We start from the raw sequence: 71480 nt of genomic DNA, 5'->3' as shown, positions 1-71480 counted from the left end.
TAAAATACTGAACACAAGTGAGCTTTCCTGGACTTGCAGGGGAAGATTTCCAAGGACATTTCAAAGGAAAATGGATCCCTATGTGTATTTGATTGAACTATTCCTGGTACATGTAGCAACACATGGAAATTAGGGAGAAACAAGGACCACTCTGTAAGGAAAGCACAAAAAATTACAGGAAATGGTAAAAGCAAAGTAGAAAAAGGAAAACTTGACAGGTCATATAAAAGAGATAAAACATGCTGAAGAGTAGGAAACTCATAAGCAAGGGATCTCTGGGGTAATAGTAAACAAGCAGAAAACTGCAGTGCTGCTTAAAAGCTCCACTAGTGAGGTACTGGCAGACACTCACTACACAAGTCAGGTTAAACTTTGAAAATATCCATGTCCTACAAGCCCGCAAGTTCATTACAGTTCTTATTCTGCAATGTCAGAACCTCAACCATGGGTATATTGAATTAACCTGTGGAGGTTCAAATTATAAATTTTCATTAAAGGTAATACATTTATTACTTTCTAAATTAAAAGCTAAAACTAAGGATATTCCATGAATGAAAAACAATGACCCTTTCTGAGTTCCTGTAGCATGACTGCATGTTACAAGTACCCAAATATCTGGCCTCCTATCCTATATACTCAAAAACATATGTGCACTGTCAAAAAAGTAAGATAGTGTTAAGTATCTATTACTCTAAAAAAGATTGATCTAAATTAGTAATGTTATAGGCCCAAACTCTGGCTCATATTTCTTTTTTTATTCACTTCTCAAACTTGGGGAAAAAAAGATGATAAAATTAATTTTTAAAAAAAGAGAGAAAGAAAAATTACAAAAGGAAGGAAGGAAAGGAAGGAAAGGAAGGAAAGGAGGGAAGGAAGGAAAGGAAGGAAAGGAAGGAAGGAAAGGAAGGAAAGGAAGGAAAGGAAGGAAAGGAAGGAAAGGAAGGAAAGGAAGGAAAGGAAGGAAAGGAAGGAAAGGAAGGAAAGGAAGGAAAGGAAGGAAAGGAAGGAAGATCCTTTCCTTCTATAGCATTATTCCTCCACTCTCATTCCTGAAACAGTTTTGCATATCTTTCACTTTCCTCTTCTGAGCAACCTCACAGAAGATTATGGGATTCTTTTTATGTGCACCTCTTCAAAATCTCATCCTGATTTCATCCATTCTGATCATGGACTACTACAGAAAATTGGCATCTTCCTCCTGCAACTGAACTTCAGAAAGGGCGTAAGTAGACATCAAGAGCTGGAAGACAGTAGGTCAGCCATTGAAGCACATATTTTGCTTATATCTGAATCCATCTTTCTTGCCAATTGGTAAGAGCAAGAAAATGAAGGATCATAAAGTCCTTTACCCAGTAGAAGGAAAGGGGAAGTAAGAGAGTGGAAAGGAAGCATCTTCATCCTCTTTCCTTAGATCAACTGGGCATGACTTCAGGCAGTGGGCTGTTTTTCAAGCTGGAAGCAAGAACTGAAGTGATATGTTCAGATCCAGGCTCAAACTGAACATTTTTCCCCATGACTTGCATTTGCATGTTCAATTCAGATCTTGATTGAGTTCAAATGATAAAGAACATGAAAAACATGCTATTTAATAACAACTCTGCCTGGATAGACTAGGAAAATAAAGAAAGATGGCAAATAATTCAGCCTAATGGGTTTTTTATTGCCAAGCATATTTACAGATTTAATTGATTCTTCCATGGAAACAAGGAATGTATTCAAGATGGGAGACAGATTCTAAGGGCTTGCTTTCAGTGGCCCCAAATTGCCCATCTTAGTGTTTAAGTCTATACAAAATGCTGATGTACTGGAAGGAAAAAACAGAATTTATTGCAACCCCTAATGTCTCACCAGGTAACCAAAATTCTGTAAACATAAATTGTTCTGAATAAGGCACTTTAGCAGGCAAGATACTGCATTAAGCATCAAACTAGCTCTGGCGATTACTTGACATGCAAACTTGACTTCATGTGTTCTTGTGTACTTTCGTCCATTTTTCTTTCACTGCTAATGAGCTGCAGCATCTAAAAAGTGTTATGTAGTACCCTGACAAAAGGAGAGTGCCAGTTCCTATGAGATTTGTGACTGCAGGAATAAAAATATTAAGAAAGGGTATCCATAGCATCCAAATGTATGATCCTAATTTAGCCTAGGAGCCTACTCCTTTAGTCAGTAAACCACAGTTCCTGGGAAGTGCCTATGGCTCTGTATTGCTAGGCAAATGTTACACATGTTTAGTGAAGTCTGGTGCCTATTGCCCAGCAAGGTAATGTCCTCTCAAGGGAAATGTACATGTTTGGAGAGGCCTCACAGGCCTGAAATGAAGGAAAACAAAAGTAAAATAAGAAAAATTCAGTTCAGCTGTTGACTTCCTATTGTACTTCTCAATGAAGAGGGTGAGTAAGAAGAAAGATACAGCAGTGTAGTTTCTATCTCAGAACAACTGAGAACCACCCACAGATCACTGTAGCATACAGTCATTTGATCCTTGTGAATAGAACCATCAGTGCCCAGCCTGGGAATAGAGTTTATGTTTTCCCTAAGAAATTAAAGTAACATTATTCTTGATGAATTAAAGTGTCTTGTAAATAATACCAACCCTTGTAATTTATTTTAAAAGCTTTTTTTAATCACCAGACTATAAACACGGCAATATGTCTGTAAGCATGTCACTCTGTAGAGAACAGTAGCTAAACATCTATGACAAAGAAGAACTGTCTAATTAGTCTACATTTTTAAAAAAAATTTGCCTGACAACCATTTAAACCATTGTAGCAGGTTGGGTTTGTAACCGGGCAGAAACACCAATTTAGTGTAGTGGTTTGGTCCAAAATACTCATTACTGTTTACCTTCTGTGAGATAAGAATTAGGAGAAATGCAGAGCAGGCACCAAACTTGAAAGAATATAAAGAAATTTATTAACAGATCTAAAAGAAGGAAAAAAAAAAAAAATCATACAACACCTTCAGAACACTTCTCCTGCCCCCCACCTTTCTCCCTTCTCCCACTGACAATGTAAAAAGACAACCTTTGAGATGTTCAGTCTGTTTACCCCTTCTGTAATAGCCTTGTTCAGTCCATTTAGGAAGAGGAGTCTCTCTTGCCCATGCTATGGAGGAACTACCACAACAAGACAGCCGCCCAGGTTGGTTCTCTGCTCGCATCATGTGAGTCCCTTCCCCCGACTTGCAGCTTCTCCCACAACTGCTTTCGAGGGTCCACTCTTGAATTACTGGGGTACAGTTTTAAGGTTGAGCTGTTCAGAAACAAAAGTTCTCTTTACCCATCTCTGGGAGCATTTCATGTCTAAGAATAGAGGCCCTTCTCCTTCCCTGGGAGCAAAGGGTCCTCCTCATCTTCATCTCTAGGACTATCTCTGGGAGCATCTCTAGGAACTGAGGTTTTCTCCTTTTCCATTTGGAGCAAAAGTCCTCATCGCTTCCATCTCTCCCTGTTCAAACTTCTCACGAAATTACAGCTGTTTCAGCATCTGCCTATCTCAGCGCAGGTGCTTTTGCTCACAAGTAGAACGCTCCACCCCCCACGCCTTCATGAAATTACAACAGGTACTCTGATATATCATAGCTTTACAACAGAATTTCAGCTTTAAGCATCTCCTCTTTCTTCTCCCTCAGATTTTCAGCTCTTCACAGCACAAAAAGGGTTAATCTCACCCAGGCCTTGCAGCTGGAATGTCGCTTATCGCTGTTGGTCACATGATCTTTGCTGGACAGTGGTGCAGCTTCAGCTGAATCTTGGCTGCACTGGAGAAGGGGAGCCGGGCTGCTCTGGCTGCCCACAGCAGGACTGAGGGGGGAAGGGGGGGGGGGGGGTGTTCCGCAGGTGGAACAGGGCCCATTGGCTCCAGGGTGGCCGTGGCCTGGCCCGGCCTGGCCCGAGCAGGGCCTGGGCCAGGCCCACCGGCCCCTGCATGGGGCCCACAGCCACCTGTCCCAGCACCAGAAACGAGAGAGGGCTCTCTCTATTCTTAAGTGTGGATCACAGAGGTGGTCACAATTTTAAGTGGCTTAAAGAATTGTCCATATTCAAACTGGCCAGCTGATAGGTTCTGTCAGGTCAGGTCACAGAGGAAGCTGTAAGCACCCCTTTGCAAGAACATAACTTCTGGGACTATGCTTGCTAACCCATGACAACCATCTTTCTGGAAACACATTTCCCAGGGAAGCAATTGAAATGACAGGATGTGTATCCCTGAAAATATAAACCTTCCTCAAAATCAGTCCTATTTCTGTTGAATTATAGAAAAGTATATTTTCAGTGCTATTTTATATTTGAAGTACTAGACATAAAATTAAGGAGAAATATATTTAAAGGTTTTTCAGGGCTCCAGCAACAATACTGTTCAACTAAAGTACAATAGCTCATTTCAAATAACAAGGCAAATGATTTCTTCTATGGTATATGGTAAGTGTCCCTAAACTTAAACAGTTTAAAGCATTGCTTTTAGTTTTACAGAAGACATAAAGTCCATATATTAACAGTGGCATGAACAGAAGAGTGTGAAGTTGAAGAAAAAGGGGTTGAATATTAAAGCTGTCACTCCAAGTAAAGATGGAGGCTATTTTTGGATCTTTCTTTTAAATTGTGCTTAGAGCAGTAATGCATTCATTATCAGACTCCATAGGTACTTCTGCAAGGTAAAACTTATTCAGGAGGCAGTGGTACAGAGGCTAGGTACTTTCTAAGATATTTGTACATAACTTAGAAAACATAAAGCATATTTCAGTAAATATTAGTATCTTTAGCAAAGCTCAGAGGAGATATTTTCCAATACCTCATTATGTATCATGTCTTCTTATTCTAACAGCAATTAGGCACCAGGGAAGGAACAGATCTAATACCAGGAAAAACAACTAAATTAGAGGTGCCATCTACTTGCTTTTTTCTAGTTATATCCCTGAGAATGAATCTGATATGACGTAATCAAGACGCTGCTAAGAACATAGGTGAAAACTCATTTATTGGACATTGGTGTTTATACAATTTGCATACAAATGCAGTGCAATTTGTATGCTGTGATTTAAAATCACTTATAGTTAATTTATGCTTTTATTAGGCCAGAGTTCTGCAAATTTCAAGTTTAAAAATTGGGAAATTTAGAAACTAGGGAAGTATACATGTTCACACTTAACATAACTTTCAGCAGTGCATCTCTCTGCAAAATGCTTATTCTCATCCTTAACACCCAAAGCACTATGATATTTAAACAGGAGCTACTAATGTTTGCTTGGGAAAAGTCTTTATTTCATTTTTTACCTTAGAGAAAGATTAATTGTGATATTTGGCTTTCCAGTATATATAAGCAGAAATAAAAATCTCTGCTAATTTTAATACGCCTTTGAAGCACAGAACTAATCACTACTCTGAAGCTTATATGCTAGAAGCAAAAAACCCCAAACCTCTCTTTTGCCATCTGAATTGGCAGACACCACATGTAGGGGGATTTGTATTTACTTGCTATTCATCACTGGAAATCTCTTAACATCAGCCTTCAGGAGAATTTTTGTCACTCTATCTGTGAAGCAAGAATCCTGATTTTTTTTCCATATTCAATATACAATAGATAGCACAGATGGTATTACAAATAGGAAAAAAAAATTCCCTGAGTTTCATTAAATTAGTGATTATTTGACTACAAGACCTAACATGAACATTTTCAAGAAGACTATGTTCATTCTTTTTGCTAAAAATAGCCCCCAAAAAATCAGTACCTTTAGATATATTGCTTCTATGTGCTTATATACCTATATCTAAGTTTTATCTTAGCTAGCTTTAAAAATTTCAAAAGATACCCCTTCACTTATACTGCAAGGATACAGGATAGCCTTAGAATTCTTTTTATTTGAAAACTATTTCTAGGGAATTATTTTTAGTTGTGTATAGATAGATAGATATATAATGTGCCAGATCATTCAAAATAATAATTTAATAATATCGAATTGACTCTGGGAAGAAAATGTGATATTTAGTTAGCAACACTAAAAAATAACCTATTTCCACTACCTTTAAGGTATTAACTACCGAGTAATAAAACAATTATGCTCATAATTTGAATTCTCTTTTCCATAATTTGAATTCTCTTTTTTTTCATAAGGTATTACAATATTATTCAACAAATATCTGTCTATTCCTAACTTTGCTTGGAAATATTTTCATTTTCAGAGGCATGTTGCTATCAAGAAGAAAAATGACACAGATAATCTGTGTCAGAGCTATTTCCTTCCTGGAGCTAAAACACCAGGCAGTCCCTACATCGCCAAATAAAATAGGTCACATTACCCCATAAGTACAGAAACGTAAAAGAGGAAGAAACTTCCAAGGAATGCCTCACAAAGTCTGCATCAGAAAATCCATTACTCCTTTACAGTGATAAAATCTTGTACCCTTTTTGGTGCTCTGTGTGGAGCACAGAAGTAATTTACAGATTAATCTGATTATGAGAATACATGGAATAGCAAAAGTGGTGGCCCGAGTTTTCTCTCACTATTGAATGTATCACCATTATATATAAGAAGCTGCTGCAGAGTTCCCCTCCAGACTTGGAAAGTACTAAAAACTAGAACTAAGATTGTGCCCTTAGTTCTAATCTGTTACCAGAGTTTGCCTCTCTTACTGTTTTCTGTACGCATTCCACCAAACAAATGAAGTTTGTCCTGACATTTACTATAGCTCTTGATTTAGAGCCATTACCACAGATATTTTCAAGGCTTTGTCAGCACTGTCATTGCAAACTCCAAGCTACATGTTGAGCCAAAATCCAGCACTTAGATTCTTTCATTATTTGTCATTGCATCCTGAGTTGCAGCTCTGGATAGATGGGTACCCACCCATCAAGTTGTCATCTCAGAGTGATTGATGTTAACTGAGTGGGGATTTATCTGTGAGGCATATCTTCAAACCAGGGCATAAAAGAGCGTAGGTTTTGTTTTAAAAGGTGTACTGCTCAATTAGGCACTTCTCAATTAGATTAATTAATTTTCCTAAGTCAGGTATGAAAGTATGACAAAACTAGGTAATTTTTCTCCTCGTTATGTCTTTGCTTTTCCTATTTCCAAATTTTAACAGTTCTGAAGAGAGCTGTTCTCAACTCCTTTTCTCTTTTCTTTCCTCAGGTTATTTCTTTTATGAAAATGATACATCTAAACATGAACATTTCCCAGACTGAACTCTTCATTGGATTACTCAGTTTTTCACCGGCTGAATTTTCAGGAGAATACATGTCCCTACTGTATCAGTCTCATCAAACCAACTAGGTGGACCATGCTTACAGGGCACAAGCTACAGCCAACTTGTCAGTGCTGGGACTGAGGACCGATCGGTACAGCTTGTCTTTTCCTATGAATTCTCTTCACACCAGAGAGACCAGAATTAAAGATTAACTTCACAGTGAGTTGGGATCTCTATGCCATATCCTCAGACAAGAAACAGCTGGATCAGCTACCCGACCGTTGCTGCCACTCTTATTTCCAGCCATGGCAGGCAGTGGCTGCCCTCATCCTGTGTGCTCCATCACAACTCAGGAGATCACCTGATGTTCCAGCTGGGCTCCAGAGTGCCATCATTGAGGACTCATAGGTTATACATTTGTTCAGAAGGCAATTCAGCTGGCAACAACCACCACAGTTTGTAGTCCTTAGATGTCATTGAACCAGAAATATGGCCAAATTTTAAGAGGCTACTGGAAAGAAATGTCTATAAAAAAACTCGGCCTAAGCAGTGAGTACATCACCTCATGGTCTCTCATGGTTCTGTTTTTCCCCACCTTTCCCATGCCTCCTTCCACAGACTTCATGACATTCTCCACATGCCCACTGGCTCATGTGGATTGACACCAGCCTTAAGCTACCCATGGGCTGCCAGACAAAAGTTGTCAGCCTTTCTCTCAGTAATGGAGATCTCTTTCCTCTATTTAGGGACCACTCATAACCAGATTTTTTAAGAACTTTACCATGCTCAGGATCTCAGTTCTGCTCTGAAATGTGAGCTTTGATCAAAAATTTGAAAAAATACTAGGAAGGCAGAGAAGAACATACAGAAAAGACAGCTGTATATGCTTTTTTTTTCTTTAGGAAATAAGGCTAAAATGTGTCAGTTACTCTATATATATTACCCATGTATGTTCTGAAAAATAGCAAAATGAGTGGATTTTGAACTATAACTATAGTTTTCCGTGTTACATGGACCATCAAGTTTCCATCACAAACACAGCAGTGACATCACTGAGATTTTACTTTTGTATGGTGGGAGCAGAATCCAGACAAGACTGGACAAATACATCAAACAACAATAGGCCATATTTCTTAGGTGTGTGCTTGACTTTGATTACACTTTGTGTGTAATATATGCCTCACTTTCAGGTTTCTATGCTATAAATAACTAGAGTGGTAGACTCTGTGAAGAAACAAATGGACTCTGTGAGACAATATTCTTGGCTATACCAACATCAAAATTGAGAACCTAACTGTGAAAAAACTTGGCATACCACATCAAATGTGACAAGCAATGTATTAATTAAACAGACTTGTCACAAATTTACTGTGGTGAACTATGGAAACAGGTCACACTCTACTTTTGTGCAATTTTTAGAAGGAATTCTGAGCATGTCTTCCACTCTCCTTCATTTGTTCTGTCAGCAACACTTGTCTCTTTGATGTCTAATTGCAAATTGTCTGTATAATGCAATTCTGCTGGTACCCACTACACCCGAGCTCTACTTTATCAAACCGAATTGCTTATTACTGGTCTGAAGTTAAAATTCTTGGTTCAGTTCTCAACAGAGATGTTATAAATCCTCAGATAACACTGAATCTTGTAGGTCACACATGGCCCTTCTGAAAAAACAATTCATAAACTTGCAGGCCCTGTCAGAGTCTAGTTCCTAAAAACAATTCAGATGAGGAGGCAACAATAAAAAGTGGTAACCCATCCAAAAGATGGTAAGTGACACAGAAGTGTTAGTATGGGGAAAAGCACAAGAAACATTGCAATCATCTGTGTCAATTTGAAGAGGACATAGTTTACTATTAAACATTATATATAATAATAACAAGAAGGTAAAAACAATGACAAAGAAAAATAGAACAGAAGAAAAGGGTTTTTCAGTGAATATGAGGATAAAGGTCACAATTAATTTAAGAATTGGCAAAGTCATCACTGCAAAGCAGTTACAGAAGAGGAAATCAAATAGGTGAAGAAATTGCCTTTTAGAAATGTTTCTATGCTTTTATTACAGAATCAACACCAACTCAGATTTAAATTTTGGGGGTTTTTCACATTTATTGCTATGTAAATTGCTAGTGTTTCAATTGGAAAAAAACCCCAGCCCTCAGTGTAGGTGAAGGGAGAGAAAGGCACAGCATTTTTTAAAATAGGAACTTCTGTATTGCACCGAGTTCTGGAACAAAATCTTACCACTGGGGCCCATATTAAACTCTTACAGCTACCAACATAATTGAAAAGGTTTATCTTCCTACAAAGAAGACAACTTACACTGAACTATTGTAAAGCACACTTCTCACCATTTCCTCCAAGTTCCTCTTGGCTGCTGTCCAGTAGATCATATATAGCTGCTGTGCTGCAATATGCAGTGGACTTTAAAGCCTTTTCTGCAGACTAGTAGCATGTACACTTTTACTGTTGCATCATGTCATTAAAAGCAGAATAAATTTTGGTGCATATTGCACTGGCACGTATCTTAGATGGGAAAAACGTGTTATTGCAGAATAATTTATATGATCCATTCAGTTCCTCAGTGATACACTTGGTATTGGCCTCACATAGTTACTTCAGTCTCTATTTTTGCTTCTAAAATACAGGTTGTATCCATAGTTGTAATGCTGAACATTACATGGTAGAGATCTGCAGTAGGGAAAACACATTTGTTCATAAGATGCTCTCGAGATTTAAGCAATCGGTGTGGATACAGAAAAATCCTGTTAGCTTCACAAATTTTTGTGGTTCCCTTTTGGTTTACTGACTCACACTAGACAATAATGAGAAACTGTCTTCACTTACAGTCAAAGGAAATATGCTTTACAGTCATGGAGAGTGATAATATTTGGATTTGAATTTGAAGCTAGTTTAAGCTCAATAATCAAATTTAAAAGAAGACTCTGAGAAAATTCAAACATATCTCTAATGATATTGGAATAACAGTGTGAAATGTAACTCCAAAATAGCTGAGGCCTCCTGAGTTTATCTATATGCGTACATCAGACGAAATGTAAGAAAGAAATTTCTTACTATGAGGGTGGTAAAACACTGGCACAGATTGCCCAGAGAGATGGTGGATGTCCCATCCCTGGAAACAACCAAGGTCAGGTTGGACAGGGCTCTGAGCAACTAATCTAGTGGAAGATGTCCCTGCTCATTGCAGGGGAGGTGTGACTAGATGACCTTTAAAGGTCCCTTCCACCCAAACTATTCTATGATTCTACATAATCACTCCTTCCAAGTTAATTCAAATCCCAAAGCATTTCAAGAGCCTCATATTCCAGGCAGTGGTGGTGGTTTGAGCATTTCTTCTTCCCACTAGAAGTGGACAGGCAGATAGAAGATGTGCACGCTGGACTCACAGATGAGCCTCCTCCTGATGCATGTGGCTAAAAGACTTTCAGGAGAATGGTAGCTACTTTTTTTACAACAGCAATAGAAAATGGTTTTTAAAGTAACTACAGAAGGTATTTCTGTTCTGCTATAGGTAAACAGCAACACTGTCATTAAAATAGCTTTAAAGCCCAAAAAACAGAAATGGCAGGTGTGTATAATGAAATAGATGAGGCTATAAATCATTTTACCAGTTCTGCTACAGAAAAGCTAAGCAGTCCAAACAAACCAATGGAGTGTAGTGGGCAGTGAACATACATTACAAGAGACAGAGAGTTTTCAGTAAGACAACTCCCTAGTACCACAATAACCACTTTATGTTAGGGTGACCAGAAAGCCTTCTCCCAGCATGCGTGTTCTGTTCTGTTAACCTATCCCAGTTTGGATTCCCCGGCCGGCTGTCAGCCTCTACCCCTCGTCACTCCCCCAGAGCTTCCCCATTGGTCCCCGTTCCCTGGTCCCGCCTTTTCCCCACCCCCGGATAAAACTGTGAGTTTTGGGATCATGTTGGTATTTGCCTCTGCACCCTTCGGCAGTGTAGCAGCAATAAATGCTCCTGCCAGAGCGCACACAAATGCCCTTCTCGGCTCTGTGCTACCGACTGTAACACTGAACCCACCCGTGCGGCTGTGGGGGCACGCGGGACCCCACGGAGCCGGGACGGAGACAGTAATAATGGAGTATTTCTAGTAGATTATGCAGCACAGCAGCAACTCACCGTGATCAGATAAGAGGAAAAACTCTACTTAGACTCCTTCCCTAGATCAGCTTCCTGTCCGAGGATGCATCTACTTAAGCATCACTCATAATAAACTCATCAGATGTGCTGGTTTCAGCTAGGATAGAGTTAACTTTCTTCTCAGTAGCTGGTACAGTGCTGTATTTTGTATTTAGTATGAGAATAATGTTGATAATATACTCATGTTTTAGATGTTGCTAAGTAGTAGCAACTCTAAGTCAGGGACCTTTCAGTGTCTTGTGCTCTGCCAGTGAGGAGCTGCACAAGAAGCTGGGAGGGAGCATGGCCAGGACAAAGGGATATTCCACAACACAAAATGTCATGCCCGGTATACAGACTGCGGGAAGTTGGCTGGGATTTCCACTTGAGGACAGGCCAGGCATCCATCAGCAGGTGGAGAGCAATTGTTTTGTTTATTTGTTTTCTTTATTTCTATCTTTTTGTTGTCTCCCTTTTCATTACCTCATCATCATCATTATTGTTGTTATTAATATAAATATTATTTCAGTTATTAAATTGTTCTTATCTCAACCCACAGGCTTTACTTTTTTTCTGATTCTCCACCCCATCCCACTGGGGCAGAGGGGATGCGCAGCGGGGTACGCTAGCGGCTGCATGGTACTTAGTTGCTGGCTTGGGTTAAACCATGACATCAGTTAACCCAGCATATTTTTCTTGAGGCTAGGAAAGTCAGTTGATCATTGCCATTACTACTTTCAAATCCCTGGGAGGCACTCTGATACTGCAGTGACAGAAGTACACAAAGTCTGAGACAAGTAAATGGATTTTCTAACTGAAATCTAAAATACTATTATCAGGTTTTCCAGAAGATGTAAGGTTAGTCCCAAGGGCAATACAGTGATGGAGACACACTGCTTCATGTTATAAACTCCATATAGTTTTTAATTTCTATCCCTTTCATCTCCCTTATAACATGACCCATCCACATGTAGAAATCTGAATGGAAGGGACTGATTACCTGGAAGATTTGTGCCTGGAAGGAATGAAATGCACTGTCTGTGTTATCTCTGTGAACAATGGATAATCTTTCCTGAACGAATGACTAACTAGGCACTACTGAATTCAGACATTAAGTCATGAACACTTCATATTTTCAGAAATGGGCAAGTAGTTGTAGGGGCCAGAAACTTTTCAGGTAGATGACATCACATGGCAGCTTCCATCTCAATTAGTTATCAGTTGAATGTCCAGAAACATATGCACATTTTTTTTCTTTTAAACTATGAGTTATATAAAATAGGAAAAAATATTTTTTTCAAAATAGGAATCTGGCCCTTTTGTACATTCAATTCTCCATCTGCCTAAATTACTTCCCTGAAAAATATTTTTAGTTGAAGCTTTATAATGGAAATTGTTGTTTAGTCCTTCCTATGTATCTAACACAGCATTACCTTTCATCATGTAGGGAAATTTTATCTTCAAGCAAAATCATCACTTGGAGTGTTGAATACAAGTACACTTAATGATTCTGCTGTTGTTATTGTGGTTTTAGTAAATTGTTATTTCAACTCACAATCTCATTTATTGTACATTCCTTACAAAAAAGGGGCAGAGGGAATGGCTTATTTGGAGTTTAATTTCCCTGCCAGTGGTAAAACCAGCACATTTAGCTACAAGCTGGCCACAAAATATACTGACAATTTAAAAGGCACATGTTTGGTAAAGTCATGGCTCTTTCAAGAATTCACACTTAATCATAACACTGCTGAGATAACACTATATTTCACTGCCTGAAGAATTGAGTTCAGGATCTATCTCTGTGTGTTACAATTCACTGGCTTATAGTATTAAACTGAATGTATTTGAAGTACAGACTATGACAGGCAATAATGGAGTGTGTTTAACTACAATCTGTGACAGGCAATAACCACTCTGCTTATCAGGGAAGTATTATAGTCCTAGAAATCTTGAAACACTAGTGAGAGAGATTAACATGAGTCTATAAATCTAGTGAAGATGTCTGCACTAGTCTTTCCTCATATGACAGTGACAAGAAAAATTTCAGGCTGTAGCTATCATGAATTTAACTTCTGACAACTTTCTTGTTAGGGTGCAACAAATATTAAATAGTTGGTTATAGGTCTCCTTGGGCACCAGTGAGAGACAGTGGAGTAAATACTCAAGAAAAAACAATAAAGGTAAAAACAGAAGTAATAAACCCCACAAAGCATCTTAAAATAGCTCTAAGTGTGAACTAGCACTATAAACATCTAATATAATGAAAGTCTTTTGTATAGACTTCCACTAATAGTTCAAAATATCATGAACCATAAAATGCATGAGGAAAAAATAGAACAGCATAGAAATGTATACATAGCAACTTTTCTGCATCCCTTTTTCAATGAACATGTAATGTTTTAATCTAACAGCAGGTCTAGCTTTATAACTGGAAACATAGACATTTTGCAGTATTTAACCATAAGTGCTTTGGAAAGAAACTGCAAACAGTAATGTAGTTGTTCTTCCCATGTTGAGAAATTACTGTGCTGGGATAGGGCTATGACCAGCTCAAGTGTTTCTTCCTCCTAATCTAAAGTTTACAAGCAGTCCAAGTAATTTTGAAAAGATAATTTGAATATTTAAATAGCTAGTTACCACATCAAGGCCATAAGCCTAACCAACAAATGCTAACAAAAATATAAATGCAGTAACATTTTAAAATACTAAGTTATAAAAACCAAATTGACATGAATAAACTCACTTAGATCAGAATTCAGTTTTGCATCTATCATGCTGAAAGAAGCATGTAGCATGTCTTTTTTTGTTGTTGTTCATTCTAATTCTCTCCCAGCTGAGCTATTGAAACATCCAGATCTCGATCTCGCTGCGATGGGACAATGAGCTGTTCCAGCAAGATGTTTCTTTAATCTTTGGAAAATGTAATAAAAGGTGTTTGCAGTCCTGTTGGGGAAGATGAAACAGGAAGGCCTGGTGGATATGATTGCCTGACAAAAGATTTTGGGAATATGAAAACTACAGGCAACATCGAAATGAAAGCCACTTTTGAAATACCAAGTCTTAGTTACTGAACAACTAGAAAACAATGGTATGGCCACTGAAGTAATCCCCTCTTGATGGAACAATACCCTCTGCTTGCAAACAGGTCCAAGGGTCAGAGCAGACCCTACTAGCTCAGCAGAAGGGGTCCAAAGAGTAGTTTTTAGAAGTTAAGATGTAACACTCTATGGTAATATAAGAACTCTAATAGGCTGTATGTAAATGCTATAGGATTTGTATCTTGTATTAGATTGGTTAGTGACAATTAGAATATTCAGTACAGAAGATGATTTATTGTATTGTAACCAGGACTTCAGACATTCTCACTTCCATTCTCTCTTCTCTTCCACTCCTTTCCTTACTCCTGCTCTTACTTCCACTCTCGCTCTTACACCCTCTCTCTCTCTCTCTCACCTGCTTACTCTCTTGGGCCTGCTCAGAGCTGAGTCTGGCAGCTCTGAGCAGTGCCCCAATACCCAAGCCTTTTACAATAAACCGACTGTGTCCCAAGACCTGCCTATAGAGATCTCTCGTCTCCATCCGTCACCGTCTACGTCCGGCCGTCCCGACTGGACCCCAGAAACCCTTAACCTACACAGTCCTTTGTGACAGAAAGCATTAGAACAAAGGAATGCATGTTACCAAGCAGTTTTCAAGTATTACATACTGCTTCCTTATTGTAGCTGCCCAGTATTTCCACTAAACTGTAAAACAAGTACCAGAAAAAGATAAAATAGAAAAATATACAGAGGTTTGATATAAACTAAGCAAATCCAATAATTCCTTTTTCCTTCTTTTGTCTTGGAATCATGGCTATGTGACACTAAGTGCTTTTCATGCATGTGTCTTAGTTTATCTTGTGAAAGGTAAGTAACTGATTACTTTTATAGAGACTTTTTAATGCATTCCTGTCACTAAGATTGCTTTTTGTGACTCATTTAGGTTCATCTACTGCATTCTTCCATTTATTGCTACCTGGTATTTTATATGCAAGAAACTCTGCAATGACTGCATTTGCACTCTTAAGAATTTTTCTTTTCCTTTTATTTACTTTTCTTTCCTTTCTATATTCTTCTCCATCAACCAGTCTTGTCCCATTGAGGTTTTTATTGCTAGTGAAAGAATATATACTTACATGAAGCAACCACCCTTTTTCAAAAATACATGTGAAACAGATGACATGGCTATAGAAAACAAGATATATGCATCCAAGTTATACTGTACCCTGCAGATGCAGTTTGACAACTCAAGATTAAATGCATAGGACAAATGTACCCCTCAGGTCAGCATTATTCAGATCAGTACAGCTGATTTGGTAATTTGGCTTATTCAAAAAGCAGTCCTTTATATGATTTATATGTCACCCATTGAGAAGAAGTAAGTCTTGCGACTGTCTCCTGCAGGGAAGGAAGATTATATTTATGACAGAAAAGTGCTGAGCTGCCAGTATAGGTCTTGGGTCCAATCTCTTCAGTATCTATTCAACATACTTATTGGCTCCTACTGCTATAGTTTCTAATCTGAGGAACATGTATTCTTAAAATCTTGGGATCTGAGAAATAGCATTGTTCGTATTCTCACAGGTGGGTGGAATGAGGCACAAGTATTTTAAATTATTTGCTCAGGATCAAAGAACAAATGCCAGCTCCTTTACAGTTTAAGTCTGAGCTATAAATGCTCTAGTCAGTTTAATGAATTCTGAACTCTCAAACTCACTGAGGAACAAGCAAAGCAGGACAGTGCCTTGGTAGCATCAGTCTGATGTGGGGCATATGCACGCCTAATGAGTTCACAAACCACAAACCAGGTTACAGCAGACCAGTGTCTTCTCTTCCACAGGTCCCTGGCATATACATCAGGGCTTCTCTGGTGGACAAAAGTTCTAGGGCTGAGACAGGATAAAACCCATTTAAGTACTGAAATCAAGGTAGCTGCACAACAATATAATGGGGCAAGATTATAAGGACTGATGCATGCTGCTGAGTGCACATGTCTTGAAACTACACAGGCACCTTCCCCAGAGCAAGTCTGGGAAAAGGCAGGTTCGGCACAAGTTTTTTTATTTCTTTCATCCTGCTGCAGCTGGTGCAGCAAGCACACTCCTTAGAGCCATTACAGGCAAAGGAAACAAACAGCAGCATGAAAGACAAAGCTGCTGAAGCACAGCTGTGCTTTGGTTACATTATGCTGGGCCTGATGCCTTTGGTTGGGAAGAAAGGCCTCTTGTGCCCCTGAAAGCCTTCCTGGGACTACTTAGGGGGAAAAATACCCATCATTGGTAGAGAGAAACAAGGACCTTGGACTGAAAAGGTGTTTTGTCAGGGACACAAAGTCTTACGGCATTTGCTATTGGCCCTGGGAAAAGAACCCACAGGTACTGAAATCCTCTGAGTCCTCTGTGTTGGGCAAAGGACTTCTATCTGCCCTGAAGATATAAACCCATGCTATTTTAACATTGCAAACACATGCTTTCTGACTCTGAGATCTAGACAGTCTTTAATGAAGAAGCTGAGGAATTTAACACTCTTCCTTTTGGCTCTTGAGAGCACTTGCCCACCACTATTATGTATGTCACCTAGAACCTCCTTTAGTAAACTTCCTAAGTGCAGCTTAAATCTAAAACTGATCTATGCATTGACAGAACAAATCAAGCCAGATAGAGGCACTGGGCTAAATCTGAGCAAAAGTTTTCAGAGGTAGTTCAGGAAGTCTTCCCCAGGTGGGAGGTGATCAAGCTTAGCTGAGCCTTCCTGCAATCCCTGGCTCCCAGGAAGAATGGAGTGTCAAGTGAAGGACCATGGTTAACGTCAATAATTTAGGAGCAAGAGTTTTCAGAAAAGAAGACCTGTGTTTATTGTTTTGTGTGAACAAATTGTGATAGGTTTTGGATTTTTTATTCTTCTTCTCTCACTTAAGCTTCAAAGTAGCCAGTTGCTTTGCAATGCATGTCTGTGATGTTTCAGATGTATGAACATCCTGTAACTACAGTATGAAAATCTGTGGAAGGATATTGTTGGCACTTTATAGCCCCAAAACTGTTACAAAGGACCAAAATTGCTTTTTTCGTAACTGAAAGACAGTGTTTAATATTAAAACTAGTTTATTCTAAATCTGTTAGCTCCAAAATAGTCCTATTTGTACATAACTCAGTGATCTGATTTCATTCAGTTGCCTGTTTCACTGTATTACTCTAATTAAGCTGTAAGAATCAACAACAAAAATCACTTTGGTGAATTGATCTGCTTCAAGCTCATGCAAATTGCTGACATCAAATTTCTCAGTGGCCTAATTTGTGAATCAAGACGAGTTTTGCTGAACCTAGCAATTGTCATTGATGTCTGATAACATATTAAAGTACTTACTTCCCTAATTTTTATCACTTTCGATAGATAATATTTTATAATAGCTTTAAAATTTTCCTATCCCCACCACTGTAGTTTCTTCATTAACAGCAGCTTACCATCTTAAATATACTGTATATAATTGCACAGTGTTTAATATTCCCTGACTGCTTTCAATTTACAGTATCTCCTTTCCTCCCCCTCTCACAGAAGAATACTATATTTTGACCCCTGTCTTCCTTTTATATCTCCTAAATTGCAATAGCTGTTGCCTTTTCCCTGCTGTTTAAAATTACCTCCAAGCCATCCGTCATTTTATGTCAGAGTGGCGCAGTGAGGGAAACACAGCAGGACTCTGCACCTGCACCAAACTATTATGCTGGTCCAGTCAATAAAAGCAGCAAACAAGCTGCAGCATAACAAAAAAACAACCCAGCAGATTGATTACATCAATGGGTAATACTAATGTCTTAAATTAAGTATGTCTGGCAGTATCCTCATCTATTTCTCACACTTGATGCCAGGATGTACTTAAGTTCAGCACTGCAGCATAATAACAGGGATGGAAAGAGTCCTGATACAAACAGAGAGAGAGAGAGAGGGGAGGGGGCAGCTACACAGCTGTATAGCACAGACATCAGTGTAAAAATATGTTTTGTGTCAGCTGATCCTAATGGAAAGGATAAAGCCTCCTTATCCCTGCTGCTATACCTGTGTCTAGTTATTGCTCGGATTTCCTCAAAAATAGCAACACAATTAATTCATCTGCCCTGTAGTTCGCATACATCTCATGCAATTAACTTGTCATGACTAAGAGGTATGGACTCTCGCAGTATTTACCCATCTTCCAAAAGTTGGTACAATATAATGTATTTGAAGTCATGACATAAGACAACTGAAATGAAAAATGTATTTCTGAAATGTACAGACTTTTTCACAATACTTATTTACACTTCCTTAACCTCCAAGCTGGTTTTGCTTTAATAGGATCTATACACAGCATTTGCACAATAGTGAACCCAAGACGCTGCTCCAAGCAGCATGGTGGTGGTGCAGGGCCAAGCCATCCAAAGCACAAGCCCCAGTGGAGCCGAATGGAATGACACCGGTGCCAGCGGCAGCTGCTCGGATCCATCCGAGGCGGCAGTGTGGCACAGTGCGAATGATCTAGTTTCTGAGTGGGTTTTTTGCCCTAGATCTCCATTGTTTTGTCAAACAGGGCTGTGGGAGCATTAAGCTGTGGAAGCTCTCATTAGCCATATTGCTGCTGTTTTCCCAAATACCAAGTGGCCCTGGTGCAGGGCCGGTTGCCATATTGCCTTTGTCTGGAAAACCACACAGACACTATCTTTGGGAAGTGCTTTTGTTTGCTTGGTGGTGAATATCCTTTTGTGGGTAAAACACCCTGTCTCTTTTGTACACTTTGTTACTAATATTGTTGTGGTTATTGCGATTTTCAGTAAATTGTTATTCCAATTCATAATGTCTCCTAGTGTTCCTCCATTATCAGAAGGGGAGGGGGAAAGGGAGAAGCTTGAGTGTGTTTAATTTTCCACTCAGGTTTTAAACCACTACATCATCCTTTTTTATATAGAAGTGTATCAATCCTGCAACGCTCCCCAAGTATCCATCTCTTGCACTACACACAGTCCCTTCCCAGCTGCCCCTTTCACTGCAATGCAGGGATAGAAGCAGCCCCAGCAAAAGAGGGCCATGCCATCCACCTATGCATATCCACATAAGAGAAGCTAAGGAAAAGGCACACCCTGAGGGGCAGCAAACATTGGGTCAGCTGTCAGCACTGCAAAGGAAAGCCAGAAAATTAGGATCAAGGGCTAATAAGAGAGCTAAAATTCCTTCTGCACCACAGCAAAGCACATCTAGACCATGTTCTCTTTAAGATTCCCTGGATTCATTGAGTTACTTCATAATCCCATTAAATATAGAAGATGATGCAACATAATATTTTAATAGAGAAGCACAATCCCAGTATGATCCTAATCTCAACAATACAGCACACAAAATGCATACATTTGGAAGAAGTGATACCATACTTTGTGTTGATTAATACTACTTCCAGGCTGCAACTGAGTAATAATTAAATGCAAAAATATGCCTTTGTGTAGTGCTAGGTTTAATATTTTACATATAGCAGGACTAAAGAAGGAACAGAATTAAATTGTCTGCCAAATCAGACAGAATTGATCTATGCAGAAGATTTTATATGTAAAGAAAGAAACACATTTCTCACTAGAAGGTAACAATAAGGCTCATGTCATTAGAATACTACAAATAATTTGTATCATAGATCACGTCACTACAGAATTTTGAAGAGTACATAATATAGTCTTGTTCTCCATCTCAGGAAATTGTCCTGTGCACACATGTTCCATGATATGCATTTTTATCTTGAAATAAAAGGGACACCTAATACTGAGTAGGGCTATTTAACAAGAATCAAAACATTTAACTGCATCTATGTAAGAAGCAGTCTGAATAGAAAAAAAATACTGTAAAATTAATCACACCCAGTATTAGCAATTCCTGAAGTGTCTCTGTTCTCAATTATATTGCTCTGTCACCTTACAAAAATCACTTTCTGGAGGGAAACTTCCTGAAATCTCAGATACTGGTCTTACCTGGCCCCCACTGTCTTCCCATGTGCACTTTCCTGACCTCTGTTAAAGCCTTCCTTGTGTCCTATATCCATCATTTTTTGTGTAAGACATTACAATGATCTAGGGAGTTATTTGCAAGTTACTGAAGTTGAACAGGTAATCTGAGAACTTCCACACATATGCCTTCTGGAAACAGAACTGAAAATCTGAAGAACTCAATTCTGATTAGAGTCCTCCTACACTAGCAAAGAACTTGGCATTGCCTTTACTGTGTAACCAAATTGCTTACAGCATCAGAAATGCTTACATCAGGGTCTTCGTTTTTATCTTACCTGCTTTTCATCATCTGAGATAATGAAAACCCAACTGGAAAACTACAATGGAGCATACCAAGAAGGAGAGAAAGGAAGCATAAAAATTTGGTTATTATAGATTAGTAGCTAATACCCACCCAAAACAGAGATGGAGAAAGATGTCATGCTTATCTTCTGTTTTCCTTCTCTGTCTCAAAACCCATCTATCACCTGTGATCAAGTTATAAAACTGCTCTTCTTAATGACTTAGAAGCCAGAAAAAATTCCACTCCCCTACACATCATCTGTGGTAAAGAGCCTGCATGACTTGTGTCATGTTTTGGCATACAAAGAAGACAGTATACCCTATCTTTATGATGAATGCTGTATTCTGTGATATTATGATGATATTATTCTAGAAAAGTAGAATTTCAGTATTGGTGAAAATATCCTGTAGAGATTAACCAGCTGTAAATATTTAAAATTTCTCACTGACATTCTGGAACAGTCACACCTCACTAATTAACACTAACAATCAGGAGGATTAAATTAGTGACTAATGGAATGAATACATAACAAAGCAAGGCAATGTAGCAACAGAAATCTGTTAATGTATTTGTTCAGAACAGTTTCATTCATTTCTAATGCAATTATTTATGATTAGAGTCAATTAGAACTCTTTATTTTTATAAGTACTTTTATTTACTTGAAAAAATACTTTCACTGTGGCAAAGCCATTTTGTTAAATCTGAGACATCCTGTAGTAACATCTGAATGCAAGAAAAACGTTTGCAGAGAAAAAGTGTACACCTGCCTATCTCTTTGGCATCCTACCAGAGGTTACACTGCTTTGTTCAAACTAGTGTCAGGCAGAAACACTGAGTCTATCATCTCCAGATAAACTGGTGTTACCACAGAGCAGAGGTCAGTGTTACCAGATCTTAGCTTGGGTCCCATATGCAGTATCCAGCCCCTATTTACACAAACCTCTGCTCATGCACATTATCCCAGACAATGCTGAGTGCCTTAGAGTGTCAAGTTTCCAACCTGGCTAGTTCAAAATAGCCTTGTGCCATACATTCTCATGCCAAGAGACAACCAGCAGCCCGGCAGCTCTTAATCAAGTCTGCAGCAGAGATTATGGAAGGCCTGCAAGCATCTCCTGTATCCCCTTGCTGTAAGTACATATGTATAGTGATGGCAGTATTTCCTCATCTCTATTTTGGCCCCATGTACCATCCATAGGGCTGATCTGGACTGTTTCATCCACTCTAAAATTAGCAGAACAACTAATTACCATTTCTCTAAACTGAAAAATTCTAGTTTAATTCTTTTTCCATAGAAACTGTTTAAAATCCACTCCTTTTTTTTTTTTTTTTTTATTTAATTCATTAAATGATAGAATTTCAGGAATTGCAGTGCATGATATGTTATAATAATAATGGTACACCTAAGCCCTAAAATTCAAACTAAAAATCACTATTCTAGAAAACCTGAATTTTCTTAATGTGGCTGTGTTCCACATTTCTCCCTTAGGAGTATCCCTAACATTACCAGCTGGATAGTGAAGGATATATTGGAGCAGGCAACAGTTGCCATCTGGCATCAGGCATCAGTGTTACCTTTCAGATAGAGTAATTATTGGAAATACATCTTCCAGAGGGATTTGAATATGTAAGAAATCTAGAAGAAAACTCACTTTTATGTAAAAAATGCAAGTTAGTAAAATGCAAGTTTGTCAAATTTTGCTTTAAAACTTCTTCCCAAAATATGATTGATAATCTGCCATGATAACAAAAAAGCAGAACAGAGACTATACATATAAAATAGGAAGCCAAAAGCTGCTAATTAAATAAAAATGTTGAGCTCCTATGATCTAACTCTCTGTAGAGAGCATGCACCACTGAATTTACCTGCCCTTCTAGCAGCTCTATCATAAGTCTATGCGGATTTATAGAAACACACTGAAAAAAAGGAAATTCACAGTGGAAGTTGAGCCCATGGAGGTTAAGTGGAGGATGTCTACACAGATGTTGTAGCTTCTCTTGTCTTGAGCTTCTCTCTCCCATGCCCTACCACTGAGCCGTGAACAGGTTCATCTCATGAACAGGCTCATCCCAGGAACCACACAACTGTATTCGTAAAATGCAGAGCTGTGGGCAGTGGGAACAGACATGGCTGTGTCACTCTACCCGGGAATGATGCCCCAGGCTGGTTTGGCTTACATCTTCTGCCAGGGATTTCTCTCCTGGGTAACAGCACTGTGTTACCAAAAGTTGTGGTGCTTTGCCCGGGCTCACAGGTCTACCCAGTGGTGCTCCCCAGCCTGAGAAAAGAGCTGCTATGGATGGCAAGGCTTCACACTGCTCCAGCAGAGACAAAGCAGTGCCCCTGAGCCTCACCCCTCTCTCTTCTTTATTACAGAGCATATGCATGGAGTATAAATAAACTAGTTCACCAGGGAAATTATTTTCTGTGTCACTTAATTTTCTACAGCCTCTCTTTCCAGAAGCCTGAAAAGGCTGGTATTGAGGAAAAAGGCAAAAATAATTAACCTCTCTCACCTTCCAATTGATCAGCTGTGGCCATTCCTCCCTTTTATCTGGCTACAAGAAATAGGTTTGTGGAACAGCTATAGTTTACCACTGGTCACTGCATGAGACATTATGAGATCTACTGATGCAGAAAGACCTTGTAATTAACTATCTGAGATCTTCAAAACACTGAGCTCAAGGGTCAGAGATGAGATCTCAGCCCTTATCACATGTTTGGGGAAAATTACCAGCTCAGTGACAGAGCCCAACCTCCTGCTAGCAACAGTCTACTCTAGAAGGATTTAACTCTTAGTCATTATTTTTCACGTGGAAATTCTGTTGTGCTGCTCCAATGAAACAGCTTGAATGAATGCAGGCTTGCCTTTCTAGTAACCCAGTTGCAGAGATTTCTAAATATTCACAGGTAATGTGCTGCGGTGCATGTGGCAGTGGCCACTTCAACAGAACAATCGGAGGACTGGTAGACAGGCCTCCAGGACACAGAGGTTTAATTCTTCCTCCACACTTATGGTGAGTTCCCATGAGCCCAGTGGGAATTAGTTTGCATATGTCAAGGTTATTGGTTTAGGAGTTTTCCACCCAGTTTCATATATAAGTTTATGTTTAGGCATTTTCCCTAATTGCTTAAGTATTAGTTCTAGAAAGTTTGTTTTTCTTCGATGCCCCATTGGTTGGTCCATGTAATTCCCTCCCCTCAGTTATCCCCATTGGCTATTCCCCTGTTGTCTCCTCCTCCTCAGTCAATCTCCATTGGCTGTTTCCCTTTGCCCCCCCCAATAAAATACTGTGTTCTCCCTTATCCCTGGTCTTTGCCCCTGGACCCTCCACCTGCAATAAACCAGCTGGAACCTTGTACTAGTTTGAAAACAAACCAGTGGGAGGCACCAAGTCAGAATAACAATTTAATGGAAATTAAAGAAAAGGGAAAAAAAGTAAAAGAAAACACTAGTTCAAACTGACAGAATCAAGATACAACCTGAGTCCCTGTTAGGCAGGGTGGTGGTAGCAGTCTGGTAGAATGGTGGCTGCAGTCCTCTGAAGCAGTGATCCTGTAGTAAAGGGGTCTGCTCTTCCTCAGAAAGTCCAGTGGTGGCTGTGTAGCTCCTGTCCTCTGGAAATCCAGTGGGAAGGGTTGACTCTGGTGTTCAGAGTCCCAGATTATATCCAGGATGGGATGCTTGGTTCCTCCCTCTGGGTGGAGCATCTCACAATGGGGTAATGAGTCATGAGGCCAAGTGTTGATTAGGCTCATTAACAGAAGATAGTCCGGAGGGAGTTATCTCTGAGTCAGGCGGCAGGACAATGATGGGCCATTAACAGAAAGATAGTCTGGGGGGAAGAGGCAAGGAAACACTGCCCCACCTGATTTCAACAGCTCATGAGGATGGTAATGGAATACACTGCAACCCAGGACAAACCTATACAAAGACCCTCATCCTTCGCCTCCACCGACACCTTTACAACATCTCTATTTGGGCCTTGCTCCTTGTGAAGGAGCCAGCTTTTTCCTGCTTGCTGCAGGTGACACCAAGGACGTCTGCAGCTGGACGCTGTACAGCTTTGGGAAGCCCCCAAGAGCGTCAGTAATGGGTGATGCAGGTCCCAGAATAGCTGTCTGCCTCTAAGCACCTTTTAACATTAGTAAATAAAGCAGCTGTGAAAATGGTTCCAAACTTGTGTTACAAATAATCTTCTCAAGATAAGACAGTTCTCTCCATACGTGAAAAAAGACATGGGTCTTTTTGTTCTGGACAAAACCTTCTGCAGATTTTGACCAATGACTTGTGGAAAGGGTCAGGAAGTGTTTTACAATAACTGTTTTGTTAGGAAGTCAGTGATCTTCCATGCCACAGACTGTTCTGTGTTATGAACAAGACCCTTCTTCCAATGCTGACAAAGGAGTTCTTGTAACTGTTCTGCCCCCAGGTTTTAGATGGAGAAAAGGCAGAAGAGATTGGAGGTCACATAGACTGCTGTGTTGCAAGTGGCATTTTGTTCAGTGATGTTGAGGAGGACAAGGGTGCTGCTGACGTGAAGGGGGAAATGGCACCTTGCTGGGCTTCATGGGTGGCACTGTTTTCTGGAAGCAGAAAGCATGACCCCAGAAAGTGGGAAGTTTAGTCATCACCACGTGACCAAGGAGATTGTCTTCCTGTGGTTGCATCAGAGGTACTGCCTGCAGATCTTAGGTAGCGGGTCTTTGAGAAAGAGAGGATGTTAGTGCTGATTTGGAGGATTTAATGTTTAGGCATGTCAACCAACTTCAGGACACAGAGACCTGTTACCCAAACTATCCCAGTGAAAACTGGATGGGTATCCTGTCTGTTAGATCTCGGGGACTATGGGGACCAGAGTAACCCCACTAGTTATCCCTGCTGGGTCTATGGACAATGACTTTTTACTCTGCTATTGACTGACCTAGATATATTAATTATGGTCCTTGAATCCACTGAGTGAAGGACTTTTGAAGCCTACATTCAGCCTGCATCCAATTGCTGTGTGTCTGAGGTGCCTGAGGTTTTACTTCAAAAGCAGTCAACCTTGAAGACGTTTGTCTGCTGTTCCCTTAAAAGTCAGAACAGGTCTCTGTGTGTGGAAACACAAACACACTGTTCCCCATCTTTACAGTTAAGACTGATCCAAATGATGAACATTTTACAGACTGTATTTACTAGTCTGTTTTAAACATTTTTTCTTGAGTATCTCCATACGTAATTTCCTCTCTTACACTCTTTCTTTACACCTGTTTTTGTCTGCTCTCTTCAGATCAGTGCACCTGCTAATTCATTTGTGTTGCCACTCAACTGAACTTGAACATACAAGGAATGATAGAGTCCAGTGCTGTTAATCTTAAATAATCTTCTGTACAGCTAGTTATCTTGCCATAAACCATTACTCCAAAGCTGTTTGACAGGCATAGCACAGCTAGTAGTTCAGTGGTAAACCACAGACACTGGGGATATGTGCAAAAAAATGCATCAGGAAGAAATAATTAAATTTGTATACTCTACTGAGGCCTACATGTTGTACTTCTGTGAGAAAGAAGTGGCCAGCCAAGTAAAACACCAGGAAATACGGAGATGCATTAAGATAATGCCTAATAATATGAAAATCGACTGGTTCTTCAGTAAACATTCATGTTCATCTACACCTGGAGTTCACCAAAACTTCAGAAAACAACAGAATGCACAATATACAAATAAAAATCTCCAATGGGAACTGAAGGAATTCAGCTACCTAGCTAGCATCCTGATTGCTAGGGTGGGACACAACTAAGGCAAAGCTTCTTGCAGACAAAGTGCTGAACAAGACAGATAAGCTGGCCCTAGAGGAGAGTGACAGTAACAGTGACATTCTTTTTCTTTTCACTGTGGTCAAGCCTAAAGACATATTACTGAGACTAAGTTGAATCAAAATCCCCATAGCATCTTTCCCAGAGAACAAACAAAAGCAGCCTGGTAAAGAGGTTGGCAATAGCCATCAGATCTCTGGGAACAGCACCAGTATTCACTACTGACCCACTCACTCTATGTTGCACATAGCTGCTAGGTACAGAGGAGTGCCTTCTGATGTGGTATTACACCTATGACATTGCAAAGCACTTAAACTATACCTCTTTGGCTTTTATATAAGAAAATATACTTCTTTCTATCCTTCTTTATCCCCTCTTGGAACATGGAGAAAAATATTCTTTTCTGAATTTGATCCTTGGTGAATTAGAATTAATTATCACAACACTGAATTTCATTTTTTTTTGTTGTATTTTTTTTGTTTGCTTGTATCCTGTATAAACAAAACAAAGGAAAGGAGATTTTTCCCAAGTAGGCTAACACCACAATTCCTCTGAAAACAAACAAGGTTTGTATTCCAAAGTTAGTTACAAGTTTTAAGCAGACAATCAATTGTATTTTATATACATACTTACTCAACTACATATGTGCATATTTATTATGTATATAAAGACACAGGTAGTACAAGGTGTATACAGTACACCACTGTAATTTGAAATCTATAGCAACACAGAAGGAAAGCTCCAGTCTTTGTAACTAAGAAGAAAATGACTGATTTGTGATTACTGACTTAAATATCTTGTTAATAGAAACTAACCAGACAAGAGAATATACCTTGCACAACACCAGTACCCAAAGACAAAACAAAGAAATGTACCCAGTTCTTTCACATTTATAAAATTTTTTTAGCATTTATAAAATGTTTTTCTTACACAATTAATATTTTCATCATCAAAAGTAATTCTTTCATTAGCTTATGTAAAATTCATACCCTGTCTTTCAACAACATAACATTATTTAGAGTTTAAAATAGAGAAGCCACTGTTTTCAGAAATGTGATGCTGAAAAATACATTAATCTACACTTTCTAGCTTGTATACTGTATGGGTGATTCTATTCTTTTCTGCCTTTTAATTGTATTTTAATAAAATGTAATGGCAAATCGAAATCCTGCAATCTGTGGAAATGTTGCACTATATTGCATTAGACACCTTTGTATTCGTTGCTTTTTTACCTCTTACTCTAGTTACTGAAAAGATAGTTGTCCATCCAGTAATCACTAGTAGGCCAATAAAATTATAAATGTCCATTTTTCCTCTAGTTACAGGTCAGACTTGTAAAACCTGAACTATTATAATTCTACAATAGCAGTAGAACATTCAATGCCTTTTGCAGCAAGCTCTGTACAGATACAGTGAGACACGTGGCCATTTAAATATGAAGTGAGAAACAAGGAGTGGTTAAAATAACTGAAAAATATGAGGAAAGGTGGTAAGAAAGAGCTAACTGCATTCAGCATATTATCCAATACCAAATGCACACCAATAAAACAGAGTTAACTGTCCAGCTCTGAGAATACCAAATACAGCCAGCTGAAGGCTGGAAAAGGAGAGCTGTTTTACCATTTCTATCTACTTATTTTAATCTTTTAATTAAAAGTCTCACTTCAAGAGAAGAATTTGCCACTTCTTTGTATCGCTCTTACAGGTACAGTTTCTCAGCTTCTCTAAGATAAGGAAAGGGCTCTATACCCAGATTGGTACACTATTTAGCCATCCCCTTCCCTCCCTTCCCCCCCCACCAAAAAAAAAAAAAAAAAGGGCAGATGATCCACAGCAGACAATTTGGCTTATGTACTGGGACTGTTTATGTGGGTACATTTGTAACATTGATGTTTGTTGAACTCATTATGTATTAGCACTTTAAGTCTTTGACTTATTATGAAAAACTCAGTATCCCAGTAACAAAACACACCTTCAAGATATCTGTGTTATTGCTATTCTTTTTCTTTTTTTCTTTGCTAGCCTTCTTTAACTTCTTTAAATTCTTGTCTTGAAGTAATAGATTTTTAGAAATAAAATGTTCATCCCAAGAAGAAGCATGGAAAATATATGAATTCTTTATATTGTGCAGCATTTGGGCTGGACCATTGACCCCCTCCTGGATTCAGCCAGACTGGTAAAGCCAGTTCAAGGTGTTGGTTACTGGCACTGTGTCAGAATTATGGGGGAACAAATTACCATGTTTGGGTGGAAGCTGATTAACTTCGCAAACAGTAGCCAATATCCACATCTAAAGCTATTACCCTGAGCCAGTGGGTTGTTTTGGTGAGCACTTAAACAACTGCTTCAGGCAGATTCCAGTCAATCACTTTAAAAGGGAAAGCCCATGAAGGAATAAGGGCAACCTCTTTTATTCTGAGTGGAAGGCAAAAGCACAGGGGCAGGATCATCCTAAATCACCACAGATGCTTGCTAAACAAACATCTATCAACTAAACATCTGCAAACAGTTTAGTAATTGGGGAGTAGCCATCTGTGAACTTTCCATAGGGTAAAGCAAATTAACAAGTTTCACACATAGGAGAGGCAAGCCACTAGAGTTCAATGGGGAAACAGCTCTGTAGTCACACAGCACATGTGGTGGGATAAGTCTGTCCTCATGGTGTCCTGGTGAACAGGCTGAAGATCCTGCTAAACAAGCTCATATGCTTATGGGAGCAAATCTAGCTACAGCAACATAATCTAATTATGCTAAGAAAGTTACCCTGTCATGGAGTGTAGATCTACCTTAGTTTCCTTCCTTCAGTGCAATGCAACTTTGAGCTGTGATTTGAATGTTCCTTTTGACTGGACTGTATTCTGCACAGTGTTTCTGTATCTTGGGAAATAATGCTTGGTTTAAAGCAAAGCAAAGTGCATTGTCAAAATAGCCTGCTTACCAAAGGTATGTGTTGCATAGTGCTTTTCAGACATTACAACCTCCTGGAGAGGATTTGGCCATTTCAATGAGCTTTTGCAAGATTGCTCCTGGGGGTTGCCCCCTGTTTTTTATCTGGAATACTCCAAGGTCACTTTTAGGGAAATCAGAACATGCCCAAAATAATCCACAAATATATGCACTTTATGTCATGTCTACTCCTATGTGAAACAACTATCCTGAAGAAATATGTGCTATGGACTTTCTGCATGTACTACCTGTGCCAGGGACTCAGTTCCTCAGTAGTAATATGGATGGATATTATTTCTATCACACTTGCAAACTGGTGGGATTGTAGCATGTTTCAGATATGGTGTAGCCACAGCAGGTCTCTAGTTTCTGGATGTGAAAAGACACATAGTTTAATAGCCTCATATCAGGTGCTGTAACAAGCCATCTATATAGACAAACCTAGTTCCAGTTCATAGCCTGGTTCAAAAGTAGATGGAAGCTCAGGAAAATGGCCACATACAATCCCTACAGATCTGCAGAATTGTATTTTAGTGAAGGAATTCCACTAAAGCAATTTGGCATCACTGTTGTGGAGCTGTTTTAAGTACCTGCATGTCCAACACAACTGCTGCATTTCAGAGACACAGCATACCTAATGATTATGGGAGGCACTCATGAAATACGCATTCCCATCAAAATATGGCTTTTCATTTTAGAGGCTCCACAATCACAGAATTGCAGGACTGTTTAGGTTGAAAAAGACCATTAAGGCTGTCAAGTCCAATTGTTAACCCAGCACTGCCAAGTCCACCACTAAACAATATCCCTGAGTGCCACTTCTGCACATCTTTTAAATACTTCCAGGGATGGTCACTCAGCCGCTTCCCTAGGCAGCCTCTTCCAATGCTTGACAAACCCTTCTGTGAAGAATTTTTTCTTATTATCCAGTATAAACCTCCCCTGGTACCACTTGAAGCATTTCCTTTTGTCCTATGACTTGTTACCTGGGAGAAGAGACTGACCCCTACCTGGCTACAATTTCCTTTTCAGATCATCCTGGAGAGCTATAAGGTCTGCCTGCTGTTTCCTTTTCTCTAGGCTGAACAACCCCAGTTCCCTCAGTCATTCCTCAGAAGACTGAGTATCTTTCAGGATACATCCCTAAATCAGCAACCAGGCTTCCATATGATCACATAATGAGTATTTGGTTAATTAACTCAAAATGCCATTAAGCTTCAGAAAGGCACCAATTTTGAGCATTTCTGTGGTTTTACTTGACAGTGGATACTTCTCCCAACCTGACCATTCCATCTAGTCTTCTGACCCTTCATCACAGCAGTACAGTCAGTAGCATGGATGGAGAGTTGCACCTTGATGCTTGATGGAGCAGTTGTACAACAAACAATTTTGTACCGCGCCTAAAAAGTAAAATTGTGAGGCAGACAGTACACAAAGACATTGCTGCCACTAGATGGCAAAAAGTGCACATGTAAAGGAATAACACATTTCTGAGAGTGTAGCTAATGCTCTCTTCACTCAGGGAAGTTTACTCCTTCGTAGGGCAACAGAGGCAGGAAGGCAACAGGGCAGCACAAAAGCCCTGTCTGAGTACATACTGGGCCTTTTGAAAAGCTGCATTATATCCCAACGCTGTCTAATTCTCCACCTCCCATTGCATCAAGCTGTGTTTTAAAGCTAGCTCCCGAAAAAAAAAAAAAAAAAGAAAGATTGCAGCTGAAGGCAGTTCAGGGAAGCTTTAAGGACACTGCACAATAGAGTTCAGGAATCTGGGTGCAAGTGACTATGAAGTTGTGAGGATAGTGAAAGAGGAGGGGACATAGGAAAATCCTTAGCCATTTGAAAGGCTTTATTCCGGAAGCCTTGTTGTTGATTTGTGGAGTGATTATAGGACATACCTCATGATATGAACAGAGACTTAAATAACACAAAAGGACCGCACCTACGCTAGGCCTGGGGACAGGCAACACTGTGAGAGTCACTTGGGAAAACACTGGCACCAAACACTAATTACCACAATGATGGTATTGTAAGTTTTCTTTTCTAAACATACTGGGGAACAAATCTCCCAACATACTTCCCCCATCTATACAGCATCATCTCCTTTTAACACTAGGCTGGGAAGTGACTCTTACTGTCCTTGCATCTCTGTGAACACAAACTGAGATGTGCCTGAGGGCTGAATGACTGCAAGGGTCACAAGTTAGTACAGCAGCAAGGACTTGTGCTATACATCCTGGCAAGTGTGCTACAAAGGACCATATTACTGGCAAGTTTCATTTATTCTGGCACAGTGCTACAGACAGAACCCATTCATCCCCTTTTTGCATCTACTAACTTTCTTCAGATCAACACCCCCTTCCCAATACTTATTCCGTTTAAAAGACTTCGCAACACCTTGCAAAGCACAATGACTCAAGAAAGCAAACTGAAGAAGCCCCTCCCTCAGCTGCACTTAGGGCCATGCTAGGGTAATTACAGACACCAAAGGAAAGACAGCTTAAATGATTCTACTTGTGGATCCATACATTTTTGTCCTCCACACCATCTTCCAGATCTGGCTAGGCAGAAATAGCAGCAGCTAACTATCAAAGTCCACCATACCAGTTCCCACCTCTTCAAATGAAAGGAGCAGTACAAGTTTGACAAATCACTGTGGACACATGCACTAATGCCTATGTGGAAGGAAGCATGAGAAGAAAACCCAACATCTTCTTCCAATCTTCAAAGGGAATAGTTTGGATTAAAGAAAACATTTTTAATGAGAGAAGGATGATCAGGAAAGCAAGAGAGAAGATGAGATGGTCTGCTCCCTCACAACACAGGAGACTGGGAAGGAGACAAGCTCTGCTCCCATGACCTCATTCCCTGCAGATATGACAAGTTACCAAGGAAAGGAAGACCAAAGAAACCTGGGCAGTATCAAAAGTGACTTCAGAGCTCTGGGAGCAGTAGTCAAGGTGATGAGGGCCCTGATGGCGTTCTCCTCAATCCCTGATGGTGAGGACAAGTCAAGTACTGACTGCAGAACTGCACTTGGAAACTGTGTTTTGGATTACGTGATTGTGGGACCCTGTCTGCAGATCAGCGTCTGCTTGAGAAAGTTGTGAGACACCTCACAAAGCAGGTGTCACAACCCACTGGTAGGGGCATGATGCTTGTTGTAAATTCCCTCATCAGTCTAAACAAAGACACCAGATATATGTCAAGAACTCTTGTGCTTTTATTGTATAATTACCTTAACTTTTATTATGTAATTGCCTAACAGTGAGCAAAAGGCCCATGGGTTAGTCTCAAAAGATATTGGTTATCAAGCCCTTACATTTTTACAATACATTTCTCAAAAGTGGTACTAACAGGCTGTGAGAAATTGCAAGGATTACTGGCTCGAAACATTTCAGGCGTGTGTATCAAGAAAAGGGCACATCGGGTCTTGCCCTGGTCAGGCAATGCACTACTCTGCACACCCCACCCCCTAGAGCCTCTGGCTCAGCCCCCACAGTGGCTACCAATTGAGGCAATACTTGAGGCAATGCTCCACTCCCAGTCTCTGGAGCCCCTAACCGAGCTCCTGAATGGCTAGATGACTGGAAATCCCACCAGGGGAAGGGCCCAGGAAGTCAAAGGGTATTTAACCCAGGACATAAGGCAGCACATCCTGATCCTACCTCTTCTTGGAATTTCCATCAGCTGAACACTGCTGGAACTAGGAGTTATAGCTATATCTGATCTTTTCTGTATCTCTCCTCTCTTTCTTCTTCTAATTCCATCTTTTCAGGGTTTTGAGTACCTTAAAAACAAAGGGGCTTGGAGTTTGCTAAGTTGAGTGAGCTAAGTTAATGTTTTGTGAAATGCTTTATGTTAAATGAACGTTGCTTTAAACTTTGCCAAAGTTCCCTGATTTTCTTAAGTTTGCCAGTAAAGTTTTTGTTGTTTTGACCCCTTGAGTAATATCTTGTTGCTATTTTCTCATGGGTACATTTTAAAACCCTGTAAGTTTCTCAGAGGAACTCGTTGAGTGAGCTCTGGGGCCTTATATACACTGGGATGGCTCCCATCATTTCAGTATTGCAATGGAGGGATGCAAATTCTTCAGCTGGGACAGGATGAGGAGGTTTAGGCTGTGATGCCTTCTCCAGAGGGCTGGGGGGCAGGAAAGCAGTGGAGACACTGTCAGAGTCCTCAAAGGTGTATTTTCATTCAAAGGCCTTTTCATTCTTTTTCAGAGAAGTCCATGTGGTGGCTTTATTTCCACCTATTTCTTTTTCCTTGGGTGGGGATGAGAATCACAAAAAGGTTCCTGGAATAAATAAGAGGCAAACAAGACCTTCTTCTTCTCTTCATTCATCCGCACGTGTTGCGGAGGGTCCTGTGGACCTTCTGGTCATTGTGAAGGCTTCATAAACCAGGGAGAGTGCTTGCTTCCAGCACCTCCACTACTATGGCTGTGCTTAGGATTAGTCCTGCTTTAGGTTGTCTTTTGGTCTAGGCTTGAGATTTCCTGCTTCCTTCTGCTACCAGTGTCTCATTTCGTGTTCTAGGGCTTCTCTTCTCCCCAGGATTTTACTGCTGCCTGTCCACGCTTCAAAAACCCTTGAGGCTTGGGGGCATTTGTTCTTTTGGCACCACTGGGAAGAGCTTGGCTCCATCTCTTTTACTCCACCCATCAGGTAGTTAATACACACAGACAAGGTCGCCTGAGCTTTGTCTGCTCCAGGAGAGAAACAGTCACAGCTCTCTCAGCCTTTCCACATAGCTCATGTGGTCCAAGGCCTTTGGCTTCTTCTTCTCAGCCATCACAGACCATCATCTCCATTTGGGATGCTATTTTTAGGTTTTATCACATTCTCTGTGGGGTGTAAGAATGTTTCAGGAGTTTTAGCAGTAACATTTGGGTCATATTATATCTTAACTGTATATTTCATGTATAATTCTAGGTACAACAGGAACTGGATGAAAAAATCACTAAGGAACTCAAAGAAGGTAATGTGTCATTACATTAGGAATGTTCTTAAGGAAAAAGGTGACTGTTTCTAAGTCTCGACAGCTTTCAAGCCATTATTTTCAACTTCCTCTGCAAGGCACTGAGATTTTGTTCTGCTAGCTTTCTAGTTTAGACTTGAGTGGGGAAAATGCCTGCTTCCCAAAATATTGCATAGAATGTTATGCACTTGCCTAGAAAAAACCAAGCAAAAAGAAAATTCACCCACTGCCCCACACAGAAACACTTGGCTTAAGATGAAGTTGCCCTTCACTAGAGTTCATCTCCAGCAAAAACATCAAAGAAGCCCCCAGATTTTTAGAGATCTTTATAGACTTCAGCAACCTCGTCTTCCCTGAACACTGACTGCATTCAGTACTAAACCGTGACCATACACTTGCTCTGCTGTTGTGCACAAAATGTGTTTCTTCCTTTGTGCCCACCTCTTCCCTTGTTATGTGTCCTTGGAAATTTTAAAGTCTTGTTCAGGACTGCAGACTATCAAGTTAAGTCAAATCTTCTTATAGTGCCTTATTTCTCCCTGTCTGTTGTAAAAGTAACATAAGGAATCTTGTCTCCTTTCTCCCCAGCCACTGCTGAACTTGAAACTGGATGCGCTGGATTCCAGAAAACCTTCACGTGCACCAGGTTCCCTTTTGAATGAACTGCTATGGGAAGTCTCTGGATAACTTTTTTTTTTTTTTTAATAGTGCATCTATTGTATCCCTTGTGCCCAGTTCAGATGTGAAAACGTGTTTCTTGCAAGTTTTATTTAACATTTAGTCTTAAATAAAAATCGGTAGTAGTGATTTTGGCATATGGTCTTGCTTGCATCTGTATTCGGGCAGAGGTATCTCTCAAAGAATTTTAATGAGCTGATCTTCACAGCCGGAGGCCAGGCAAATGTGTCCCTGTCCTGCAGGGGACTTGAAGCACAGTTGGATCAAAATCGTGGGCTCAAGCTCAGCTATTGCTAGTTATCGGTTGCCAGACTGTGAAAAACGGGATCACAATCTTGATCGTTCAAAGAATTTATTAAACACCGAACCAATTGATTAAAAATATAGACGATTGGAAACCCCTGCGGCGGTCTGCCTGGCACAAAACAAAGCGCACCTACCCGCAACGAGATGCCACCAGAAGCACGCCCACAACCTAGGGGCGATACATTTTATAGCCCCGAAACCCCGCCCTTAGACCGCCCATTCCTCCGCCCACCAAAGTCTTTGAGATCAGCTCATTGATGTCTTGGGTATCTTGATTGGCTCCTCCCTGTTGGACTGTTGTCTAGGGTCCTCCGGTTGGCTCACTGTCTATCCAATGCTGTTCCTTGTTTTATCCCTTTACGTTAATTTCTCGTTGGAGGCCCGCAGCTTTCATTACTTTATCCGGTTCCGGAATGTTCTACGTTCAGTCCTACGGGGGTAAACAACTTATTTTAAACATGAAACATTGCAAACGTTGGATCCTTAAACTTATTAATAAGCAGAGAATTAAAATTTACTATAACAACCAAGTCCACCAATAACTTTAGACAAACTGTCCTAATTGTAATAACTCTTTCTCTCCTACTGATTAATTCCTTATTGCATGCGAAAGCCACATTCCCAAAATTCATTGATAACAGACTCTTCCTGCATTTTAGAGCAATCCTCCTTGTGGTCTGTGCAGAAGGCAAAGGCAGCGGGTGAGCTTCTGGCAGCCATGAATGACGGGAAAAACCCACAGGTTTTGAGCCTGTGGGGAGCTGACCCAGCTGCAGCCCGCAAAGGCAAAAAAAAAAAAAGCGTTGGGAAATATCCCCCGTCTCCTAGACAATCTCTCCACCTAGAAAGCAAGTGCTGGGATCTGACCGCACCCTGAGCTTCATGTCGGGGATGTGTGCCCAGAGGCACCCCGGCCATGCGCTGAGGGAAAAACCCGGAGCGGGCGAGGCGAGAGCTGCTCGAGCGCCTGCCGCAGCCTGCAGCTCGGGCGGAGCAGCCCGGACCGTGCCCCGGGGCAGCCCGAGGCGAGGCAGCGCCCAGTGCCGCCGGCCGCCTCGCAAGCCGCGGGCCGCCTCCTTGCCGGGCGCCCGCCGAGGCCGCCCTCGCGTCCGCGCGGCCCCGCCGTCACCCGCCCGGCGCCTCCCCTGCCCGCGCCGCGGCCTCTGTGACGGCCCCGGTGGAGCCCGCGTGCCCCCGGCCGTTGTGACGCCGCAGGCGCGTGGTGCCCGCGGTTCTGTTGGTGCCCGCGGTTCTGTTGGTGCCCGCGGTTCTGTTGGCGCCCGGACGCGGCGCTCAGAGCTGCCCAACCCGCTCCGGGAGCAGCAGCACGTCCCGCGCTGGGAGCACTGCGCGTCCCTGCCGCCGTCTCGGAGGCTCCTGGCCGCAGCCACTGCGCGGGGCGACCTCATCTGCTTTGTGCCGAGTGCCTGTTCTCGTCCTCCTCGTTTCGCTGTCCTTCGTCCTCGCCCTGACATTCTTCCTCGTCCTGATCCTTATCCCGATCCACACCCGGGGCCCAGCAGCCCGCCGGGGGCTTCCTGCTGCTGGTCGCTCCCAGCAGGGCCATGTCGTGGCACGCCCTGCAGAAGAGAGTCAGGGGGCTCTTCAGCAGAAGGCGACAGCAGTCGCCATACAGCAGCCCGTCTGGGCAGCCCTGTGCCGCTGCCACCGCCGCCTCCGAGCCCAGTGAGAGGGTCCAGGGCGGGCTGCACCGCGGCCACCTGGCCTGGCCGAGGTGTTTCAAGAGAGTCGGCACCGACGGGAGAGACCAGCAGAGCCGGTCAGTTCTGTGGGCCACGGATGGGACACCTTGGCTGCTTCTGGCAGGTGCTGCCGCGGCAGCTTCTGAGCCAAGCTCCTCTAGTCCTCGGCAGCCTTCTCTTAAGGAAAAGGCAGACCGAGAGCATCAGCATAGTGCGACCAACCCCCCTGGCAGCTTTGGATGCCACGTGGAAGCGCCCGCCCTTAAGGCCGTGTGTAGCATCGCGTTCGAGCTAATGGCCTGAACAGCGAGATTTGCCCTGTCAGCTGGGAGACACAGCGAGCTCTAGAGCTTTTCGTGGCTTATAGCTGCCGGGCTGGCTCGAGCGCTGTTGGAAGTGCGTGCTGCCGGCCTGCCACTTCGCCGTGGTCTCTCTGCAGGGCTGTTTCGCAGCTGCTCAGACCTCACCCGTTCTCTTCTGCCCTGTGGCTGATCAGCGCAGGATTGCAGCAGCCGCGAGTGGCAGGAACAGAGTCCGGGCAGGCTCCCCAGGGCTGCGTAAAGACGCAAATTCGTTCCGTCTTTTGTCTGTGTTGAGACCGTCTGTTTAATTTTTAGGACACCTCTGGATCTCGCTTCTGCGAATGGCCATGCAGATGTCGTTAGATATCCAGCACAAAAGAACTGCCAGCTGAACCTTCCTGAAGGCATCAAGAGAATTCCACTGATGATGGTAAGTGGACTGTGTTCTGATCTTCTAAGTGAGGCTTATTGACGGTGCATTACAGGAGAGGTATCTGACAGGATTCCTTACACAGAAGGGCCACAGAAACATGCATGTTGCTATTGGCGTGGTTTAGGCCTCTGTTAGCTAAATTTTTGAAGATGACCTTCCATAACAGCATTCGGGAGATGAGCGAGTTGTGACAGAGTGAGACAAAAATGTCGAAAGTCTTCCCCCTTCTTTTGTGTGTTGTTCCCAGGCAGCAGAGCACCAGCAAGAAGAATGTGTGGCTATTCTGCCAGAACACGGTGCCGACCCAAATCTGACGGATGCTGACGGCAACACTGCCCTTCACCCGGCTGTCCTCTCTGGTAATGCTACTGTAGCAGGGCGGTTACTTGAGCATGGTGCCAGGAGTGATGCTCAGAATCAGGTAACCTTGGCATGTGGGTGAAGCTGCTCTTTCAAACAGGTGCCGAACTTGTCTCTGTTTTTCTAATGGAGATGCTCTCTCCTTTCAGGGGGGATATACCCCGTTAGATCTTGCAGTCTCCAAAGAGCATGAAGAGATGCTGGAGTGTCTTGTAAAAAAGGCAGCTGACAGGCATGCTGCAGAGCAGTGTGAAAGGTGAGGGCTTTGTCAAAACAGCACACGGGCCTCCTCAGTTGTCAGTGAGTGTGACTGAGGAGAGGCGTGGGAATGAGCTTAGAAAAAGAAGGAAGAGCCACACGGAAGGAGTTCCCCAAGCGACTGGTAAAAGCAGGTCTGCTCTTGGCTGCTCTCAGACCTTCTGTACTCTTGTACTTTGCCCACTGAGGACTACCAGGAAGTGGTGTCTGTGGTGCCCCCTCCCCACACAGACCCAGGCCCACTGGGAAAGCTGCCATTAGCTCAGCAGCAAGGTTGCTCTGCGGGAGAGGGGGTTTTGAGCAAAGGCACGGTTGGTGCGTTAAGTGGTATGGATGGGAGCGTTGGGAGAAAGAGAAGCAACTTGTCCAAGGGAACATGACAGGTTCCAACCACACATAAAGAGAAAACGTCTTGCCATGTAGATGGTCAGGCAGTTCAACAGCTTGCCCCGGGAGTTGGTGCAGCTGCATCCATGGGGATTTGAAGAGTAGTGGAAGGAGCCCTGAACAGTATGGCCTTGCCTCATATTCGAGGCTGCACTGGGGAGGCAGTGGGACTGGAGACATCCTGAGGTCCCTTCTAATCTGAATTCATCAAGCTTCCATGTGCTTGGCTTAGCTTTCACTGTGCTTGTAGGAAATGGGGAAAGAGTTGATTTGGGAGCAAGCAGGGAGAAAACGATGCAGAATTGGACATGTTTCCTATCAAAATTTTCATGCTTCAGGACTGCTCTTCCGGTTACTACAAGCCATGAGGCTGATGTGGAGGAAGACAGTCTGTGCTTGCAGAAGGAGCTGGAGAGGGTTGAAGCGAAGGTATGGAAAGCCTGTCCCTAGAGGAGTAAATTGTGGGGTGCTTGATGCTTTCCTGTCCATCATCAAAAGGGCAACTCAGTATCCTGGGAGCCAGAAGGAGAGAGACCTAAGGAAGCGGTGATTATATCAGACTTTGATCAGCCTCTGTCCCTCCTGCCTCTGCTCCCCACTATGATGAGGTAGAGCTGCCTCTCTTCAGGTTTTCACCACTTCCCAGTCAGGGACTTGGAGCACCTAACTCTGTGCTACATTTGAGATTCTTCCTGGTTTAAGAACGCTCCCTGAGCACCCTGGTGCAATTCCCAACTCCAGAGCAGGTCTGCCGGTGCAGTTCACCTGGGAGCCTTTGCTGAAGTGGTGCTCACCAGGATACAACTGCTGCTGTTCCTCCTGGCCCCAGCACGCTGAGGCAGAGCTGCCTCTCCTCAGGGATCCACCACTTCCTTCTCAGAGGGTACTGGACACCTCTCTTGGTGCTGCGTTTGAGGTCTCCCCCAATTCAGAAAACTCCCCCGGTGCCATGGTGTGCTCCAGAGCACAGGTCCTCTGGAGCAGTTTTCCTCTGACACTTCCAAGACACCTTCCTTCCTTAGGAATAGAAGCTTCCCAGTTCATGCATTCATGCAGTAGCAAACAAGTGAATACAAAGAGCATCATCACAGGTCCACAAAAGGGTCGGAGGGGCAGTGTCAGTGCTTAGAACTGTGCTCTAGGAAGTCCATGGAGGATGGGAGAGGCCACTGTAGAAGATGAGGAAGTAACACAGCTTGTGTTCATTTGCTAGTAGAAGCAAAGCTGTGAAGGTACTTGAGATGATTACAGTTCTTTGGGCAGAGATTCCAGTATCTATGGGCAGCTACATGCAGCACGTGAATCCTCCGGCAGCAGCTGACTCTGTACAAAAGCTCACCTGACGACTGTGGATTCTTCCTGTGATTTTACAGTTGCAGGAGATGGAACAAAAGTTTCTTCAGTCAGAGCGTTGTGTTTGTGACTTGAAGACTGCCTTGGATAAGAAGGAAAGAGAAGCAACAGCTTCTGCCCAGAAACTGCAGGACCAGCTGTTGGCACACGTGGAGACTGTGAAACGACTGGAAGAACGTGTGCAGCGGTAAGAGAACAACACAGTGGGGCAAGGTGTCTGTTGCTTGCAGGGATTGCCTGAAAACTCCAGGATAGATACGTAGCCTTGTTGCATCCCAGCAAATCATTACCGTTTTGAATGATACTCTTGATTTTTATTGTTTTGCACTGTTCTTTTGGAATTGGTGCTCTGGCAGATTTTTATAGTAAGACCTGTATTTCTTTTTAAGCCTTGAAATTGAAAAGACCAGTTTGGAAGGCACTGTCCAGCAACAAAGCAACAGGATTGAAGCCCTGCAGAGAGACCTGCAAGCCACTGCCCCAGTAAGCTGCTCACAAGTTTCCCTTTTGGTGACTCCTGAGCCTAGTTACCTGTTTCTATGGGGAAATTTTATGGTGAGGTTTTCCTGGAGACCTGAGGGGAGTTTGATTCCTGCTTTCTCCTGAGTAGAGGCTGCTTGGAAAGCAGCTGAGGACCTACATGGCATTCATAGCAAGTGGCCTTTGAGTGGCCTTTCGAGTCTGGAGTAGAAACAGTGAAGTTTTCCCTGCTTTCCCCTGGCAGCATGGGGCTGCTCAGCTGGAAGAGGAGGAGAAAGAGTTCATCATTTTCCTGGCTACCCGCTGGTGGCCAGCAGCATTTCTTAGTTTGAATTCACTCTGAAGACAGGTGTAGTTATGCAGCAGAAGAAGTAAAGGCATACCTCATATGCTCAGGGAAACCTTTGTGCTCCTGGAGCACCATTTCCGTAGGACTCGGTGCCAAGCTGCAGCAGAAGGTTGCCAATGCAGTTAAAGAGCAACCTACATGGAAAGCTTCACTGGCAGTTAACCCTGAGCCACAAGGCTGACGTGGAGAAAGAGAACCTCTACTTACATGAGGAATTAGCTAGGGTTTGAGCAGAGCTATGGAAAGCCTGTCCCCATAGGAATCAAGCTGTGGGTTCTTGTCTCTTTCTATATATCATGAAAAAAGACAACACATTATCCCAGGAGTCAGAAGGAGAGAGACCTAAGGAAGTGATGGTTATATCAGTCTCTGATCAGCCTCTTTCCCTCCTGCCTCCACCCCCCACCATGCTGAGGTAGAGCTGCCTCTCTTCAGGGTTTCACCACTTCCTGGTCAGGGGCATGGGGTTCCTCTCGCTGCTCTACATTTGAGATTCTTCCTGGTTTAAGAACGCTCCCTGAGCACCCTGGTGCAATTCCCAAACTCCAGAGCAGGTCTGCCGGTTGCAGTTCACCTGGGAGCCTTTGCTGAAGTGGTGCTCACCAGGATACAACTGCTGCTGTTCCTCCTGGCCCCAGCACGCTGAGGCAGAGCTGCCCTCTCCTCAGGGATCCACCACTTCCTTCTCAGAGGGTACTGGACACCTCTCTTGGTGCTGCGTTTGAGGTCTCCCCCAATTCAGAAAAACTCCCCCGGTGCCATGGTGTGCTCCAGAGCACAGGTCCTCTGGAGCAGTTTTCCTCTGACACTTCCAAGACACCTTCCTTCCTTAGGAATAGAAGCTTCCCAGTTCATGCATTCATGCAGTAGCAAACAAGTGAATACAAAGAGCATCATCACAGGTCCACAAAAGGGTCGGAGGGGCAGTGTCAGTGCTTAGAACTGTGCTCTAGGAAGTCCATGGAGGGATGGGAGAGGCCACTGTAGAAGATGAGGAAGTAACACAGCTTGTGTTCATTTGCTAGTAGAAGCAAAGCTGTGAAGGTACTTGAGATGATTACAGTTCTTTGGGCAGAGATTCATTCAGTATCTATGGGCAGCTACATGCAGCACGTGAATCCTCCGGCAGCAGCTGACTCTGTACAAAAGCTCACCTGACGACTGTGGATTCTTCCTGTGATTTTACAGTTGCAGGAGATGGAACAAAAGTTTCTTCAGTCAGAGCGTTGTGTTTGTGACTTGAAGACTGCCTTGGATAAGAAGGAAAGAGAAGCAACAGCTTCTGCCCAGAAACTGCAGGACCAGCTGTTGGCACACGTGGAGACTGTGAAACGACTGGAAGAACGTGTGCAGCGGTAAGAGAACAACACAGTGGGGCAAGGTGTCTGTTGCTTGCAGGGATTGCCTGAAAACTCCAGGATAGATACGTAGCCTTGTTGCATCCCAGCAAATCATTACCGTTTTGAATGATACTCTTGATTTTTATTGTTTTGCACTGTTCTTTTGGAATTGGTGCTCTGGCAGATTTTTATAGTAAGACCTGTATTTCTTTTTAAGCCTTGAAATTGAAAAGACCAGTTTGGAAGGCACTGTCCAGCAACAAAGCAACAGGATTGAAGCCCTGCAGAGAGACCTGCAAGCCACTGCCCCAGTAAGCTGCTCACAAATTTCCCTTTTGGTGACTCCTGAGCCTAGTTACCTGTTTCTATGGGGAAATTTTATGGTGAGGTTTTCCTGGAGACCTGAGGGGAGTTTGATTCCTGCTTTCTCCTGAGTAGAGGCTGCTTGGAAAGCAGCTGAGGACCTACATGGCATTCATAGCAAATGGCCTTTGAATGCCCTTTCTAGTCTGGAATAGAAGCACTGAAGTTTCCCCTGCTTGCCACTGGCACCATGGGGCTGCTCAGCTGGAAGAGGAGGAGGAAGAGTTTATCATTTTCCCAGCTACCCGCTGGTGGCCAGCAGCATTTCTTAGTTTGAATTCACTCTGAAGACAGGTGTAGTTATGCAAGAGAAGAAGTGAAAGCACACCTCACATGCACAGTGGGAGAAGGCAGTATGGTTGTGCAGGAGTGCTCTCATGGTGTGTAATGTGTTGGCAGGTTCCCAAATCAGGCATTTGCCCAAGGTAGATTTCCATTTTGCAGTGCCTGGGGCTATCTCTGTCCACTGGCCTGCTTTTCTCACTGTTCATGCTTGAAGGGGTTTTGCACCTTCCAGCTGTCATGGCCAGACCTACAGGTCCGGCTTTGTCCTTGGAGGGGGGAGAGTGCTCAGGAAAGAAGTGACTGAAGTTGCAGGTGTGGAGATGGGGAGGAGGTGAGGCATCCTGCTAATGCCTTTGTGGAATCCTGTTCTCCATGCCCTGTCCGACAGAGATAGTGCCCTTTCATTGGTAGCTTTCAATAGCAGTACAAATTTGGGCTTCTTCCTGAGAGAAAAGAATTACTTACCCTGGTGGTAGCTCCAGGGTTCTGCCTTGATTGCTGATGGCAGTGAGGAGGCACAGCCACTTCTCTGAGCCCAGCTGGGCCCTTGAAACTGGGTACATGCAATTGACAGGTGGGGAGAGGTCTCTTGTTCTTTGTGGTGGTTGAAGGTGCACTACCTCCTTCAGGCACAGGCAGCCTCCCAGGACAGACTAGAACACACCAGAGCTAGACATCAGGACTCAGAGAGCAACCAGCTGAAAGACAGAGCTCTCAAATGTACATTGGACAAGCTAAAAAATGCCCAACCAGAGAGTACTTTTCTAAGAGAATCCACGCAGGCTGAAGTGGAACACTACAAAGAGCTGTATCTGCAGGAAAAGAAAAACAGAAAATTCATTGCAAAGAAACTTGAAAGGCAAGTCCATGTTGTTTTGGAGCGGTAATAAGAGACTCCTGTTTTCTCCTTCCTCTTTCTTACGAATTTCTCATCTACATCTGGCCTGCATTATTGCCCTCCTTTGGCCAACAGTGGCTGATGTAGTTGCCAAGCCACCACCCATGATATTATCAGAAGTCGTGGCAGTCAGGTGAAATACCAGGGGACTGGTAAAAGTGGAACATTGTACCCATCCTTAAAAAGGGTGGAAAGGAGGGCCATGGTAACTGCCAACCTGTCAGCCTCCCCTTTGTGCCTGGGAAGGTCATGGAACAGATCTTCCTCGAAGCTGTGCTGAGGCACACAAAAGACAGGGAAGTGATTTGAGACACCAGCACAGCTTCTCCAAGGGCAAGTGCTGCCTTACCAACCTAGTGGCCTTCTAGGATGGAGTGGCTACGTCAGTGGACAAGGGGAGGGCTACAGATGGCATTTACCTGTAAATATTCTGTAAAGCCTTTCACATGGTCTGCCACCACATCCTTCTTTCTAAATTGGGGAAGAGACAAATTTCATGGGTAAGAAATGGTTTGGACAGTCACATCCAGAGGATAGCGGTCAACAGCTCAGCGTCTCAATGGACGTCAGTGACAAACGGTGTCTCTCAGGGGTCTGCACTGGGACCAGTGTTATTTAATATCTTCATTAATGGCATAGACAAAGGGCTCAAGTGCACCCTCAGCAGATTTGCAGGTGACACCAAGCTGAGTGGTGCAGCTGACACACCTGAAGGATGGGATGCCATCCAGAGGGACCTGGACAAGCTCAAGAAGTGGCCTGGTGGGAATGTCATGGGTTCTAACAGGAGCAAGTGCAAGGTGCTGCAGCTGGGTCAGGGCAACCCCCTGTAACAATACAGGCTGGGGGATGAACAGATCCAGAGCGGCCCTGCCAAGAAGGGCTTGGGGTGCATGAGAGGCTGGACATGAGCAGGCAAAGTGCCCTCCCAGCCCAGAAAGCCAATTGTATCCTGGGCTGCATCAAAAGCAGCGTGGCCAGCCGGTCAAGGGAGGGGATTCTGTCCCACTGCTCCACTCTGGTGAGACCCCACCTGGAGTGCTGCATCCAGCTCTGGGGCCCCATCACAGGAGGGACATCAACCATGATGACCAGAGAGTTGGAGTACCTCTTCAGTGGGGAAAGGCTGGGAGAATTGGGATTGTTTAGCCTGGAAGAGAGAAGGCTTTGGGGTGACCCAATTGTGGCCTTCCAGTACCTGAAGGGAGCCTACAAGAAGGATGGAGAGAATCCATTCACAAGAGCATATAGTGACAGGACAAGGGGCAATGGCTTTAAAATTGAAAGTGAGCAGCTTTGGAGTAGGACATTTGGAAGAAATTTGTTACTGTGAGGGTGGGCAGGTACTGGAACAGTTCGCCCAGAGAAGGGGGGGGGGGGGGGGGGGGGGATGTGCGGGGAGGGTTGCCCCATCCCCTGAGAGTGTTCAAGGCCACATTGGATGGGGCTCCGAGCAACATCTGGCCTAGTGGAAGGTGTACGTGCCTACAGTGGGAGGGTGTGAACTAGATGATCTTTAAAGTCCCTTGCAACCCAAGCCATTGTATGAGGTCTGTGCTGTTTATGTGAGAGTATGGGAGAAAGGCTGGTTCTTCCTGTGTTTCATTGTTTCCCTAACTAATTTGCTGATTAGGTTGGAAAAGGTTGTGATGACTGATGGGAAGAAACGAAGAGTTATTGAAAAGAAAGAAGAAGATTCCGAGCTTGAAGAAATGAAGAACTTTTATGCGGAAATAACCCATGAAGTTGGTAGATTGAGAACAAAGGTGAGCTCTGCTTAGCTTGGCGTTTGTTTGCTGGGGTGTTACTTCTTTTGAACCCTGTGTGACACTTCCCCTTGTATTTCTTGTCGTGTTGATGCCTTTTTTCCTTGGCTGTATTTTGGATTTGATTGACCTTTCTCAATGATTTTCTACTGTTAGAGAAGGAGGTGACTATAACTAATACTGATGTAGTTGTCATTACGGGTAAAGATGCAATCCTGAAGTGCAAAGCAGCATCTGCAATGGCACAGGAAGGGCAGACTGTCCTGCAGAGGAAGGGCAAGCCAAGAGTGGCAGCAAGGCTGGCAGGGTCCGTGACCTCACGGGCCAGGGAGCCATCCCGCAGGCGCTCACCAAGAGGAGCAGAACAGGTCCGGTGACAGCAGGCAGGGTCAGCCAAGAGTGCAGATCTCCAGGCCGGGCCTTAGGGATGGGCAGTTCTGCCGTCCTACCAGGACATCACACCCATGGGTGAGGGTCAGGGCTGAGAGCAGCGGGCCTCAGCCCTGGCCCGGCTGCAGTGTGAGGCTGTGGCAGCATCACCTAGGCCTGACAGACGGATTCCTCCTCTGGAAGAGAGGAGAGGAACGCTGCTGTTGCTCGCACAGCAAGAAGAACCCTTGAGCCCTGTCTCAGGCACGAGTTCAGCCAGAGGCAGTTGAGACTTTCCTTTTCTGAAGAGCGTTGTTGCTGTGCAGGGTACGATGAGGAGAGGTGACATAGGAGAAGTGCTGTAACTTACTCTTCACAGGTAGCTGTTTCAGCCCATCTTGGCATGGGGACCCAGCAGTATTGTTGCCAGAGATGTTTTTGCGGCTGCTCTGGCTGTTCAGTAGTAGCATGTAACCTTGATACACTTCTCCGCTCGGCACTCAGATTCGTTGCTAGAGAAGCCGCCTTTCAGAGCTGCGCTTGGCTTTAGAAGGCCTCATTGCAGAATCAGTTACTGCCTTTGCACTGACTCATTTTTAGTCCAGAACGTTACAGTGTTTTTGCATGAAGAACTGCAAAAGGATTCCTCAGGTTCCCATCCTCTCACAAAACGATGTGAAGGCTGATCTTGTTGGAAAAGAAGAGCCTGGTTACACTTGGTTTCTGATATTGAGTATGCAGATGATAAATACAGGCTCCATGGAAAACCTCTTCAGCAATTTTAACAGAACTCACTGCCTTTACATCCTCTGGGTTTCTTTTTTTCCCCTGTGTACAGGTTGCTGAAACTGTCCCAGCAACTGGACACAGAGTCTAAAAAAAGCATGCAGCTAGAAGCACAAAATCGAGATTTGCGAGAAGAGCTGTCTACCCTGCATGGGAACTGTGAAAAACTGGAGAAGAGCAAATGCCAGCTGAAAGAAGAGGTGGCAAAACTCCAACATCACTTGCAGACTAACCATGGTGGATCACAACCAAATAGAACAGTATAAAAGAGAGGTTGATGAACGAGCAAGCCAAGAAATAAGACAAAAACTACAAGAAGTCAATCTGTTTTGCAAGTGAGTGACTTTCTGATGTGTGTCTCTATGGAAACTGTGGAGACTTTGGTTGTGGCCATCATTTTTTAAGTGTCTGGCTTTGGGTGCTTGATTCTGTGTGTTAGCGCTGTCCTTGTGCCTGTGCCGAAGGGCAGTGGGAGATGGGAATATGGTTGGGCAGGAGTGCTCTCATGGTGTGTGATGTGCCAGCAGGTTCCTAAATCAGGAGCCTTCCCAAGGTAGATTTCCATTTTGCAGTGCCTGGGGCTATCTCTGTCCACTGGCCTGCTTTTCCTCACTGTTCGTGCTTGAAGGGGTTTTGCACCTTCCAGCTGTCATGGCCAGACCTACAGGTCTGGCTTTGTCCTTGGAGGGGGGAGAGTGCTCAGGAAAGAAGTGACTGAAGTTGCAGGTGTGGAGATGGGGAGGAGGTGAGGCATCCTGCTAATGCCTTTGTGAATCCTGTTCTCCATGCCCTGTCCGACAGAGATAGGTGCCCTTTCATTGGTAGCTTTCAATAGCAGTACAAATTTGGGCTTCTTCCTGAGAGAAAAGAATTACTTACCCTGGTGGTAGCTCCAGGGTTCTGCCTTGATTGCTGATGGCAGTGAGGAGGCACAGCCACTTCTCTGAGCCCAGCTGGGCCCTTGAAACTGGGTACATGCAATTGACAGGTGGGGAGAGGTCTCTTGTTCTTTGTGGTGGTTGAAGGTGCACTACCTCCTTCAGGCACAGGCAGCCTCCCAGGACAGACTAGAACACATCAGAGCCAGTCATCATGCTTCACTGAGAAACCAGCTAAAAGACAGAATTAGAGATCTTGAATGTGAATTGGACAAGATAAAAAATGCCCAACAAGAGAGTACTTCTCCAAAAGAATGTGCACAGGCAGAAGTGGAAAAAGTACAAGGAGCTGTATCTGGAGGAAGTGAAAACTAGACGATGCCTAGCAAAGAAACTGGAAAGGTAAGTCTGTGCTTTTTTTGGACTGCTAATAAGAGACTCCTTTTTCCTCATGCATATTTCTTGGTAATTCCTCTTCTGCACCTGGCCGGCATTATGTGTGAAAGCCTATGATGGCATGTTTATGGGGAAAAGTATCGTAAGAACCCTTCCCATTCAGCAGGCCTTCATTTCTCTTTAATGTTGCAGCAGAAACAACCACTGCTCATGGCATTAACAGGATACTTTTCGCGTCGATGCTGTTTTAACTGGCAGCTTTTTTTGCCAGTCTCTATAATCTCATCCTCTGTAGAACAGAAAAAATGAATTTCGTGTCCTTTATAGAATAAGGGCAGACCTCTCAGAGAACAGATTTCCATTCTGTGAAAAAAAATAGAAATTATATTTTTGGCTTCTATTTTAGCAGAAGCCAAAAGGCTCACAAGGCTCTGAGCTTTGAGCTTTCCTTGGGAAGGGGGGGCCAGCCCGGACTTATTAGGGATGTGATGTACCTTCCAGAAGAAGCTGTGTAAACACATGGCTTTCACAGAAGGCTTTCAGGCCCTCATGCTGAGCAGTCCTAAGCATGGGTACACTCACTGCTTCTTGTACCTTGTGTGACTTCTTAGAAACAGGCCCTCCAAACAAGCTCAGGTGCAAATGATGTGCTATTTTGGGAGGCTCTTAATCTCAGAAGTCCAATAATAGTGAAGAGCTTGGAGGGTAACTTTCGGTAACCCTTTGTGTGCTTCCAAATGTTTCAGAGCTAATGAGAGACTTGAAGAAGCCAACGCTAAGCTCCTCCGGGAGCGCCATAAAAGCAAATCTTTAATCACAAGCAGCATTGTTAGCGGAGGTCTGGCTGCAACTCCAGTTCTGTATTCAACTGCACTCGGACATCTTGGCAACAATTTGGGACTGAACAGAAGTCTCAGTCTAGGAGGAAGCTTCCTAAGGCAAAGTGAGAACACATTATCCTCAAGAAACAGGGTTGCAGCCTTTGTGGCCAAGGTAAGCAGTTTGAAATACTGTTCTCAACTGCTGCTGAAGAGTAGCTGTATGCAAGGTTCTCCTTTTTAGTCTGAAGTTAGAATCCATTTATTGTTCCATGCCATCTTGTCTATAGGCCAAAGCAACTGCTAATCCTCAGAACAGCGCACAGCTGTGCGTTGTAAGGCTGAAGACTTTTGGTCATCAGGGTTGTAAAAAATTTCAAGAGGGTCAAAGGCCATAAAGTATTTAAGTCAAAGCAATGAACTGTGTCATGACATTCTTTTACAAGAGAAACTGTGACAAGGAATACTGGTGCATAGAGAGTTCCCAGCTAAGCTCAGCATGAAATTCCAATGTATGATTTTGCTAACCTGCTGTTTAAAATGGCTAACATCACATTGAGTGACAAATTCAATCAGGACATCTCTGAGACACCTTTTTTCTTCTTCCTTGATCTTGACTCCAGCAGTTTCTTCACAGAACTTGCTTTAGTATGTTGATACCAACAAAAGGATGCTTCCAAATAGGATGATATGACTGGGATGGTGTAACTTTGCTCTTTATATTTCAGTTCAGGACACATACTACACATAGGAGACATTTGTTCTTGTAGTTCCTGCCATGTGTTATTTCATGAAACAGTAAAATTACCTACTCCTTGGCAAGTCTTCACAGCTTTCTGATTTTGCAGCAGTGCTGCAGCCTCTGCAATACCTCTGGTCCAAGTATGCCCTGTAATTAGCCGTCAGCGTTATAGCACATCCCTCACAGAATGCTGAACATTATACCATGAGATGTGAAAACCCCGCACCAATAGTTGTAATCAGTGGGAGACCCACTTAACGTGGGATTAAGGCATGGCCAAGCTTCTCTGTTGAGTCATTGTATTTTGTTGTCAAGGGAATATGAGAAGTATTTGTTCACTTTTAAGTCCATCTCAGTTTGGTGGTCCCCTCTTGCTGGAAAGAACCCATTTAAACCATGTGTCTACATACAGCACCTGTTTTAAGAAAAGAAAGTCAAGAGAACAAAAGGGACCAAAGCAGCGTAGGAAATGCATAGCTGTGGCAGTTACAGAGATGAACTTCTCTACGTAGCTGTGAACACTCCTTTGAGAGCAGAGAGGTGGACAGGCATTACTGGGAGAACTCTTGATGTCATTAGTACTGTAGCATCTGCAGGGGCTATTCTGCATGCAAGCACTAGAAAGGAAGGAAAATTCAGGGACCCACTGGAAAATGGAAATAAAGAGGAGACCAGGAGGGGTAGGGAGCACAGAACAAGAGAGGGAAAGAAAGGACAGAGAGAGATGGGAGTAAGATGTTAAGGAAAAGGCAAAAGAGGAAACTATTACAGATGGTGGTGGGGTCATTGGCTCTGACCCAGGAAGAGGTGACCGGTCCAGAGAGACGGTCCCGAAAGGAATCACCTTCCTGAGGCCCGGTGTCTTCCCTCAGCTGCTGGCAGGAGGGCCCTTGCAGAGGCTGTCAGCCCTTTAGTGATTGTCAGCTCGTGAGTCCAGCTCAGCTCTGCAGGGCAGCCTCCAGGCCAAGCCAGACCAGAGAGAGAGACGAGAGGCTCGTGTGGCTGGTTCCGCACGAAGGGAGCTTTATTGTTGGTCCCCTCCAGCGAAGGGGAAAGCCAGGGACGAGAGCTCTCTCTATCCCACATGGGCAGAGGGCTTAGCTTTTATAGGGATGCAGGGGATGGGTGAGGACCAATGGGTTATGAAGGATCTGCATAGGGTCTCCTAAAGGATTGTGGGTCTGTCTTTTCTCGCTGTGACCAAAGAAGTGGTTGCCTTTCCAGGGAGTCCTGCTGGGCATTTGCGAAATCTTTTATCTCAGCAGAGATCCCTCCAGGGCAGGGGCTGGGCATGCCCCACAGGAAACCATTCCTCTTCTAGGCAAAAAAGCTGCCTTAGGTTAAAAGGAAAGGCTTCACAGTTGTGCCTTTTTTGGAGAAGAATGAGGAAAACAGGGAAGGGAAGGAAAGTGGGAATACTTACTGCTTCTTAAAACTGAATGACAGCAACAGTTTTCAGGCAGTACTTTCCATTTTCATTTTCCAGAAGACATTGGAACTCTCTGTGAATCTCAAAGTTTTGTCAGTATCAAGACAGACACCCTCAGGGGTTTACTGCCTTCCATTAAGTGTATTACAGAAATTAAATATCTCTCCAGGCTATTTCATGGCTCATTGTTTTATACAGCCTCTAATAAATGTATAGTTCAAATTGCTATATAGGCCTCTTCAGTGTTTTGTGAAAAATGCTTCCAAACCCCCTTGTGAAAAATATTTGAGCTGATTCCAAGACAAGTCTGCACTGGATCTGAGAATGGTGATACTCTTCCCACTCAGTGTCGTGACTTCAGTAGCACCCATACAGTTTCTGTCCAGAGCATGTGTGTCTCACAGCTTTGAGCATACTCTCAAGGAAGTTGTTGAACAGTTATGTATGACATTTTCCCAGTCCTCAATTACTGATGTCCAGAGAGGATTTGCTTCTTCATTTTGGGGCTTTCTTCTATACCAACATTTTTCCTTCCTAGTGCAGTTTTGTTGGTAAGACTTAGTCCCCTAACGTTCTCTGCTCTTGATTACAACCTATGGAGACTTCTGGTTTGTTGTCATCAGAGGAGCAGAGGATAATTCACTCTCACTATACACAGTTTGTCTTCTTGGGATTCCCTTTGAACTTTAATACCGTATCAAACTCTGAAGTCTTCTTCCTAGAATAAGGGTGAGTCAAACAACTGCTATATCCACAGAAAACTTACCTACATCTTACCATTTCAACCAGGTACTCTTCAAGAGAAAGCTGGAAATCTCAGCATGCCAGATTGCTCTCAATTAAAGCAGAAGGCTGCTGTCTGGGACTCAGATTTCCTGCTGTCAGTTTATCCTCCCTCTTACTAAACTGAGCCACACATTCTGTTGTGATACATCTTTCTGAAATCACCAGTTAGGGAACGGAGACTAATTGTCACAGCATCGCCTGTAGCCTCAAGTACCTCAATGTTCAGTGTATTCAGGAAAGTCTTAAGACCTGTCTTCCCTCTCCAACTCATAAATAGGAAGTACTGTTCGTGGTCTGTGTACCAGAATTTGGAAGCTGGAGCCTTAGTGCGTAGCCCAAGGCAGGGAATGTCTGTCTGCTGCAAATGTTGCAAGAAGATTTAGGGACTCAAGGCCAGTTGTTATATTTACAAACTGTCAAGCTTCAATCCTAACAGCTGTGCCAAAGGCTGCTGCAAATGTATGTCTTGACACAGAAGAGAATAGTGAACTCTGCTGCCTGCAACCAGCGTGAATGGGTGGATTTATGAAACCAGTTTCCCTACATGATGTGAGAAAGGGAATGTCGGCTCCCTACGCTCTCTCTCAATTTCTGTTCCTTTTCTGGTTTCATTTTCCAACTGCCGTCTTGTACTTTAGGGGTCTTTCTGTTGTGAGCTTTTTTCGCTTGCCTCATGCACGTGTAGGCCATGTTCTTGTGTCTCTCTGAAGACCTTTAAACTTAAGGCTGTTTTTCTTTCTTCTTCAGCTCCTTAATCAAAGTTCTTCTCTCTCTCCTCTGCAGCCACATACATGACAAGGTTTGTAGCCCGTACTGTTTAACCTTGGGTGCTACTGGAAGTGGTTTGTCTATTTATGCTGTTAGGTTTTGATTCAAACTGATGCATTCTTATTCAAACTGATGCATTCACATTGGCCTAAAGCTGGTGAGTGAAAGAGTGACTGCTGCTGAGTACTTCTGTGCTTTATGCATTTGTGAAGTCACGGCTTCTGTGGTACTTCAGCTTGTGTAAGGTGGCACCGTATGTATGGATTTCATCTGTTCTACGGGAACTTGGTTAAACTAGAGGAGAAGGCTCTTTACCCCCCTTGCCTTTCTGACAGTCAGAAAGTTCTGGGTAGCAACAGCAGTTGTGTGTGGAGTGGCAGTACTGCTCTGAAGTTGAGTTCCTAGACTCTGAGTATCATCTCATGGAGTCTTAGAGGATCCAACTTACTCTGTGCTCAAGAAGCTGTGTGGGTAAGTAGTAAGCCAACATCACTTTGTGAAACAGAATTACTGAGATGGTGACTGCTGCAAGTGACCCAGTATGGTACTGCCTGAAGAGCTAAGCACTGAGAGGTACCTGCTGAGGAGGTTTAGGCTGTGATGCCTTCTCCAGAGGGCTGGGGGGCAGGAGAGCAGTGGAGAAACTGTCAGAGTCCTCAAAGGTGTATTTTCATTCAAAGGCCTTTTCATTCTTTTTCAGAGAAGTCCATGTGGTGGCTTTATTTCCACCTATTTCTTTTTCCTTGGGTGGGGATGAGAATCACAAAAAGGTTCCTGGAATAAGTAAGAGGCAAACAAGACCTTCTTCTTCTCTTCATTCATCCGCACGTGTTGCGGAGGGTCCTGTGGACCTTCTGGTCATTGTGAAGGCTTCATAAACCAGGGAGAGTGCTTGCTTCCAGCACCTCCACTACTACGGCTGTGCTTAGGATTAGTCCTGCTTTAGGTTGTCTTTTGGTCTAGGCTTGAGATTTCCTGCTTCCTTCTGCTACCAGAGTCTCATTTCGTGTTCTAGGGCTTCTCTTCTCCCCAGGATTTTACTGCTGCCTGTCCACGCTTCAAAACCCTTGAGGCTTGGGGGCATTTGTTCTTTTGGCACCACTGGGAAGAGCTTGGCTCCATCTCTTTTACTCCACCCATCAGGTAGTTAATACACACAGACAAGGTCGCCTGAGCTTTGTCGGCTCCAGGAGAGAAACAGTCACAGCTCTCTCAGCCTTTCCACATAGCTCATGTGGTCCAAGGCCTTTGGCTTCTTCTTCTCAGCCATCACAGACCATCATCTCCATTTGGGATGCTATTTTTAGGTTTTATCACATTCTCTGTGGGGTGTAAGAATGTTTCAGGAGTTTTAGCAGTAACATTTGGGTCATATTATATCTTAACTGTATATTTCATGTATAATTCTAGGTACAACAGGAACTGGATGAAAAAATCACTAAGGAACTCAAAGAAGGTAATGTGTCATTACATTAGGAATGTTCTTAAGGAAAAAGGTGACTTTCTAAGTCTCGACAGCTTTCAAGCCATTATTTTCAACTTCCTCTGCAAGGCACTGAGATTTTGTTCTGCTAGCTTTCTAGTTTAGACTTGAGTGGGAAAAATTCCTGCTTCCCAAAATATTGCATAGAATGTTATGCACTTGCCTAGAAAAAACCAAGCAAAAAGAAAATTCACCCACTGCCCCACACGGAAACACTTGGCTTAAGATGAAGTTGCCCTTCGCTAGAGCTCATCTCCAGCAAAAACATCAAAGAAGCCCCCAGATTTTTAGAGCTCTTTATAGACTTCAGCCATCCCTTCTTCCCTGTACATGAACTGCATTCAGTACTAAACCATACCAAACACATTCTCTGCTGTTAGATCTTGATTTTTCCTGCTATGATGCATGGCTTGTCTTTGTAGCTTAAGTGTTGCAGTGTTGTTTTGAATAAGTAAGAAGAACATGATCAGGGACCAAAGACAGCCTTTCTTTAGGAAGAGATTGTTCAGTAGTGTTTAGGCAAGCACGAGTTCAATGCTTGCAACACGGAGCATAAAATGCGCTCTATAATTTGAGGCCAGGCGTCCAAAGAGGAAATCCACCTGTTTCATGATAGTTGGTCCTCCAGAGTCACTGCTTTGCAGGGACTGCAGCTATGTAGGAGTAGTGTTCCAATAAAGCACTGCTTTCAACGTTTAAGGAAAGCAAAGACTTCAGCTTGAAGAGCTCTGCAGGGGCTATGTTAAGAAGCACTGGTAAGGGCCACTGGAGTCATGTGTGGAGAGTCCTGGAAGATGTTTGGTGTGTAGCCTCCAGAATGTCTGTCACTGAGTTTAGAAATGCTGTTGACTGATAAGCAAATGTGCACAAAATGTGTTCCTTCCTTTGTGCCCAGCTCTTCCCTTGTTGTGTGTCCTTGGAAATTTTAAAGTCTTGTTCAGGACTGCAGACTATCGAGTTAAGTCAAATCTTCTTATAGTGCCTTATTTCTCCCTGTCTGCTGTAAAAGTAACATAAGGAATCTTGTCTCCTTTCTCCCCAGCCACTGCTGAACTGGAAACTGGATGTGCTGGATCTTCAAAAAGCCTTCATGTGGACCAGGACCCCCTTAGCAGAGCAATAGAGGAATACCGTGATGTTTTAACCAAAAATTACATTATTTGACAGAAATGCTATGGAAAGGCTCTGGACATACTTTGTTTTTACAGAGCATCTATAGTTTCCCTTTTCCCTGATTCAGATGTAAAAACATGTTCGTTGCAGTCTGAATATAAACTCTAAGTCTATTAAATGGATGTCAAGCCCAGTGCACTCATCTGTTGGGGTTTTTTCTGCATAGCTGGCTTCTTTTGCACTCATAGTAAGAACCACATCCATTTTTTCTGACCAGGAGATTGGCTTATCTGGATTCTTGAGCTTGACAAAACTGTCAGAAATGTTTCCTATTACAGTAGCTTCATTATGTTGCTCCACTCATGTTCTGTGTTTTAACAAAAGCATTCCCTTTGTTCTGTTTAATCCTTTCACTCAAAATGTTTGTAAGTTCTTCAGTGTTACTTCAATGCTTAGGACATCATTTGATGTGCTTTGAGCCCAGTGCTTCAGTCCTGATGCAGTGACTAATTTCTGCTAATTAACTTATAGTGGTGTTAAAGCTGGAGAAAAGGGCACTTCATATTGTTGTCACTTTACGCGATGTAGATTTAAAATGACTCTGTATAGTAGTGCTAAGACTTGTTTCATGGTCTTTTTGGTATGTTTATTTTGTATCACAGAATGAGTGAGGTTGGAAGGGACCTCTGGAGGCTATTTGTTCCAGCCCTCCTGCTCCAGGAGGACCACCTTTAGCTATTTTCGCAGATCTGTATTGGCTTTTGAATTCCTTCAGGAATGGAGATTCCAAAGCCTCCATGGGCAACCTGGCCTCATGATCAGTCACTGTCACAATACACTTGAATATCATGAGGGATATTCAAACTCAGTACCTCTTATGGTGTTGATTTCTGTATTAAAAATTGCAGCTTCAGACTTTTGCAGCTCTTGCATCAACACCTGTGGTACATCTGAAAACACTTCCAGTGGGAGGGGGGAAGAAAGGAACATTAATATTATCAACTTTCCTCAGTACTCTCCAGAACTTGTGTGATAGGATAGCCAATCTCTTTGTTGCTGCTAGCAGCTGATGATATGGTGTCAGTAGCCCAGATGTGGTGGAAAATTGATAGCAACCATATAAGCAGTTTCACTTATTTCAGGGAGTTAGCAGTTTTTAATTAAGATGTGAGTTGTCAGTTCCCATCGGCAAAAGTCACCAGCATGGAACACCAGTATAGAACAAAGTCCCAGATCTGGAAAAGTGAGAATGATTGTACTGAGATGAATCAAGACTGAAAGAATTTTAGGGTTTTACCAAGTATTTCAAGGACTTAACAGGGAGTGAGAAAAGCATTGAAGGCTGCTGTGACACTCTTTATAAGAATACATTTTTGTGAAGCTATTACACTGTATTTAATGGAATTTGATATTTAATAAACTTTGCAGTCTAGGACATGGCTTTGTTTTATTGTTCCCCTTCTTGACATTGCTTTCCACCCCTTCCCTGCTCATAGAACTCTCCAGAGCTCTCCTCTGCTCACAGATGCACCTTGCCTGTCCCCCTGTGAGAGACTGGCCTGCTGCTGATGAATGACTCAGACACTCGACCATTTGCAGTAACTGCCCAGGTGCTGCAAGAGACTGGACTGGCTCAAACAATCGGCTGGGTGCTTGGCTAGTGATGCACAGAGTGGCCTCCCTGGTGCAGGTGGGTGTGCACACCTGAGGCTGCCAACCGGGTTCCAGATAAGGGAAGAGGCTGATAAGAGGCAAATCCTGCAAAGTGGGATAGTCCTTCTTACCATGCCAATGTCTTCCCTTACATAGTGACTCAGCTGTGAAAACTCCCCTCTGAAGTACCACAGGATCAAGGTATTCCTCTCGGCTGATGGGCCATGATTGATTGAACTATACTGGGTAAGAGACAGCTGCAACATCTTAGAAGATGTCAATGACTCATGGAATGTCCCATGATCCAGTAATACGTCATCCACGGGAATTACAGGGGACGTTTCCACCTAGACTCAGCATAATATAAACTCCATGGACCTGGTGTTTTGTGGACTCTTTCCTCCCCACTTGATGGATACAGTCTGCAACCACCACAGCAACAGGACTGCAACCACCACCAAGACGAGAACCAACAGGCCATTATTGGAACATATGGGGTGGTGATATTTCTGGTGTTTATCCAGTTTCTCAGTCTTTCCCTTCTCTCCCTACCTCTGTTTGTCTTTTTCCTATCTCTCTACCTCACAGTTCCTGTTAAATAAAAATCTGTACTAATGATTTTGGCATATGGTCTTGCTTGTACCTTTATTTGGGTAGAGGTCTGTGCAGAAGGCCAAGGCAGCCGGTGAGCTTCTGGTAGCCATAAAAGACGGGAAAAACCTGCAGGTTTTGAGCCTGTGGGGAGCTGATCCAGCTGTAGCCCGCAAAGAAAAAAAAAGCGTTGGGCAATATATCCAGCCTGCTTTTGGGACTTTGTAGCATCTCTCCACCCAGAAAGCAAGTGCAGAAGCCATTCCCTTTCTGTTGTGATTGGGACAAACAGGGACGTGTTTTAAAGCGTGTTTGTAGCCGGCTGCGTGCTGTCAGTTGGCGGGTGGAGCAGAAGAACAGAAAGTCAGCGTTGGCAGCTGGGGTGTGTGGCTAAGGAGAACTCCACTCCTCCTCTTGAAGGTCTATCTCCAGTGTCCCAGTGAGGACACTTGGTGACCTCAGAGGGGCTAAGGCAGTCAGGGGAGGCTGCTGGGCCTGGAAGATAGGAAATACCTGCCTGGTCTTCAAGAAGGGCAAGACAGAGGAGCTGGCCAGTCAGCCTCATCCCACTGCCTGGGTAGGTGATGGAGTACATTCTCCTGGAATGCCATTTTTGAAGATGTTAGGGACAAAAATGTGATGGCGAGGAGTTGGCACAGGTTTGTAAAGGGGAAAGTAATGCCATGCTTCTATGATTATGTGAGTAATTCAGTGGACAGAGGGAGAGCAGTGCACGTGTCTTTAGCAAGGCTTGCTTTGGCTTACACTGTAGCAGTCACATTTAATTTTTGGAACTTCCTGATTGTTTTCCAAAGTGACAGCAACTGTGTTTCTTTATTTCCTTGCTAAGGTATTTTAGAAACCCTTTCAGGTCAGTAGCAGACAATTACTAGATTTCATAATTCAGTTGTACAGAATATATAATCTTTTTCAGGAAATCTCATTATACCAGTTGCTTTTTCCTCACAATAAATGATATAAGAAGTTGTCTGGGTTTTTGAGTCTTTAAAATGTTGCACTGAATTGTGGCCACAAAACATAGTCAGTTTTTCATTGTTATTTATTAGCAGAATAGTGGCTTGAACAATTGATTAAAGGCTGTTTGAGTAGTGCTACCAGAACCCTCACATACCCACTCAGTGAACCTTGGCCTCTGAAATATCCAAGATCTGCTTATAATTCACTGACCTCTGCAGTTCCAACTGCCTCATTAATGTTTTGCAGAGAGAATATAACTCTGGTATCCTGTCAGCATACGGATGAACTGTTTTCGTCTTCTCTTTACCTTAGAGGCACATCTCACCATCCTTACCTGGATATAGAGATAAACCACCTGTTAATAAAACCAAACAAGCTGCAAGTTCCCTTTTCCCTGAAAGCCAGTGTTAACATCTAGCATATCAATAAGAGAAAGTCCAGTCAGTTCATTAACTTGAAAGATGATTTGTTTGTTTTCTTGTCCAGCAGTGGAAAACCTGTTCTCAAAAGTGGATGGCTGATTCTTGGTGTTTGTTGAAAACAACACCCTGAAAGTGGTGCTGCTACCATGCTGCGTGACAATACACAGGGTTACTCTTTACCCTGAAACTCCCCTAAGCCTAAGCAGTACTTCAGCTGAAGTTACTGTAACAGCTGACTATTCTACTACTTCTTGCCTATGATGAGGTATTAATCATTAATCATTACTTTTACTTAATCACTGCTATAGGCACAAAGTGACCTACACAAGCAGGGAGCACAGTCCATGCTTTATTTAAGATAATTTGGACCATGTGAAGTATTATGAGTACAGCTGTGTATTGCAAGTGACAAGGACAATTTTCAGTTTTCATCTTCTCTTAATTTCTTTTTAACTGTAGAAACAGAGTAAAAAATCTGCTCCCACCTCAGAGGCCTATTACCAGACATCTATAGCAGCACCTCTATGTAAAATGGAGCTCTAGGCATCTTTGTAAACAAAACATGCCTCTTTCACATTTATAAACACTTGTGAGGCCTATGTGAAGACTGCTGTCAGTCCCCTTCTTGCCACTGAAGTGCCTACTGTCGCAGCCTTACAGAAAAGTCACCTTTTATCTCCAGTTGTATTACCAAAATCCTGTGCATACAACTCCATTCCAATTTGCAAGAATGGATAGACAGTTACCATCCAACTCAAATGCTCCTCTGGAATGGCTTTTCATGAAATGGAATCATGCTTCCATAGTTTTAGCACATCAAGGCAAAAGTAACACAGTACAAAGCTAACAGTCCTTTCACAGCAGCTAGGTAGCCACAGCAGAAATTATTTACCATGAAATTCTGAATGACATGGGCGTATTTCAGCTCCCTTTTCCATACAACTCTTCAACCAACCTAATCAACAAAATGCCTTTGTATTTACTCAAATTGTTTTATGCTGTCCTCTAATTTTCATGAGTTGCAGGGCTGTAGCCTGGGAATGTACCAATATTTTGAAGAAGCTGGGTCTTAAAACCTGTTTAATTTCTTGGTATCCACAATGGAGCCAAGCCTTCTTCCATTATGAAAACAACATATTTGGAGGTGAGGGTTTAATTTTTACGCATAGTTTTTTGGGCAAAGAAGCAGTTACTTTAAGCATGGGCTGAATTTAATCTCCTCTCCTAAATGACTGTATTGCTTTCCAACCTTATTTCTAAACAAAATCCTGCAGCTTCATTTTGCCATCTGGACCTAAGTCACTGTGAGAAAAACCAACTTTCATTTTGAACATAGAAGACAAGATGTGTTGATGTTCTGGGCGTGAAGTCAGGAACAAACAGATAAAAATATGTACCAGAAGTGCACGGAAAAGAGATTACTCACTGGCTTTTGTAACTCACCTGTACTTCTCTATGTTTAGATTATCTTCACTGATTAGGCCTTTTTGGATCCTGTAGTAGAAGCTTTGTCATCGTAGAAGTTTCTCGCTTCATTAAGTTACTAAGGCTCAGGTGGCCCATGGCAGACAGCATGGAAACTTCAGTACTTTCATAACTAATGCTCAGCTGCTTAAAGGCCCAAGATGATGGAGGGCATTGCTCGGGCACATCTGTGTGTTAAAGAGGGGCATTAACAGTAGAGTAGCCTGGTAATTCTCTTTTAGCTAATGGCCATTCTGCTGACATCTGCACTTTGCTGTTGAAACTCAGAAAAAGCATAATTAGAATCAAACTCAAAACTATTGACACATGCAGTGTGGTTGTAAAGCATTGTACATGTCTTATCCACAAATAAAATGGATACATACAAACATATCAATGTTTGTCTTTCTTACTGCTTTCTGCATTGGCTGGACTTCCATAAAATGGTGAAATAGAAGTTACAGCATAAAACTCAAAATTACTTGATAGATACTATAAAAGATGCAAGAAGTTAAACTAGTCTCTAGACAAATCAGGAAGCTGTCCCCTTCACCCACATAATGATCATCACTTAAATTATAACAACTGCTCTGTTCCATTTCTTATCAGAGACTGCGTCCACTCAGATTCTGACAATTTTAATTTAATGTGAGCCAATGACTTTTCAGGGAAGCTGTCTTGAAAATCAGAAGTGCAAATCCAGGCAGTGATCCTACATTATAGTTACACAGAATAATCCTAAGCTTGTCTTTTCAAAGTCCTTGACCATTTGCACTTCCTAGATTTAAGCTGTGCTTACGCCTGCCTCTTGTATCCAGGATGAGTTAGGACAACCTGTAGAAAGAAACATGGCAAAAAGCAAGAAGGCTGCTTCCGTTCAGCATTGATGAGCACACACGTTCACGGATTTTGCACTTGCAGTTTAATCATGGAAATCATTCTGCACGCTCCTACTGCTAATGATCTGATTGTTAGGGGAAAGGCTTGCCTCAGTCCTATTGACTGTTTACATCCTAATGTGCTGGTTTTTAAATCTGTTTCCAAACTAACTGAGGTTCTATTGTGTGATATTTCCTCCACAGCATCACACATTTTCAATCAGCTCCTTAGCCATAATCACTTCCTGCCTTGGCTTCTGTTCAGTCCTGTAACTCAGTGCAAAACAGAACTCCTGTACATGAAATGGTACAGATGAGGTGAAATTTATGTGGCAGTTGGCAAGAAATGGTTTTATTAATTGGAAGTGCTACTGATGCCTTTTCCTGGTCTTAAAATCAAGAGTCAAACATGGTTAGAAAAGGGATTTTACTTTGGTATTGATTTTAAGGATCCTTAGGTGCACTACATCCAGGTGGAATGCACCTCAATGCACACTGCAATGCACACCCCCAAAAAGACCTGGTATAACATTACAGGTTTTACTAATTAGCATATCTATCAAAAATTCCCCAGTGAGAGGCTCGAGTGAGCCCCCCTCCACAAGGAACCTTCCCCTGCATAGTTCTATCTGAGTTTACAAAATGTATTCTGGACAGGACCTTGGTGTCTGGGGCATTCTGATCCCTAACTATGAAGCTTCTAAAATGCTGAGTCTCCTACCTGAACAAACAAGTCCAAGAATGTAGGCAAGAAGCACTAAGAATACAGAAGTTGTAAAAAGGTAAAAAGAAAGAAAAAGAAAAGGCAAAAAAAATCATCATGGCATCCCTACAAACCAAATTTGAAACAGTTACAGCTAGCTATAATGTTTATTGCTCCATGTTTTCTCCTGTCTTTTGCATGCATGCTGCTTTGAATACAATTTTGACAACCTGTCCCCTGTATCCAAGGACTCTACATCACACACATGTTCATCAGTGTGAATGCTGCTGATCCCAGCCATACACCACCAGCAGCTCTGGTCAGTTTGCAGAAACATGGCAGCATTTATGTGCATACAGGTTTCCATCTGCATCATAAACAAGTGAGAATTCCCAAAAATTTAACCACAAAAATACAAGGCAATAACCATAATTAAATGTAACATTTTAGGATAGGAGGCTTCCATACAAAATTCCAGTGCCATTAATCATTAATAAATATTTCTGAGTAGAAAATATTTTCTCACAATTTCTCAGTATTTCTTGTAAGATGAATGATTTACACAGATACAAGAACTGTATCTGTGTTTAAGAGAATTTCACTACAATGACCACTGCTGTAAAGCCCAACTTTGTTCACATTCAACAGGTTTCCATCCTAGTTACTTCTATTTTTTATGCATAAGAGTACTTTAGATCCAGCTTCTTCATTTTCTCCACCCAAATAATTTCCACTCCTGCTTCTGTGCAGAGCACTGTAATCATCACTGCTGGATTCGACACTAAAGATAAAATAAACCTATAGTATAAAACAACAAGATGTCAGGAAAGCCATTAAAAAGGTTTTAGCAGACAAAAGCAGTACATGCACATGTGCTTGTGCTCACTAAAGTAATGAAAGCCTTTAATCTAAAAGTGTAAGTAGCAGGAAAGAAGTTGAGCATTGAGTGAAATTTTTTGGCATCCAGCAGCACTGTTACTGGTGTAAGGCTAAACAGCAGCAGCACATTGTTCCAAGCAAGTTCCAGAGCTCCTGGAACGTGCTGTAAGGCTCCAGGAAGGAACATATTACCGAGTAGATAAGTCCTGCTTTTAGAACTAGCAAGCAGGTTTTGGCAAAAGTCTGAATGCTATTGTGATTTCAGCTTTGATTTTTACCTGCGTCAATGGAGCTTTTATTTTCTTCAGGGAAAATGCTGCTGATGTAAGAAATATCAGCATTTCTGCCATTACTATGAAAAAAAAAAAAAAAGGCCCCTGAAAAGGACCCTAAAACAAAATATAGCACACTGAGAGAGGAGATCAGGAACAGGATTTCCAGAACAAATACCTGGCTCTTTACTATCTTCTGTCATATATTTTTAACTTACGTCTGGTACAAGTTTTCCCTCCCTTACGTCAAGAATCTTGACCTTCTGGCACATCTGGGTTTCATAGTTATTTGTCCATGAATACCTGATACTTGAAGTTATTATTTAAGCAACAGAGAAGCTAAAACTAATTGATATGACACAGATTTTCTGGCTACTGCAACTTCCACTTAATCCACCGATTTATTTTCATTATTCTTATCAATAAACTGCAGTTCTCCCAGTTGGAAAGCAGAAATAAGAATCCATTAGTAAAAATTAGTAGAGTAGCATACACAGGTGCCAAAAATGTACCAGAGACCAAATATAACTAGCCAACACAGATCATCTTGGTGTTTTCACTGGTATAACTCACATTCATAGTTTCCAAGACTCTTCAACTGAGGCTTCTCCTTCTTGAGAAGTCCCTTTGTGGTCATTGTAATTTAACTCCTAAAGGAGCAACAGCTCATGACCTAGTAGTTGTCATGTTAACTGTGAAATAAATTAAATCCTGTCACACCAATGCATGGAGAACACAACCCTGGTATTTAAGGATAATTTCTGTATTAATCTGCAGAATAAAATTCTTAGCAGAGTGCAGTAGCATGCAGCAGAGGCTAAGAGGTGGAATTATGTTGCCATGGGTACATAACACCTACTCAGGCACACAGATCTGGTATATTTGCTATGAAATTAGTATGGCAATGGCCATGAGATAAATGTATCATACCATCAACCTGCACTTTATCTTCAGTTCTAGCACAGAGTGTTTGATGTGTATCTCAGATGTTTACTTATGAAATGCATTGAAGAATAAACACTACCTCCAGGGCTAAGGACAACCAGCTATAGCTGATAGCAAAGTTCAAGTTGTACAGAAATTCTCCACTGTTGGATTACATCCTCAAAACCGTATCTATGTTCCTTCAGTCCAGTACAGGCAGTAACCCACTTGTAGGCCATGCAGTATTTGAAACACTTTGATTGTAACTATGTGAAAGGGACACGGAGGCACTTAACATGGATTGCAGTTACAGAAATTGCCCTTGGACCACAGAAGGTAGCTTCTGCGTTTCCTCATGCACACCAAATTAATTGACTTAATCTCTTTATAAACCAGCTCATTCATTTCACTGGAGGAATCCTTTTCCACTACTAGTCAAGAGCTGTCCTTTCACTCCAAGATTTTTATTAAACAAACAAAAGGAGGAAGTGACCAACCTATGACAATGCAGGAAACTTAATGGAATATGACAATTACCTCCAATTCAGCATTACTTCCTTTTGCCCTTAGCATCACCTTTCCCCGCCCTTCTCATTTTTGTATAGTTGGTTTATTACTCTGCAAGGACTCACTGGATTTATTGAATATCACGTGTTATTTACTGAATCTTTAATCTAGGCTCATTGCAGGAAGACAGTTTCCATGAATACCTTTTTCCTATCTCAGCAGGGCTCTTCATGTACCCCATGGAACTAGCTGACAGTCATAAGGCACCAACAGTTAGAATTCATTGGGAGCACCTTCAGTTCTGAAAAGTTACTCTTTTTTGGTTTAGAGTACTTTTCTCTCCAGCAAGAATAAAGCAAAGGCTTTTTGCAGGCAACACTACTCATCTCTTAGGAGAAATTTGCTTTGCTACATCTTTGCAATCACTGGTAAACAGGAGAACCTTCCCCCAGCCAGCTGGTACCACCCCTGCTCAACATAGGACTATTATCTGTGGTGCTCTTTTCCCATTCCATCCTGTCCTCCTTCATACCTCTTCAGCATCTGAGGAGTTAAATTTTCCTCTCAAAAATTCAGCTTTACTTTATTTGCTCTGTTTTACCTGTTTACTACCTTCCATGTGCTTGCAACACTGACTGCAGAGTGGGTTCCCCTCGTGTGAAGACACACAAAGCCTTCCCATGTGCTGAGCTTCCACCCTACTCTTCCTCTGGGAACAAACACTCTTCTTCAGAATCACTAATACTAGGTCATCACTCTATGTCTGCTTTGTGGTTTCAATACCATTGATCTTTCCCATCTTTCTTCATTTATGAAAACAATGAAATAAATTACTCTCACTGGTGATCCATTTTTAGCTTGAACTGTGCTATAGGCTTGATTCAATGAAAATACTCTTTCAGACTGGTTATAATTCAACTTCATGCATGAAATACCATTTTATTGAGTGATTTCTCTGCACCATATACTTACAGGAACCTAGTTAGCCACTACAGGTTAGAGTCCCTGAAAGTTCACAAAGCTTTAATTGCATCTTGTAATTTTTTAAAGAATTATCAAGTCCTAGATTTGATTTCAAGAAATCCCTTCTGACTAGGTGTCCTGGAATTGATCCCTTCACCATTACATCCAGAAGAGGCTTTGGCCAAATCCAGACCAAAGCCAGTGACATCAAATTAAAAGAAATGTTGGAGCAGAAATTGAAACAAAACATGAGCATAAGCCAAAAATAACAACTGTGAAAAGCTTTACATTGCTGCTGAACATGAAGGTAAGCAACCTCCACAGTGTCAATTTTAAGGTTTTAGACAGAACTTTGCTTCTGAGCAGGCTCCATGTTGGCAGAGGTGAGCTACTGCCTACAATCCCAAGCAGACATGAGCTGGCCATCCTTTGCCTATCTCACTGCAGAATGGTCAATTTTACAATCAACCGCATATCATCAACCCATCTGGGCTTTGCACAGTCAGTTTTTATAAGGATCCGTCTCTAAAAGGGAGTTTATCTTTTTCAGTAATCCCTTGGAGAATGCCCTAGGTTTAGGTCAGCCTCTAAATGCAGACACATCTTCAAGCTGTAGCTCCTCACCACCCTACACCCACAGGTTCACAGGCTCAAGAAAGTAAATACAACAACTGAGGTCACCCACTTGAAGGAAAAAAAGACAGGGTTTGCAATGTGTGTTTTAAACACCTAACTCTGCAAAACTATCATTTTCCAGATCATGGTTTTCCAACTTCAACAACTGGAATTCTCACCTGGTCAGTCCCTTGATTTTACTGATCAACTTCACTGCCATTGTTCCACAGCTCTGCATCTGAGATCAGCACTTCAAGGTCAGGGAAAATAATTTCAACTCGCATCAGCAGCTTGTATTCTAAATCCTCATGCAAACCCAGGACCAAGGAGCTGCATTGCAAATGATGTGTTTGAGGTAGATGGTCTCCATATGAATTAGCATTCCATGACTAATCTCCAAACATAATTTCTCAGCTATAAGACAACACATTTCCATAGTTTTTCCAGTGCTTCTGAAAGTATTCAAACCATGTATTTCAACTATAACTCACCTAATACATCCAACACTAAGTAGTGCATTAAAAATCTGCTCATCCTGACTCCACTCTTTGCCTCTGCATTTTTTGCTCAGCTCTAAAATACCTAATTTAATAAGCTGCTTTATTTTTTCTTTATCAATACAGTTCAGTTCCTATACTTTCTTTTCTCTTGTGCCAGTATCAGCATTTCAGTAGCAAAAAGACTTTTTTGTTAACTGCTAACGAAACTGATTGATTCTTTTCACATAATGAATTATAGCCAGACTTAGTACTCACTTTTGGTAATCACAGAAAAACCCTAATTTGACTTACTCAATGTCTGCTCAGCAATTCCCTGCAGAAATGTGTACAGAAAACAACACATTACTAGATCATAAGATGGATAAAGGCAAAAAAAGGTTGGCTGGGCTTCACATGCTATTACCAAGAACAAGCTCAGAAAACAAGCTGGAATCTACAAGAATTGAGAGACACATTTTATGGAGAACAAGTTACTTTCACTTCAATGTATTTGGTTTCCAAATAGTGAACTTGCAATGAAAAGTACCAAATCCCATTTAATATTAAAATCAGTATAAAACCTCCAAATATGCACATTAAAATTCCTTTTTTGTTTGTTTTGACAGCATGTTTATATACAGGGGAAAAATACTGGACCTGTAGGACACTGGAGAATAACAAAACCAGGTTTGTTCAGGAGTACGGTCTTCTTCACGCTGATGTGGCCTCAAACACACTACACTGCACAGAGCCTGTCCCACTTCGCTTGGCTGTAGCTCATATATGAGGTCTACAGGTGATCATTGTTATGTGGGATCCTTATATTCAATATTAAGGCAAATTTAGTTCAAAATAAATAATTTACCTACCTAAAGTACTTCTGTGTCTTCTAAACTACATTCTAAGACAGCAGTTACACATTAACAAACACATAATTCTCTTTCTGTATATCTTACCCAAATTTTGAGCAACACGACAGCTGCTGAAAGGTGAAGATAGAGAATGAGTTGGTCTGGAATTTAATGGGCTTCAGATAAATCCCTGCATTTGGGTTTTTTGTTCCTGCTCAGAAGTCTGTTTCTCCAATTTGTCTGCAAGGATTAAGGCATTACGAACTCCTGCACCTCCAGTATAGTCTTGGTGACTGAACAACAAGGTCTGACAAACAACAAAAAAAGTATTATGTGCATAAGTCAATTTGACTGTGAAAGCTTTTAACATTCTTCCTTTCTACACTACACACAAACACAAAAAAAAAAAAAATCAAACAATTACAAAGAACAGTTTTCTACTTACAGCCAGAACTGCATTTAGAGATGGATAAACTGACTGTTACACATCTACCTTTAAATAATCCTGGGTTAACATGAAAAACCTTGGTTTACCTTTAGCAATGAGATCTTATTTTAAGAACAAGGTACATATACACAGTATCAGGACCATCACTGATACTTGATTGCATTTCCCAGTGAAATTATGCAGCATTAAATCCCAAAAGAAATTCAATGAAAGTATCTTTAGCAAAATGTAGAAACTTTAATTTACATGCAAAACTACAATATATTCATAATAAAAAACTGGTGACTAAACAAATTAAACACCATTTGTAAAAACTGTCCACATTGCTAAATAGGTCTGTACAACCAAAGATTTACAAAGTCCCTGTGCATTTTCATCTTTTCAGTGCACAACTGAGTTTAAAGGTTCCGCTCGAATATTCCCCAAGTCAAGAGCTGAATCTGTCTCTTCATCAATTTCACCAATCACAGCACTGCAACAAAAAAAAAAAAAGAAAAGATCAGGTTATTATTTGTTGAAATCAAATCACACAGTTCTAAAACAGAAGCTGTATTTTATCTTCTAATAACCCTTACTTGCTGTTGAACTATACCGACTTCTTCTGATTCATGCTACATATTCCATGAAAACTTCTAGTGATGCACAGTGGAATGTCTGGAAGTACTTTGTACCATGACTGTTTCTTTCCTTTTATTTTTCAACAGCTTCCCTATTTCATGAAAGCTCCCTATTTTGAAGTTACTGTTACTTATCTGTTGGTTCTTTTTACTTCTTCCTATAAGGATGCTGAATTTCAACATGTCGAAGAGTTGCATGAATACAGAATTACTAGTTATAATAAATATGTTTGAGTTTCTTAAGATTGCAAAAACAAAAATTATATTTCACAGAAGCATATTTTGAACATATTTGAGTAATGTGGCTGTATGATGATGTCTTTCATCATACATTTCAACTGTATGAGGAAACGGTGAAGTAGTAAACAGTTACTTGCCGTTTTGTACACATTTTTACGGTCTGAATGAAAAGCTACTGGTAGAATGGCATGCATAGTCCCACCTTTGTACATGTGTCAAATTACTTTTCCTTAAAAGCTTAAGTCAAAAGTGATGAAAGCATTCAGAATGATCCACTTTCTCAATGATATTAGATAAATGCACCTAGACATCAATTTAAGCCTTGGCATTTTCTTGTACAGAAGTATCCATTAGAATTAGAGGATGAAAATTCCTATCCAGGCTCATGTGTTGGTCACTGCAACACACTTTTTCTTAGATGAGATAAAAAAAAAAAAAAATCTTACTTTTGCCATCAGTTTCAGAATGCTGCTGCAAAAGTAATCTTCCCAGCTGGCCCACTTACCAGGCCTTCTTTCCACTTCTCTTGTAACCCTCCCAAGGGTTTGGCACACCAGGTACTTTTCTCTACACTCAAAGAGCTTTTACCCTCATTTTGTCAGGGAATTTTACATCAAATATCAACTCATATATTTGACATGTCACTACACTGGCTTCAACACTTGCTACACTGTCAAGTCAGAACCTTCCAGGATTTTCGAGATTAAAAAGTGCTCTCTGTGAACATCTGCTCTAAAAAAAAACAAAAAAAAACAAAAAAACCCAAAGCTATTGAAAGTCAACTTTGTATAGCAGATTGCTGACTTCTAGCACGCAAGTTCTATCTCATTTTTTAGTCATTATTCTATCTTTTCCTTCATCATCTCTCAGCCTGTCCTTGTAGGAGAGATGCTCCAGCCCTCACATCATCCTCAATCTCAATATTATGAGGCAATCACTTCTGTAAAAGAAGTGTAGATGTTTGCTATTTAATACAGAATCATAGTCATTTAGGTTTGAAAAGACCTGCAAGATCGAGTCCAACCATTAACCTAACACTGCCAAGTTCACCACTAAACTATGTCCCTAAGTGCGACTTCTACACATCTTTTTAATACCTTCAGGGATGGTGACTCAGCTTTGACAATACTTTCAGTGCTACCCACAGATACAAAGATACAAGGTGTCTGGGGCTATCAAGATTTATACAGATTAAAAAAAACCAAAAAAATAAAAACATATATACACACACGCACAAAATTTGTATGAAAAGATTAAAGCAAGAACATACTATACTTACACGTTATCACCTCTTACAATGTATAAGCCCAGCACTACTTGCTCAACTCCTTGTGAAGAACTGAACACTCTTTCATGGCTTTCATCCAAAATCAAGTTTATGGTCTGATCAAAACCTTTGAGCGTTCCCTGAAAAAAAAACCACACACACAAAAAAAAAAGCACTCCAATTATCCTTAAAATTTTTCATCTTTGCTCTCAAGGATATCCTAAACATGGTGGCAATACTAAGGTACAGAGAACAGATGTTCTGTTTAGGTTTTATTCTTTGCCTTAAATACAACCAGCACGGAAGTTTAAAAGCAATAATCAATTTAAGAAAAGTACACATGTATTACTGCGTGCTCATGCTAAAAGGCTAAATAAGCTTTAGCATTAAAAAAAGTAAATTTTCCATTTTATCAGTGATGTTCCTATAGACAACTAATTTTACTATTTCTACACTGGCTTTTTGTATGGAAGTTTCCAGAAATTAAATAAATTAAATAAAACAAAGAACAGGAAACTTGGATTCCTGTGGTCAACAATCTCAAAATCATTCCTAACAAGCAATTTTAAGTGGTATCTCTTTGAAGGAGATTAACTTGTGCTTACTAAATTACTTTTTAAAAATTAATTTTAAAAATACACAACTTTTGTGCTACTTCAGTATGTGTTTGGAAAAATGGTAACATAAAAGTTACCATCACTAATTGATTAAGAAATTCAAGCTCACATAAAACAGCCCTTTGAAGAGAGGTAATATGCATTTATATTATCTAACAATGAGTCATTTATACCAACTCCATTCAAATCTTTATGACTGACTTCAACCAAGCAGATTTGGTGAAGCCAAAGTATTTTTCAGTTTTCTCTTTCCGGAGGCTGCACAAAGCTAAGTACAGACAGAAAGATACAATCCTCCTGCAATGATCATACTACTAAGTTACACTCAAAACACAAAACAATAAAAGATGAGGGGAAGCGAAGCAAGAAAAAACCCCCCAAAACACAGAAGCAATAAAACCAAAAATATTATACAGTCTAATATATTAAGTTGGCCTATTCTCAGTTTTTCAGGTATAAACAGAAGTCCACAACAATTCTCCAGCAATTCTCCAGCTGATGTTCTTCTATAGCCATAGGGAAGAAATGGCTTTAGCATGAAAGTTGAAGAGCTTACAGAACAAAGAGGACATTTTAGATGGAAACTAAATTACTGAACAGGAGAAGAATGCATTTTTTGTGCATTCCCACAAAAAAAGCCATCTGACAAAAAGGCCAGAGCATCTGCACACACAAATTTATCAATGGAAAAAGCTGACATGCAAGAACCAGTTTAAGCTTTATGGCAATTATTCTATACTATGTAATTTAAAAGTGTGAATTTGTGAGACTACCCTGACAGAGCTTCTTTATTGCCACGATGGAAAGTCTTTATGGGGGAAAATAAAATGTTAGAAAATGTAAGTCTTACCACAATCATTCTTCCATCAGAAGT

General features: G+C 42.1%; 2 protein-coding genes and 3 long non-coding RNA genes across 8 annotated transcripts in view; 2 read left to right on the top strand and 3 right to left on the bottom strand.

The window, feature by feature from the left end:
- The first annotated feature begins 33855 nt into the window (after positions 1-33855).
- LOC116442508 lies at positions 33856-35224 on the top strand. Its single transcript, XR_004239582.1, has 2 exons — positions 33856-34409; positions 34998-35224. It is a non-coding gene; the product is annotated as an uncharacterized LOC116442508 (long non-coding RNA).
- Positions 35225-35422: 198 nt separating this feature from the next.
- On the bottom strand, positions 35423-36459 carry LOC116442507. Its single transcript, XR_004239581.1, has 2 exons — positions 36266-36459; positions 35423-35823 (listed from the first exon to the last, which is right to left on the bottom strand). It is a non-coding gene; the product is annotated as an uncharacterized LOC116442507 (long non-coding RNA).
- Positions 36460-37448: 989 nt separating this feature from the next.
- On the top strand, positions 37449-57517 carry LOC116442506 (ankyrin repeat domain-containing protein 18A-like). 4 transcript variants are annotated; one of them, XM_032105576.1, is made up of 14 exons: positions 37449-37828; positions 38079-38252; positions 38341-38447; positions 39175-39265; positions 40210-40376; positions 40579-40672; positions 43636-43865; positions 45538-45670; positions 46878-47160; positions 47869-48105; positions 48846-49092; positions 54053-54098; positions 55168-56928; positions 57048-57509. In XM_032105576.1, exons 1-9 carry the CDS (start codon positions 37823-37825, stop codon positions 46914-46916), a joined length of 1041 nt encoding a protein of 346 aa, XP_031961467.1. In that variant the 5' UTR covers positions 37449-37822; the 3' UTR covers positions 46917-47160; positions 47869-48105; positions 48846-49092; positions 54053-54098; positions 55168-56928; positions 57048-57509. The 4 variants fall into 4 exon arrangements, with proteins under 4 accessions (XP_031961467.1, XP_031961468.1, XP_031961465.1 ...); XM_032105577.1 differs by having other exon boundaries at positions 56735-57517; XM_032105574.1 differs by having other exon boundaries at positions 55168-57509.
- Positions 48517-53676, bottom strand: LOC116442509. The gene is made up of 2 exons (XR_004239583.1): positions 51083-53676; positions 48517-50074 (listed from the first exon to the last, which is right to left on the bottom strand). It is a non-coding gene; the product is annotated as an uncharacterized LOC116442509 (long non-coding RNA).
- Positions 57518-65422: 7905 nt separating the features above from the next.
- Positions 65423-71480, bottom strand: part of LSM8 (LSM8 homolog, U6 small nuclear RNA associated) — a 7041-nt gene continuing 983 nt past the window's right edge. The window contains exons 2-4 of the mRNA XM_032105573.1: positions 71457-71480; positions 70002-70129; positions 65423-68337 (exon numbers count right to left, since the gene is read on the bottom strand). The exon at positions 71457-71480 is cut by the window's right edge and continues 17 nt beyond it. Coding sequence (XP_031961464.1) covers positions 68247-68337; positions 70002-70129; positions 71457-71480 — 243 coding nt within the window. The 3' untranslated portion in view covers positions 65423-68246. The remainder of the gene's footprint in view (positions 68338-70001; positions 70130-71456) is intronic.

The sequence above is a fragment of the Corvus moneduloides genome, chromosome 4 (assembly GCF_009650955.1).
Source record: "Corvus moneduloides isolate bCorMon1 chromosome 4, bCorMon1.pri, whole genome shotgun sequence".
Lineage (NCBI taxonomy): Eukaryota > Metazoa > Chordata > Aves > Passeriformes > Corvidae > Corvus > Corvus moneduloides.
This window is presented reverse-complemented; position numbering and strand designations above follow the sequence as displayed.

Coding starts and splice junctions, on each gene's coding strand:
- LOC116442506 (XM_032105577.1), top strand. Junction 43,866..45,537: donor ATTGCAAAGAAACTTGAAAG/GCAAGTCCATGT, acceptor TTTGCTGATTAG/GTTGGAAAAGGTTGTGATGA. Junction 45,671..46,877: donor TTGGTAGATTGAGAACAAAG/GTGAGCTCTGCT, acceptor CCCTGTGTACAG/GTTGCTGAAACTGTCCCAGC.